This window comes from Pan troglodytes, chromosome 3 (assembly GCF_028858775.2).
Source record: "Pan troglodytes isolate AG18354 chromosome 3, NHGRI_mPanTro3-v2.0_pri, whole genome shotgun sequence".
NCBI classification, from domain to species: Eukaryota; Metazoa; Chordata; class Mammalia; order Primates; family Hominidae; genus Pan; species Pan troglodytes.
The window spans coordinates 47,680,823-47,751,614 of record NC_072401.2 but is presented as its reverse complement, the minus strand read 5'-3'; the positions used below and the strand labels follow the sequence as shown (position 1 = coordinate 47,751,614).

General features: G+C 42.7%; 2 protein-coding genes, 1 non-coding gene and 1 pseudogene across 6 annotated transcripts; 1 reads left to right on the top strand and 3 right to left on the bottom strand.

Moving 5' to 3' along the window:
* Positions 1–11,026: 11,026 nt before the first annotated feature.
* Positions 11,027–12,167, bottom strand: LOC471211 (immunoglobulin-binding protein 1-like; annotated as a pseudogene).
* LOC112209099 (small nucleolar RNA SNORD42) lies at positions 12,091–12,159 on the bottom strand. Its single transcript, XR_002943768.1, has one exon. It is a non-coding gene; the product is annotated as a small nucleolar RNA SNORD42 (small nucleolar RNA).
* Positions 12,168–34,268: 22,101 nt separating the features above from the next.
* Positions 34,269–39,912, bottom strand: HNRNPDL (heterogeneous nuclear ribonucleoprotein D like). Of its 3 annotated transcripts, XR_679600.4 has the most exons (9): positions 38,900–39,912; positions 37,927–38,095; positions 37,667–37,828; positions 37,081–37,212; positions 36,833–36,947; positions 36,106–36,276; positions 35,678–35,770; positions 35,204–35,308; positions 34,269–34,524 (listed from the first exon to the last, which is right to left on the bottom strand). XR_679600.4 is itself a non-coding variant. In XM_009447652.5 (8 exons), the coding sequence occupies exons 1-7, from the start codon at positions 39,340–39,342 to the stop codon at positions 35,700–35,702; spliced, it is 1,263 nt and encodes a 420-aa protein (XP_009445927.1). In that variant the 5' UTR covers positions 39,343–39,912; the 3' UTR covers positions 34,269–35,308; positions 35,678–35,699. The 3 variants fall into 3 exon arrangements, 2 of the variants coding, with proteins under 2 accessions (XP_009445927.1, XP_001142372.1); XM_009447652.5 differs by having other exon boundaries at positions 34,269–35,308; XM_001142372.7 differs by lacking the exon at positions 35,204–35,308.
* A 220-nt stretch (positions 39,913–40,132) lies between these two features.
* On the top strand, positions 40,133–70,511 carry ENOPH1 (enolase-phosphatase 1). Of its 2 annotated transcripts, none has more exons than XM_009447654.4 (6): positions 40,133–40,530; positions 57,258–57,359; positions 60,021–60,223; positions 64,088–64,220; positions 66,326–66,449; positions 69,403–70,511. In XM_009447654.4, exons 3-6 carry the CDS (start codon positions 60,099–60,101, stop codon positions 69,540–69,542), a joined length of 522 nt encoding a protein of 173 aa, XP_009445929.1. In that variant the 5' UTR covers positions 40,133–40,530; positions 57,258–57,359; positions 60,021–60,098; the 3' UTR covers positions 69,543–70,511. The 2 variants fall into 2 exon arrangements, with proteins under 2 accessions (XP_009445929.1, XP_517191.2); XM_517191.6 differs by having other exon boundaries at positions 40,245–40,559.
* The last annotated feature ends 281 nt before the right edge of the window (positions 70,512–70,792 follow it).

The following is a 70,792-nucleotide window of genomic DNA, read 5'->3' as shown; positions in this document are numbered from 1 at the left end:
GAGCCGCCACACCCGGCCAAGAGCTTCCTTAAAAAGGGGAAAGACCCAATAATGAGACAGCAGAAGACTGCCAACAAAAAGAAAGGTGCATTTAAAAGAAAATGCCAAGAGTCCTACTTAAATTACAGGTTCATTGCAACAGGCGATTCACATTCTCCAAGCCTGCCTTGTATAATATGTGGCAACCAGCTATCCAGCAAAGCCATGAAACCTTCAAAACTTCTTTGCCACATGGAGACCAAGCACCCTGCACTAAAAGACAAGCCTTTGGATTTTTTTTTTTTTTTTTTTTTTTTTTTTTTTTTTGAGAGGGAGTCTCCCTCTGTCACCCAGGCTGGAGTGCACTGGCACGATCTCGGCTCACTGTAACATCCACCTCTCGTGGTCAAGTGATTCTTCTCCTCAGCCTCCCGAGTAGCTGGGATTACAGGCACACGCTACCACGCCCAGCTAATTTTTGTATTTTTAGTAGAGACGGGGTTTCACCATGTTGGCCAGGCTGGTCTCGAACTCCTGACCTCAGGTGATCCACCCGCCTCGGCTTCCCAAAGTGCTGGGATTACAGGCATGAGCCACCGCGCCCGGCCAGCCTTTGGCATTTTTTCAAAAGAAAAAAACAGGCCTGGTGCGGTGGCTCATGCCTGTAATTCCAGCACTTTGAGAGGCTGAGGCAGGTGGATCATCTGAGGTCAGGAGTTCGAGACCAGCCTGGCCAACATGGCGAAACCCTGTCTCTACTAAAAAATACAAAAATTAGCCAGGTGTGGTGGTGGGCGCCTGTAATCCCAGCTTCTCAGGAGGCTGAGGCAGGGAGAATTGCCTGAACCCGGGAGGCTGAGGTTGCAGTGAGCTAAGATCATGCCACTGCACTCCAGCCTGGGCAACAGAGCAAGACTCCATCTCAGAAAAAAAAAAAAAAAAAAAAAAAGTGAACACAAAGAACAAAAGCAATTATTGAAGGCCACCACTTCATCAAATGTGTCTGCACTGAGAGCATCATTCTTAGTGGCTAACCACATTGCAAAAGCTAAGAAGCCCTTTGCTATTGGTGAAGAGTTGATCCTGCCTCCTGCTAAAGACATTTGCCGTTAGTTTTTAGGAGAGGCTGCAGAGGCACTAGATGAATTGATGAAATAGCAGAGGATATTGAGGCACGATTGTCAAGATTAGTGAGTCACCATGGTATGCCATCCAGATTGATGAGTCTACTGATATTGACAACAAGGCAACAATGCTTGTTTTTGTGTGATATTTTTTCAGGAGGATGTGCATGAGGATATGTTATATGCACTTTTGTTGCCAACCAACACCACAGCTGCAGAACTATTCAAGTCTTTGAATAATTACATATCAGGAAAACTGAATTGGTCATCTTGTGTTGGTATATGCATGGACTGAGCGGCTGCCATGACTGGAGAGCTTTCTGGTTTCACTACTTGGGTGAAAGAGATCACCTTTTTTTTTTTTTTTTTTTTTTTGAGATGGAGTTTCACTGTTGTTGCCCAAGCTGGAGTGCAATGGCCTGACCTCGGCTCACTGCAACCTCTGCCTCCCAGATTCAAGCGATTCTCCTGCCTTAGCCTCCCTAGTAGCTGGGATTACAGGCATGTGCCACCATGCCCTGCTAATTTCGTATTTTTAGTAGAGATGAGGTTTCTCCATGTTGGTCAGGATGATCTCGAACTCCCGACCTCAGGTGATCCGCCCGCCTTGGCCTCCCAAAGTGCTGGGAATTCAGGCATTAGCCACCGTCCCCAGCCATGAGGTCACTTCTGAATATGAGTCTATACACTATGTCATCCATAGAGAAATGCTGGCTAGCCAAAAAATGTCACCTGAACTTAACAACGTTTTGCAGGATGTGATTAAAATTATCAGCCACATTAAAGTACATGCCCTTAACTCATCTGTTCATGCAGGTCTGCAAGTAGATGGATGCAGAGCACACACGTCTTCTCTTATACACAGATGTGAGATGGATTTCTAAAGGTAGCTCACTGGCCAGTTTTTGGGTTACAAGAGCTGCTCCAGATATTTCTTTTAGAAAAACGATCACCACTGGCAGCACATTTCAGTGACACAGAATGGGTCACAAAACTTGTTTACTTATGTGACATATCAACCTGGTCAACAAACTCAATCTGTCACTTCAGGGGAAACCAACAACTTTGTTCAAGTCAGCAGATAAGGTGGCTGCATTCAAAACCAAACTGGAATTATGGGTCCGACGAGTGAACATTGGGATTTCTGACGCGTTTCAAACATTAGCAGAGATTTTGAAAGAGGCTGAGCCAGGGCCTTCTTTCTCCCAGCTGGTGCGTGATCACCTCTCTCAGCTTTCAAAAGAGTTTGAGGCCAGGCGCGGTGGCTCACACCTGTAATCCCAGCACTTTCAGAGGCTGAGGCGGGCAGATCACCTGAGATCAGGAGTTCAAGACCAGCCTGGCCAACATTGTGAAATCCTATCTCTACTAAAAATACAAAAATTAGCTGGGTGTGTTGGTGCGTGCCTGTAGGCCTAGCTACTCAGGAGGCTGAGGCAGGAGAATTGCTTGAACCTAGGAGGCAGAGATTGCAATGAGCTGAGATTGCGCCACTGTACTCCAGCCTGGGCGATTTCCACTTCTTGGCTATTATGAATAATGCTACTATGAACATTCATGTACAGGTTTTTGTGTAGACTTTCATTTTTCTTGTAGCTCTGTGAGGAGATGGACGCAGAGCATCCATGTATAATAATTTGGCCTCATCCCTGGTTCCTGGGGAGAGACTCTAAATCCTTGTAATATCTGAAGTAATAGGAGTATCTTTGTTTTTCATGAGACTCTCTGATCACACCTGAGTTTACACTAATGAGGTGATGGAGCAAGATTCTGTCTCAAACATAAACAAACAAACAAAAAGGAAAAAAAAAACAGTATGTTTGAGTCAACTTCAAATCTCCATATGTTCTGGATTAAAGTCAAGGTGGATTATCCTGAGATTGCCACAAAAGTACTGGAAAGCCTGCTTCCATTTCCAGCGTCCTATCTTTGTGAAGCAGGGTTTTCTGCAGTGACAGCAACCAGAACGAGATTACGGAGTAGACTGGACATAAGCAACACACTTCGGGTGTCACTGTCCCTGGTGCCAAAAAGGTTGGAGATCACTGCTGTAGACCATAGATCACTTTCCAGCTAGAGGCTCAGGAAGATGGCATACCTCCCTGTGGGCTACAGCAGAGACCAAGGCTGCCTTCATGCTCTTCCTCAGGAAGTTGCCAACATCACTGCATCATTCAGTTCACAAACAGTTCATTGTGGCCTCTTGTGTGTTGCAAACAGCATGATAGGCCTAGCACATAGTATAGCCCATCTCTTCCTCCTGGGTTTAAGTCAGTCTCCTTCTACTGTCTACCACTGTGTTATATTATTTTGTACTATATATATATTTTTTGAGACAGAATCTTGCTATGTTGCCCAGGCTTGTCTTGAACTCTTGGGCTCAAGGGGTCCTCCTGCTTTAGGTCCCCAGTAGCTGAGATAAGAGGACCATACCCAGTTTATGTATTCTCATTTTTACTTTAAAAGTATTTTATTTATTTTATTTTATTTTTGAGACAGGGCCACTCCTATCATCCAGGCTGGAGTGAAGTGGCTTAATCACGTTTTACTGCAGCCTCAACTTCCCAGGTTCAGGAAACTCTCCCACCTCAGCCTCCTGAGTAGCTGGGGCTACAGGTGTGTGCCACCATGCCAGGATAATTTTTGTAGAAGCAGAGTCCCACTCTGTGGCCCAGGTTGGTCTTGAATTCCCAGGCTCAAGCAATCTTCCCACCTTGGCCTCCCAAAGTGTTGGGATTATAGGTGTCAGCCACCACACCAGACCTAAAATAATTTTAAAACACACAAGTACTATATGAATACAATTTAATTCTAAAAATCCAGACACACAGAAATATATACAGTAACAAAAGAGAGTCCTCTACACTCCACCCCCAACCACTTTCACTCTGAAAATAGGCATATAAAGTTTAGAGTGTTACCACCATTCCTGAATTCTGCCACCAAGATCTTCTGGTCAGCTTTCTCTGTTTCTCTGTTTCTCTCTCTCTCTTTCTCTCTCTCTCTCTCCAATCTCTCTCTCTCTTTAAGAGACAGAGTCTCACTCCATAGCCTCAGCTGGAGTGTAGTAGCGCAATCATGGTTCACTGTAGTCTACATTTCTGATTACCTTCACTTCTGACCTACCGGCTATAAGTTTGGAAGCTCCCACATCCCCTTAAGGTCTGATAATTCACTAGAATGACACAGAACTCAGGAAAGCCCTATATTTGTGATTACGATTTTATTATAAAGGATACGTATCAGAACCAGCCAAATGAAGAGACACATGGGGAGAGGTCGGGGAGGGTCCCAAACACAGAGCTGTTGTGCTGTCTCTGGATGTGTCACCTTCTTGACACACTGACGTGTTCATAAACCAGGAAGCTCCACTGAGGTTCAGTATTCAGTATTGGTGTTCCATTAAGTAGGCATGATTAATTGAATCAACAGCCACAGGAATGGACTCAGACTCTTCCCCTCCCAGGACACTGGGTGATATCACATGCCTCAAAGCCCCAACTCTGTAATCACATGATCAGCCCCCTTCCTGAAGCTTTCTAAGGTGCCCAGCATGAGTCACCTCAGTGTAAACTCAGGTGTGATCTGAGAGTCTCATGAAAAACAAAGATACTCCTATTACTTCGGAAATTACAAGGATTTAGAGTCTCTCCCCAGGAACCACGGACGAGGCCAAATTCTCTATTATACAACAATAACCAAGAAAAATGAAAGTCTACACAGAAACCCGTGCATGAATGTTCATAGTAGCATTATTCATAATAGCCAAGAAGTGGAAATAATCCACATGTCCATCAGCTAATGAATGGATAAGTAAAATAAGCTATATTCATATGTCTTGGAGGCCTCCAAGCTCACCCCTGTATTTGATGAGAGGACCCACAGGATGTAGTCATACTCATGGTTAAGGTTTATTGCAGCAAAAGGATACAAAGCAAAATCAACTAAGGGCAAAGTCAAGAGGAAGCCAGGCACAGGCTTCCCAAGAGTCCTCTCCCAGTGGAGTCACCCAGGATGAGATTAAATCCCCCAGCAATGAATTGTAATAATTTGTGAAATGGTGTCTGCCAGGGAAACTCATTCGTGACTCAATGCCTAAGATTTTTATTGGGAGCTGATCATGTAGGCACCCTCTGCCTAGCATATACCAAGATTGCAGACTCTAGGCGGAAAACAGGTGGATAGCACAAACCAGAGTTCATACAAATAGTTAAGGCAGAATAAACCGTCCATATCAGTTAGGGAATGGTGGAAATCTCCCCAAATTCAAGGTCCCAGACACCAGTCAAGGGCCAATCTGGTAAGCAGGCTTCTCTTTTTATTTATTGATTGATTTACTTATTTATTTATTTATTTATTTATTTTTGAGATGGAGTCTCGCTCCCTCCCCCAGGCTTGAGTGCAGTGGTGCGATCTCGGCTCACTGCAAGCTCCGCCTCCCGGGTTCACGCCATTCTCCTGCCTCAGCCTCCCGAGTAGCTGGGACTTCAGGCGCCCGCCACCACACCCGGCTAATTTTTTGTATTTTTAGTAGAGACGGTGTTTCACCGTACTAGCCAGGATGGTCTCGATCTCCTGACCTTGTGATCCGCCCCCTTGGCCTCCCAAAGTGCTGGGATTACAGGCGTGAGCCACTGCGCCCGGCCGGCCGTAAGCAGGCTTTTCTAAGGATAGCAGTCTCCAGCCTGCTGTGTTCATGCTTTTTTTTTCACACCATAGGATAGACTATTATTCAGTGATAAAAAGGAATAAAGTACTGATATGTGCTCCAACATGGATGAAGCGGGGAACATCACGTTAAGTGAAAAAGCCAGTAACACAAGGCCACATATTGTATGATTCCATGTATATTAAATGCCCGGAAGCAAACCTATAAAGACGGAACAGACAGTAGTGGTTGCCTAGGGCTGGGACGTCAGAGAGAAACAAGGAGCAATTGCTAATAGGTAAAGAATTTCTTTTTGGGGCTATACAAATGTTCTGAAATTGATTGCAGTAATGGGTACACAGCTTTGTCAATACACTAAAAACCATACAATTTTACTCTTTAAATAAATTAATTGCATGAAATGTGAATTATAGCTCAAAAAAGCTGTTAAAAATAAAGAATGTGGCCGGGTGCGGTGACTCACGCCTGTAATCCCAGCACTTTGAGAGGGCGAGGCGGGTGGATCATGAGGTCAAGAGATTGAGACCATCCTGGCCAACATGATGAAACCCTGTCTCTACTAAAAATACAACAACAACAACAACAAAAAATTAGCTGAGTGTGATGGCGCGCGCCTGTAGTCCCAGCTACTCAGGAGGCTGAGGCAGGAGAATTGCTTGAACCCGGGAGGCAGAGGTTGCAGTGAGCCAAGATCGCGCCACTGCACTCCAGCCTGGCGACAGAGCAAGACTCCGTCTTTAAATAAGTAAATAAATAAATAAAGGGGCCGGGCGCAGTGTTCATGCCTGTAATCCCAGCACTTTGGGAGGCCAAGGCAGGCAGATTACCTGACGTCAGGAGTTTGAGACTAGCCTGGCCAACACGGCAAAACCCCACCTCTATCAGAAAATACAAAAATTAGCTGGGCGCGATGTCATGTGCCTGTGGTGCCAGCTACTCAGAGGCTGAGGCAAGAGAATCGCTTGAACCCAGGAGGCAGAGGTCGCAGTGAGCTGAGATCGCGCCACTGCACTCTAGCCTGGGCAACAGAGCGAGACACTGTCCCCACACCCTCCAAAAAATAAAAAAATAAAGAAAGAAAGAAGAGAAGCAGTTGCTCATTTTAGTATAAGTGCCTTTTTTTTTTTTTTTTTTTTTTTGCCTTTAGGAATATAAATTCAAGAATATTTGTAAGCAAAAAGCAAGAATAAAATCCCAAACGAGAATGTAGTTAGCTGAGGTATTATACTTCTTGGGTGAGCTTATAGAAATCTTCAATTTATTATATAATTTTTATTCATAAAGTTTATATATCCAAATGTTGAATCAGTTGTTGATTTTAAGCAATGTGTGTCACAACTGCTAATGACAGGAGTCACATCAGTGCTAGAAGAGAAAAAATGCACATATGTATTTGTGCTAATAGTTGTTATGCGTGCCTCTATCCTTTTTTCTATACAATATACTGTACTACTAGCTAACATTAAAAGTCCTCCTTTAGAACAAAATATAGTAAATTAATAAGTCCCCAGAGGCCGGGCGTGGTAGCTTATATCTGTAATCCCAGCACTTTGGGAGGCCCAGGCAGGCAGATAACTTGAGCTCAGGAGTTCGAGACCAGCCCAGCCAACATGGGAAAACCCTGTCCCTACTAAAAATACAGAAATTAGGCTGGGCACAGTGGCTCACACTTGTAGTCCCAGTACTTTGGGAGGCAGAGGCAGGCAGATCACAAGGTCAGGAGTTTGAGACCAGCCTGACCAACACAATGAAACCCCGTCTGTACTAAAAATACAAAAATTAGCTGGGTGTGGTAGCGGGCACCTGTAATCCCAGCTACTTGGGAGGCTGAGGCAGGAGAATCGCTTGTACCTGGGAGGCAGAAGTTCCAGTGAGCCAAGATCGCGCCTCTGCACTCCAGCCTGGGCAACAGAGCTAGACTCCATCTCAAAAAAAAAAAAATTAGCTGGGCATGGTGGTGGACACCTATAATCCCAGCTACTTGGGAGTTTGAGGTGGGAGAATAGCTTGAACCAGGTAAGCAGAGGTTGTAGTGAGCTGAGATCATGCCACTGCACTCCAGCCTGGGCAACAAACCAAGACTCTGTCTCAGAAAAAAAAAAAAAAAGTCCCCAGAGACTTTAGCCATCTTAGCAGATCACCCTTGTGAATGCAAAAGGAAAGTGGAAATATGAGTTTTGAGTAGGTAAATTGATCTGCTGACATTACCAGCCCAGCATTCTCCAGGCTCTCCATTTGATGAAGAAAGACCTAGCCTTCCCTCTTGATGCTCACAGCAGAACTGCTGTGTAGGTTCTCCTATACACAAACTTCTGGGCATTCTTTTCTTCCCTTTGTTTCAGAAGTACCATTGTATATCCTTCACTGGCTCTGTGCTATATCCAAAGCAGTTTTTTCTGTTTCATTTTCCTGTGAAAAAAATTAAATTCCCGGTTTTTTGTTCTTTCTAACATCCCCCTTCTGCAACAGTCTCTTTATGACTCCAGATTCCCACAGCCCTTTTTTTTTTAATCCCAGCTATTTCTCCACATATCCAAAAATTATTTCTACCAACTGCTTCCCATTTTCTTAGTGCATGTCTTCCAGCTGTTGGCTTACCAAGAGAGATTTAGATAAACTAAAATACATTAAATATGTATATGATTGATATGCTCTTTAACTTTCTATTTTTAAGTAAATTTCTATTTACTTTTTTTTTTTTTTTTAGACGGACCCTCGCTCTGTCCCCCAGGCTGGAGTGCAGTGGTGCGATCTCTGCTCACTGCAAGCTCTGCCTCCCAGGTTCACGCCATTCTCCTGCCTCAGCCTCCCAAGTAGCTGGGACTACAGGCGCCCGCCACCACGCCTGGCTAATTTTTTGTATTTTTTTAGTAGAGACGGGGTTTCACTGTGTCAGCCAGGATGGTGTCAATCTCCTGAGCTCATGATCTGCCTGCCTCAGCCTCCCAAAGTGTGGGATTATAGGCATGAGCTACCATGCCCGGCTGAGTAATATCTATTTTTAAGTTACTTATTTTTAAAATAAAAATGTCACATTGTAGAAAATTCATAAAATATGGGTTTTTTCCTTTTCTTTTGTCCTTTTTTTTAATTGCTACTAAAAAGTAGTTCTCACCATTGTTTAAGTTTGAAAAATGCCCACACTTAATTATTTCTTTCTTTCTTTTTCTTTTTTTTTGAGTTGGGGTCGCCCAGGCTGGAGTACAGTGCCATGATCTCCGCTCACTGCAACCTCTGCCTCCCGGGCTCAACCAATTTGCCAACCTCAACCTCCTAAGTAGCTGGGACCACAAGCGTGCACTGCCACACCTGGCTGATTTTTTGTATTTTGTATTTTTCGCAGAGATGGGTTTCACTGTGTTGCCCAGGTTGGCCTCAAACTCCTGGGCTCAAGCGATCTGCCTGCCTCGGCCTCCCAAAGTGGCTGGGATTACAGGCATGAGCCACCACTCTAGGCCAAACAATTATTTCAATTATTCTTCCTGAGCAGAAAGTGAATGAGCAAATATTTGTGATACCTAACAGTCATTTCAGGAAGTCTAAAGATATTTGAAGGATAAAAAACATCTTAACATTTTTATTATTCTGAATTTAGGGCCTAATATAAAGGCAGAATGAAGAAGAATTGTCAGAAGATATAAAGTATGAACAGAAATTATAATTTTTAAAATCCAAGACCTCCGGGCACGGTGGCTCCCACCGGTAATCCCAGCACTTTGGGAGGCCGAGGCGGGCGGGTCACTTGAGGTCAGGAGCTGGAGACCAGCCTGCCAACAGGGTGAAACCCCGTCTCTACTAAAAATACAAAAATTAGCCGGGTGTGGTGGTGCGCCCAGTGGTGTAATCCCAGCTACTCGGGAGGCCAAGGCAGGAGAATCACTTAAATCCGGGAGGTGGAGGTTGCCGTGAACCCAAATTGTGCCACTGCACAATTTGTGCCTGGTCAACAAAGGGAGACTCCGTCTCAAATTAAAAAAATAAAATTTATCTGGGCATGGCGGCACATGCTGGTAGCTCCAGCTACTGGAGAGGCTGAGGTGGGAGGATGGCTTGAACCTAGGAGGTCAAGGCTGCAGTGAGTGGAGACTGTACCATTGCATTCCAGCCTGGGTGACAGAGCGAGACCCTATCAAAACAAACAAAAACCCCAAAAGACAGTTATAGTTATTATACGTATTTAAAAACCACGTCAGTAGGGAACAGTTATTACTAGGAACTTAACTGAAAAGCGAGGAATTTTTGGTCAAAATTATTCCAGAGTATGCCAAGAAGTCTAGAGAATTAATAGAGTATTTTGGTGTTTCAAAAGGATAGCTGTTATCTGGTCACAGACTAACTTAGTCATTTTCCAAAAAGAAAATCCAAATTCTAATTTGACTTTTTTTATTTTAGAATATCATCCATGCAACAATTTTTAGTCAAGAATTTATCTGTTTTTAATAAATCTACTAACATTGATTTCACCTTAAAATTTTTTAACCATTTATAGATGATTCTTCAATTGATCTTAATATACATTTATATGTGTGTGTTTAGACATATATAATTACATGGCTATGTAAATAAGTTACAAAATTAAAGCTTTTAACTTTAAGATAAAATTAATCCAATCAGTATATTAAATAAATCAATGTATTTATACTTGAAATTATAATGTAAATATATCAAGAATTTATTTAATAAATAAACTATATTATCTTGCATACATATTCATATTTCTGTCATTATTATGAGTATAGTCTTTATTGTTTTATTAATTATCACTTTTAGCCAAAGCAACCAACTTTTGTTTTTTGCACGGAAGTCTAGAAGACAGTAAACCAAGAAATATCTACCTAATTTTTTTGGTACACATTTTAGACTATCTTCATAAATGTTAAGCTGGCAAAACAAACCAATATATGATATCATTCAAAGCATTTACACAGTTTATTTTTGCTTGTTTGTTTGCTTATTTTATTTTTTTATCAGATCCCCTATTCGGAAAAGCACATTTACACATCCTGTTTATAGTCATTTTATAACGTTATAAGAATAAGAATAGATCACATCTGTATTTAGTGACCAGAGGTTTTTTTTGTTTGTTTTGTTTTTGTTTTTAATCACTTGACACTTTATTGAATGCAAAACAAGATTTAGCATCTTTGCCTTCGTTGTACACAGCTGAAGCGTGAGCCCAGGGAGGGGAGGACTGTCTGGCTTTCCTTGGCGTGGGAGGTGTGCACCCTGCAGTCCTGTCAGTGTTGTGGGAACATCAGCCCATGTTCTATCGGTTGCCATAGCCCCAAGAATGGGTGTCCTTCCAGTCATCCCACTCCAGAGCTCTGTAGAGTGTTTGTTCATCATCCTCTTCCTCCTTTTCTTCTTGATGTTCCTGTTGCTGAGCCGCTTTTCTGAATTCCTCTGGTGTTGCCTTGGCTATTTCCTGATCTCGTAATGCTCCATATTTCCGATGTTGCTCAACCAGTCACTCACCGTCATAGTTGCCAGACTTGGATAACCTGCTCCAAATACTTTGGCTTGGGCCGTGTTCTGAGTGAGAATGAAGGGTTTCACTGGAGGCCTCTCCTGGTGAGATGAGTTAGAAGTTGATGCCTCCTGAAGAGTCTCTTTCTCTCGGGATCTTTATTTCCTGGTCAATGTTCTCAATCTCTTCTAAGCTAATATCAATCCACCGCTGAAGGTGAAGAAGATAATATTCACAAACACGCTCATCATCTGCTTGACCACTTTCCACAGCAGGTTTCATTTCAGACAACCTATGCTCCAACTCCTTCTTCTGCTTGTATCTCTCTATTTTACCCTGTCTTCGAGATGCCATAGCAACGAGGCTAGGATAAGCCATGGAGGAATTAGCAGTGTGATTTTCGGCTGAGTTGTTCTTGGCTTTGGGCAGCTCAAACTCTGCCGCATGATAGCAATGACACTGAGTTAAGTGGTTTATAAAGTGTTCTCGAGCCCGCTGCAAATGATCTAGACGCTTGCTGGAGTTGACTTGTTTCATGGTGAGGGCTCCTTGAAACACTGGCACCACCAGGTACTTCAGGTCGGTGGAAGCAATCTCTTCCAAATCTTCATTTCGGCTGAACAACTCGAGCTGCGATAACATTTCGGCAGCCTTCTCAAGGAGATCCATCCAGGCCCTTGAACACCTTCTCCTGGACTATCCGGGAATCGGCGGGTTCAGTCGCTACTTCTACTTCGTCCAGAATCTGTTTGCCGGTTTCCAGCAGCTCGGCGGGGGGCAGCGGGAGCAGTAGTTCGTCTTCAGCAGCCATCTTGGGGAGGGCTTTTTTTTTACTTTTCTTTTTCTTTAAATTGCATTGAAGTGGTTCCTTTGAAGACATCACAAGTCTCAGAAGATTAAGATTTTTCCATCATATGCTATGACCAGAGTTTTGTATCATTTTTTAATTTAAAATTGTTCAAGTATCCAAAGATCATATATCAATTAATTTGTTTTATAAGTTCTTAAAGATTTAATAACTTGGAAATTAAAATTTTAATTAACACATTTTATAGTATTACAGGAATTTCACATAATCAAAATCTTTTAAAAGACATCTGTAATTACATTTTTATTTAATTAAACACCATATTATATTTCCAATCTTAAACAATTTTTGGAAATAATAAGTTATTTGACTCTTAAGCCCAATATAAAAATTTAGAAAGTTTAAAGCATTAGAAATTTAACTTCAGTATTATGAAAATTAAAATACAGTGTTAGCATTTTTACATAACAAAATACCATTTTTAACTTTTTCTGTTTAGAAATTTTTGATTATTTATGTGGACTAGATATTTCTAGAGTGCACACATGACAACAAAATGATTTTTTTTAAGTCAATTCACCTTTAAAATTTCTTGAGGGAGGATAGGAGGGAGAAAACAGGAAAAGAAAGTGAGAAGAATCCAGACACAGTGGCATGCACCTATAGTCCCAGCTACTCAGGAGGCTGAAGCAGGAGGATCGCTTAAGGCCAGGGGTTCGCGGCTGTAGTGTACTGTAATCACACCTGTGGATAGCCACTGCACTCCAGCCTGGGTAACATAGTGCAACTCTTGTCTCTTTAAAAAAAAGAAAGAAAAGAAAATAAAAGAAAAAGCAGGAGCCAGCTATAGATACATATACAATTATTGGAGAAAAGCTAATAATCTTTCTGCTCTAAGGAGAGGGAAAAAGTTTAGATATAGAAAAACCCATTTCAGGATACACATGCACACACACAAGTTGTTACACCTGGTTGAAACAGTAACTTGGGCCCTTGACAATTTTGCCAACTCATAGAATAAAGCAGCCAATATTTATTAAACCCCTAAGAATGGAAATGAAGGATGTTTGGGGAGGGAGGGAGTCTTTCATTAAACTAAATGATCTCTCTTTTAGAAAGATAAGACAAAAAAGAAAAAACATTTAAAAAAGAGAAAAAAATTGTAATAAAAAAGAAAAAGAATAGAGAAGACAGTACCCTCATGAGACTTGGGTTTTTTTTCCTTTTTCATTCTAAGACATGTCTAAAATGAACAATCTTATTTGAGCGAAAGTTCTCCAGAGTAGCCTCTGCAATTCACTGTCCTCTGTCAAGTTATGCCAGGAAGTAGTGCAAGTATCTTAGAGGCAAACCACAAGAAGTTGGCTGGTGGTCAAAAATAAAAATATTACTTTTATAAGTAATATAAAAGAAACTGTTTTAAAATAAATTCTCTCTCTTTTTAAAATACAAAATTTAAAAGAAAAACTCATGAATTTGGGCCCTAACCCCAAGGATAAATTGCTCTGCCTGCTGACTCAAGAAATCAGCATGACCCTAAGGGACCAAAGAGATAATAAAAGTCCAGTTTCAATGCAAAACCCATGTAATCAAGGACAGAGAGGCCTAATGCAGGGGAGACTCAAGAAGTCTCAGATGTGCATATTATTACCAAGGGTTCTGGTTCACGGCAGCGAGGATCTTGGCCATACCTCCATGATACTGTTCCAGCCCAATCAGCCTCAGACCATCAGGGACAAACCTGTAGTTGAAAGAAGTACGGTTTACTGACTTGCTGCAACAAGAGAGACTGCACATCAGAGAAACTATGAGATGTCTCACCAAACAAAAGAAAAGATAAGATAAGGGGCTGGGCACGGTGGCTCAAGCCTATAATCCCAGCACTTTGGGAGGCCAAGAAGGTCTGATCACTTGAGCCCAGGAGTTTGAGACCAGCATAGCAACGTGGTGAAACCCTGTCTCTACAGAAAATACAAAAATATTAGCCTGGTGTGCTGTCATGCGCCTGTGGTCCCAGCTACTCAGAAGGCTGAGGTGGGAGGATCACTTGAGCCCAGGAGGTGGAGGCTGCAGTGAGCTGTGATTGCACCACTGCACTCCAGCCTGGGCTACAGTGAGACCCTATGTCCAAAAAAAAAAAAAAAAAGATAGGGACTGGGCATGGTAGCTCACACTTGTAATCCCAGCACTTTGGGAGGCCAAGGCAGGCAGATCATGAGGTCAAGAGATCGACACCATCCTGGCCAACATGGTGAAACCCTGTCTCTACTAAAAATACAAAAATTAGCAGGGCATGGTGGCACATGCCTGGAGTCCCAGCTACTCGGGAGGCTGAGGCAGGAGGATCACTTGAACCTGGGAGGCAGAGGCTGCAGTGAGCTCAGATCACACCACTGCACTCCAACCTGTCAACAAGAGGGAGACTCTGTCTCAAAAAAAGAAAAAAAGATAGGATTTGGGGAAGAGAGACATTTAGGTGAAAATTAAATAAAGCAGTATTTTGATAGGATCAAAGCAAAATAGGGTTGTATGTAAAGTGGGACAACATCAGATCTGGACTGCAAAGGAGAACAGGTTCCTGTTTTCTTTTCTTTTTCTTTTTTCTTTTTTTTTTTTTTTTTTTTGAGACAGAGTGCAGTGGCACAATCTCGGCTCACTGCAGCCTCCGCCTCCTGGACTCAAGCTATCCTCCTGCCTTAGCCTCCTGAGTAGCTGGGACCACAGGTGCCCGCCACCACACCCAGCTAATTTTGTTATTTTTAGTAGAGACGGGGTTTTGCCATGTTGGTCTCGAACTCCTGACCTCAGGTGATCTGCCTGCCCCGGCCCCTCAAAGTGCTGGGATTACAGGGGTGAGCCACCACGCCTGGCCATGGTTCCCGTCTCTTTGGGTACTAGAAAGTTAAGGTGGAATGTTGTTTTCAGAAAGTCCTTCTCTGAAGCTTTGCACCTGGATTGGAAATCAAAGTTGCTTCTTTGTGCCTTAGATGTTCCAAGTAAGAGTGGGATATTTCATTTTTCCTGACATAATTTCAGTGGTTTCTGGTCTATCATTTCAGGGAACTAAGCTTCTCAGTCAGAGACAAAACAGTAGTCACACCAGCAAGGGGGTTGTTTTTATGCTTTACAGCTGCAGCATGTCCTTGAGAGAAACATTATTTCTCTTTAACTTTGCAGCTAACTTTATTTGTATGTGTCCTCCCAGATTCATGCATAGCGGGGCATATTTTTATTTTCTCAGTCCCAGCTAATTTATTTTCTCAGTTTTAAAGCCTGCAGAAATGGGCCAGGCACCGTGGCTCACTCCTGTAATGCCAGTACTTTGGGAGGCTGAGGTGGGCGGATCACTTGAGGTTAGGAGTTCGAGACCAGCCTGGCCAACATGGTGAAACCCTGTCTCTACTAAAAAGACACAATTAGCTGAGCGTGGCAGCAGGTGCCTGTAGTCCCAGCTTCTCAGGAGGCTGAGGCAGGAGAACCGCTGGGACCCGGGAGGCAGAGTTTGCAGTGAGCTGAGATCAAGCCATTGCACTCCAGCCTGGGTGACAGAGCAAGACTGTCTCAAAAAATAAAATAAAATAGCCTGCAGAAATGGTGAGATAGTGTTCTCTCTAACACCATTCAGGACAGAAAGAAAAAAAAGAAAAAGAAAACGAATAAGCATTGAGATTTTATAGATCAACTCTTTCTAGTCTAACATAGTTAAGGGATGTGGACCGGTACATAGATGGTCTTGATAAACTTTTCCACAGGAATCCAAGATAGGGAAAACACCTTTGAACACAATACTGGCATACAGGTTGATGTACAGAAAAGGGCACAGGCTTTCTAGCCAGTCAGGTTTGAATTCTGTCTCTAACAGGACAAGACATGGGCAAATTATTTGTCCTTGCTGAGGTTTTCATTAACAGATATTCATGGAGCAAGTTACTCTACAAGGCTCTAAACTGGATTTCTCTGATCAGGATTATTGTGAGAATTAAGTATGTTAGCAGGCGAATATATTTAGCACTGTTCCTGTCCCCCAAAATATGCTACCCTGAGTTTTGAAATGTAAAGAAAAGTCTGGAGGAGGAGACTGTCGACTCATTGGCGGTCTGGATCCTAACAAATAGGGGCAGAAATGATTGCAGCTTGCACGAGGGGAGCAGGAGTCTAAGGATAATCTTTAAGAACCAGAGACAGCCGGGTGTGGTGGCTCACGCCTGTAATTCCAGCACTTTGGGAGGCCGAGGCAGGCGGATCACGAGGTCAGGAGATCGAGACCATCCTGGCTAACACAGTGAAACCCCGTCTCTACTAAAAATACAAAAAATTAGCCGGGTGTGGTGTCGGGCGCCTGTAGTCCCAGCTACTCAGGAGGCTGAGGCAGGAGAATGGCGTGAACCCGGGAGGCGGAGCTTGCAGTGAGCCGAGATCGCACCACTGCACTCCAGCCTGGGCAACAGACGGAGACTCCACCTCAAAAAAAAAAAAAAAGAAGAACCAGAGACAAGGCCGCGAGCGGTGGCTCACTCCTGTAATCCCAGCACTTTGGGAGGCCAAGGTGAGCGGATCACGAGGTCAGGAGATCGAGACCATCCTGGCTAACACGGTGAAAACCCCGTCTCTACTAAAAGTAGAAAAAAATTAGCTGGGCGTGATGGCGGGCGCCTGTAGTCCCAGCTACTCGGGAGGCTGAGGCAGGAGAATGGCGTGAACTCGGGAGGCAGAGCTTGCAATGAGCCAAGATGGCGCCACTGCCCTCCAGCCTGGGCGACAGAGCGACTCCGTCTCAAAAAAAAAAAAAAAAGAACCAGAGACATATGGTATGTTATTTTTCCTAAAATGATCTTTTTCATATATAAATATTTCTGAAATCAGGATACAATTTAAAATCTTTCATGTATATTTAATAGGGTATTTCTTTTTCTTTTTCTTTTTTTTTTTTTGAGGTAGAGTCTCCCTCTGTTGCCCAGGCTTGAGTGCAGTGGCGCGATCTCGGCTCACTGCAAGCTCCGCCTCCCAGGTTCACGCAATTCTCCTGCCTCAGCCTCTCGAGTAGCTGGGACAACAGGCGCCTGCCGCCTCGCCCGGCTAATTTTTTGTATATTTAGTAGAGATGGGGTTTCACTGTTTTAGCCAGGATGGCTTCGATCTCCTAACCTCGTGATCTGCCCGCCTCCGCCTCCCTAAGTGCTGGGATTACAGGCCTGAGCCACCGCGCCCGGCCTAAAAAATTTTTTTTGAGACAAGGTATTGCTTTGTTGCCCAGGCTGAAGTGCAGTGATGTGGTCATGGCTCACTGCAGCTCGACCTCCTGTGCTGAAGCTATCCTCCTGCCTTAGCCTCCAGAGTAGCTGAGACTACAGGCACACACCACACACTGAGGCGGGCAGAGGCTGAGGCAGGAGGATTGCTTGAGCCCAGGAGTTTGCAGCTGCAATGAGTCGTGAATGTACCACCGCACTGTAGCCTGAGAAACAGAGCGAGAGCCTGTTAAAAAAATAGATAAGGCCGGGCGTGGTGGCTCACGCCTGTAATCCCAGCACTTTGGGAGGCCGAGGCGGGTGGATCATCTGAGGCCAGGAGTTCGAGACCAACCTGGCCAAACATGGTGAAACCCCGTCTCCACTAAAAATACAAAAAAATTAGCCGGGCGTGGTGGCAGGCGTCTGTATTAGCAGCTACTCGGGAGGCGAGGGAGGAGAATCGCTTGAACCCGGGAGGCGGAGGTTGCAGTGAGCCGAGAACGCGCCAGTGCACTCCAGCCTGGGCAAAAAGAGTGAAACTCCATCTCGAAATAAAATAAAATAAAATAAATAGATAAATTACAAAAAAACTGATTCTGATTAAATAATTTCAGAGAAATAAAAAGAAAATTTATGGCTGGGTGAGGTGGCTCACGCCTATAATCCCAGCACTTTGCGAGGCCAAGGCAGAAGGATCACTTGAACCAGGAGGTTCAGGCTGCAGTGAGAAAAGATGTTCATGAGAGAACATGAACCAGAAAAGAAAATAAATAAAAATTTTAAAAAGAGATGTTATTTTAAAAATAAAATGTATATCACCAATTTTACCATGTGCAGTTTTAGGTAAAATCATTTTTATTTGATGCCATTACTAATAGTAATATTCATTTTGAATTTGATAAAAGACTGATAATTTGCATTTTTTCTTTTTCTTTCTTTCTTTTTTTTTTTTTTTTTTTTTTTTTTTTTGGAGATGGAATCTTGCTCTGTTGCCCAGGGTGAAGTGCAATGGCATGATCTCTGCTCACTGCAACTTCTGCCTCCCAGGTTGAAGCCATTCTCCTGCCTCAGCCTCCGGAGTAGCTGGGACTACAGGTGCCTGCCACCACGCCCGGCTAATTTTTTGTATTTTAGTAGAGACGGGGTTTCACCATGTTGCCCAGGCTGGTCTCGAACCCCTGAATTCAGGCAATCCGCCTGCCTCGGCCTCCCAAAGTGTGTAAGCCACCGCGTGCCTGGCCAATAATTTGCATTTTTTCTTAGAAAATCCATGAGAAATAATGAGTAATTCCTTTTTCATCATTCAGGCTTCATCCATTGTAGTAGATGCTCTAATATATTACTAATCTAATTTTCCCACACACTTAGTTTCTGTATAAATAACTGTCCACATTGTGACGATTACAAAGAAGAAATCGTGGTATATTAAATATTCTGAATGGTCACGTTGACAATCAAAATACCCTGCTTCAATGACAAACTTATAAGGCAAATAATCCAAAATTTTTTTTTGCGTTTTTGGGAACTACTAATTAGTTCAGTCATATTAAAATGTAAAGAAAGAAAACTAGGCCAGGCACATTGGCTCACACCTGTAATCCCAGCACTTTGGGAGGCCGAGGCGGGTGGATCTTGAGGTCAAGAGATCAAGACCATCCTGGCCAACATGGTGAAACCCTGCCTCTACTAAAACTAGAAAAATTAGCCAGGCCTGGTGGCAGGCGCCTGTAATCCTACCAATTCGGGAGGCTGAGGCAGGAGAATCGCTTGAACCCAGGAGGCAGAGGTTGCAGTGAGCTGAGATTGCGCCATTGCACTCCAGTCTGGGCGACAGAGCAAGACTCCCTCTCAAAAGAAAGAAAACTAAAGGAACTTTAAGTTACCATTACATCATCTTAAGCTAAAAAAAAAAAAAAGTTAAGACCAATGTTGGCAAATATAACAAAATCAAATTAATTAATACAAAAATTTTGTAAGTAGCTCCGTAGATTATTCAGTGTTTTTGGAGAGCAATATGGCAATAGTGATAAATTATACTACTTTGGGAAATGTACAACCAACAATTACCGCAATCCAAAGGAATAAGGAATATTGTACAGTGAGGTTTATAGTCTTCATAACAATAAAACTCTGAAAACTAAATTTTATCCATGATGTTATAAAACTGGTGGCATGTATACAAAAATATATACTCCTCTATGAACATTTAGTTTTTTACAGTAATCAATGTCATTTACATTTTCCCACATTTATACCACCTTCTTTCCCTTTCATTCCTTTATGTACCCCTGGGGGATCACTTATCTTCTACAATTAGAATTAGCTTTAGAATTTCCTTTGGTGACAGCTTTCTGGTGATTATGTGTTAATTTTTTTCTTGCAGAAGATTAGAAGATGTCTTTTATCACCCCAATTTTTTTTTTTTTTTTTTAGAGACAGGGTCTCGCTCTGTCTCCTAGGCTGGAGTGCAGTGGCACCATCATAGCTTACTGCAGCCTTGACCTCCTGGGCTCAAGTGATCCTCCCACCTCAGCCTCCTGAGTAGCTGGGACCATAGGCGCACACTACACTCAGCTAATTTTTTAACATTTTGTTAAAACAGGATCTTGCTATGTTCCCCAGGCTGGTCTTGAGCTCCTGAGCTCAAGCAATCCTCCCCTCTCAACCTTCCAAAGTGCTGGAATTACAGGCATGAGCCATTGCACCTGGAGTCACCTCCAACCTTAAAAGAATTTTGACTGATTGGCAATTCTCAGTTGTAGTTACCCTCAACACATTCAGCACATCATTCCACTATTAACTGTTTTTCACGGTTTCTATTCAGAAGTCAAAAGAGTAAAAAATCAGCTTTATTGTTGCTTTTTCTTTTCTTTCTTTCTTTTGTTCTTTCTTTCTTTCTTTTTTTTTTTTTTTTTTTTTTTTTTTTTTTTTTTTTTTTTTTGAGACAGGATCTTGCTCTGTTGCTCAGGCTGGAGTGCAGTGCCACGATCACAGCTCACTACAGCCTCGACCTCCTGGGCTCAAGTGATCCTCCCATCTTAGCCTGCAAAGTAGCTGGGACTACAGGTTCGTGGCCACCTTGCCCTGCAATTTTTATTTTTATTTTTTAGTAGAGATGAGGTCTCCCCATGTTGCCCAGGCTGGTATTAGACTCCTGGGCTCAACCAATCCTCCCACTTTGGCCTCCCAAAGTGCTGAGATTACAGGCAGGAGCCACTGCACCCAGCCAGTTGTGGGGTTTTTTTTTTTTAGATAGTCTTTATCAGGTTGTGGAAATTCCTTCTGCATTAGTCCGCTCAGGCTACCATAAGAAAATACCACAAATTAGGTGGCCTAAACAACAGACATTTATTTCTCATAGTTCTGGAGACTAAAATCCAAAGATCAAGGTGCCAGCAGGATTGGGTTCTGTTGAGGCCTCTTCCTGGCTTATAGATGGCTGCATTCTCACTGCGTCCTTGCATGGCCTTTTCTCTGCGTTTGTGTTGGTGAAGTGGGGGAGATCTGATGTCTCTTCCTTTTCTTATAATGGGAGTAGTCCCCTTAGATTAGGGCCCCACCCATATGAATTCATTTAACCTTTCTTTTCTTTTCTTTTTTTGAGACAGTGTCCCGCTCTGTCACCCAGGCTGGAGTACAGTGGCGCGATCTCGGCTCACTGCAACCTCCACCTCCTGGGTTGAAGCGATTCTCCTGCCTCAGCCTCGTGAGTAGCTGGGATTACAGGCATGCACCACTACGCCCGGATAATTTTTGTTGTTTTTTTTTTTTTTTTTTGAGACGGAGTCTCACTCTGTCGCCCAGGCTGGAGTGCAGTGGCGCGATCTCGGCTCACTGCAAGCTCCGCCTCCCAGGTTCACGCCATTCTCCTGCCTCAGCCTCCCGAATAGCTGGGACTACAGGCACCTGCCACCGCGCCCGGCTAATTTTTTGTATTTTTAGTAGAGACAGATTTAACCGTGTTAGCAAGGATGGTCTCGATCTCCTGGCCTCGTGATCCGCCCGCCTCGGCCTCCCAAAGTGCTGAGATTACAGGCTTGAGCCACTGCGCCCGGCCTAATTTTTGTATTTTTAGTAGAGACGAAGCTTCACCATGTTGGCCAGGCTGGTCTCAAACTCCTGACGTCAAGTGATCTGCCCGCCTCAGCCTCTCAAACTGCTGAAATTACAGGCATGAGCCACTGAGCCCGGCCTCATTTAATCTTCATTACCTCCATAAAGACCCTGTCTCCAAATACAACCACATTGGAGGTTAGGGTTCCAACATATGAATTTGAAGGGGGAACACAGTTTACTTGATAACACCTTCTATTTCTAGTTTGTTGTGTGTATTTGTTTTTATCATGGAAGGGTATTATATTTTGTCAAGTGCTTTTTCTGTATCTGTTAAGGTTAGCATGTGGTTTTCTTTATATTAATACGTGTGGTATATTGATTTTCAGATGTTAAACAAACTTTGCATTCCTGGGATAAATCCCTTCTGTTCATCGTGTATAATCCTTTTTATATATTGCTGGATTCAGTTTCCTAACTTTTAGGGTTTTTTGTTTTTGTTCTTGTTGAGACAGAGCCTCACTCTGTCACCCAGGCTGGAGTGCAGTGGGCGATTTTGACTCACTGCAACCTCCACCTCCTGGGTTCAAGCCATTCTCGTGTCTCAGCCTCCTGAGTAGCTGGGATTACAGGCATGCGCCAACGTGCCCGGCTAATTTTTGTATATTTAGTAGAGACGGGGGTTTCATCATGTTGGCCAGGCTGGTCTCGAACTGCTGACCTCAAGCAATCCGCCTGCCTCAGCCTCCCAAAGTGCTAGGATTATAGGCATAAGCCACCATGCCCAGGCTTGGGGTTTGTTTTGAGAATTTTTGTGTACGTATTCATAAGAAATATTGGTCTGTAATTTTCTTTTCTTGTTATGTCTATGTCATTCTTTAATATCAGAGTAATACTAGCCTCATAGAATGAATTACAAAGAGTTCTCGCTTGTTTTTTAGAAGGATTTGTGAAGAATTGGTGTTAATTCTTCTTTAAACATTGTGGTAAAATTCACCTTGGAAGCATCTAGTCCTGGACTTTGCTTCATGGAAAGTTTTTCTTTTTAAATTATTAATTCAATCTCGTTACCTGTTATATATCCATTCAGATTTTCTTTTTGTTTTAGTTTTTATTTTACTTTAATTTTTGAGACAGGGTCTTGCTCTATCACCCAGACTGGAGTTCTTTAGATTTTCTATGTCTTCTTGAGTTAATTTGAATAGTTTTTGCTTTCTAGGAATTTACTCATTTCATTTGGGTTATCTAATTTGTTGCTATACAGTTGTTCATTGTACTTTCTTATATTCCTTTTTATTTCTGTAAGGTCTGTATTGATGTCTCCTCTCTTATTTCTGATTTTAGTTATTTAAGTCTTCTCTCTTTTGTTATTGGCCAATATAACTATTGGTTTGTCAATTTCGTTGATTTTCAAAAACCAATTTTTGGTTTTGTTGATTTCGCTGTTGTTTTTATATCCTCTATATCATTAATTTTCACTTTAATCCTATTAGTTCATTTCTCCTCCTGGCTTTGAGTTTGATTTGTTCTTCTTTTCCTAGTTTCCTAAAGTGGAAAATTGTTATTGATTTCACATCTTACTTTTTTATTTTATTTTGTTATTATTATTATTTTTTTTTGAGACAGGGTCTCACTCTGTTGCCCAGGCTGGAGTGCAGTGGTGCCATCTCGGCTCACTGCAACCTCTGCTTCCCAGGGTAAAGTGATCCTCCCACCTCAGCCTCCTGAATAGCTGGGACTATAGGCACAGGCCACCAAGGCCCTGCTAATTATTGGTATTTTTTGTAGAGACCGGATTTTGCCATGTCGCCCAGGTTGGTCTCAAACTCCTGGCCTCAAGTGATCTACCCGCCTTGGCCTCCCAAAGTGCTGGGATTACAGGTGTGAGCCACCATGCCCAGTCCCAATATTTTATTTAAAAAGCAAGATGTCAGGCCGGGTACAGTGGTTCACACCTGTAATCCCAGCACTTTGGGAGGCCGAGGTGGATTGCTTGAGGCCAGGAGTTTGAGACCAGCCTGGGCAACATGGCAAAACCCAGTCTCTACAAAAAACACCAAAAACAAGCTCACATAGTGGCGTAGTGGAACATACCTGTAATCTCAGCTACTTGGGAGGCTGAGGCAGAAGAATCGCTTGAACCTGGGAGGCGAAGGTTGCAGTGAGCCAAGATTGTGCCACTGCACTCCAGCCTGGGCAACAAAGCGAGACTCAGTTTCAAATAAATAAATTAATTAATTTAATTAAATATAGGCACTTACACCTATAAATTTTCCTCCATGAACTAACTTAGCTGGATCCCATAGTTTCATATGCTGTTTTAGTTTTTATCCATCTCAAATTACTTCTCGGTTTCCCCTGTATTTTTTCTTTGACTTATTGACTATTTTGGAGTTTGTTGTTTAATTTCCACATACTTGTGAATTTCTCAAATTTCCTTTTGCTAAGTCCTTATTTGATTTCATTGTGGTCACAGAAAATACTCTGTATGACTTCAATCTTTCTAAATTTATTCAGGCTTTTTAAAAAAATAATGTGTCATACAGCTTATGCTGGAGAATATTCCATGTCCATTTGAAAAGAATATGTGTTCTGCTATTGTTGGGAGAAGTGTTTTATACATGTCTATTAGGTCTGGTTGTTTTATAGTGTTGTTTGAGTCTTCTGTTTCCTTGTTGATTTTCTGCCTGGTTGTTCTATCCATTATTCAAAATGAAGTTTCATTGTTTACAACTGTTGTTCTTGAATTCGGTCAATTTCACTTAATGTGTTTTCCTTAAATGCTTTGAAGCAATAAGACTACAAGCCTTTGTCGCGGGGCTCTCTGAGTGTATTGGGGAATGACTTTGATGCTCCAGCAGGCTGGTAACAATTCTGAGTTAGCCTTCTCTTCCTGCTTGTGTAGACCCTCAAGGTCAAGCAGCAGTGAGAGATTAGCCCTTTCTCAGCTGTTTCCTGGGCATGTGCACAGGTCTGCCTGTAAGTATGGCCTTCTAGAGTCTCAAGAATGTGTTGGAGATTTTTAAAGCCCTCAATGGATAATTTATTTCCCAGTTTTTATTTCTTTGTTTTATTTGTCAGTCTCTAATTAGCCCTAACTCATATTGCCACCTCAGATAGGTGTGATGTTAAACAATTGCCATCGAATGTTTTTGAGACTCAATCTAGGGCTATGGCTTTTTGCATTGAGTGAGCTCTGAGGTGAGATAAGGACAAATTTGAGTATAGAGCTTGTTTCAGTGAATTATTAAGTAGGTCAAATAGTTGCAATTCTATAGGAATTGGTTTTTGTGGGGTGCTCTAAATCCGTTGTGTCCCAGTGGTTCCTAAGCATCTGGTTTTTGTATTCACTGTAGTTGCAGAGATGTTGGTTTTCAAGGCTACCATGGAGCTGGAGAGAGGAGGATGAGAATACACAAAGCTCCCTATTCCTACTGAAATAAAACCCCCTTTTTTTAGGGCAGGTGGTGCGGATAGTCTCATTCTGTGGTCCTGGCAGGCTGCAGTGCAGTGGCATGATCATTGCTCATTGCAGCCTCTAACTTCTGGTCTTAAGCGATCCTGCCTCAGCCTCTTGAGTAGCTGGTACTACAGGCACGTGCCACCATGCCCAGCTAATTTTCTTTTTTTAGACGGAGACTCGCTCTGTCACCCAGGCTGGAGTGCAGTGTCGCAATCTCGGCTCACTGCAACCTCTGCCTCCCAGGTTCAAGCGATTCTCCTGCCCCATCCTCCCGAGTAGCTGGGACTACAGGCGCGAGCCACCACGCCCAGCTAATTTTTTGTATTTTTAGTAGAGACGGGGTTTCACCGTGTTAGCCAGGATGGTCTGGATCGCCTTACCTCGTGTTCCACCCACCTCAGCCTCCCAAAGTGCTGGGATTACAGGCGTGAGCTACCGTGCCAGGCCAATTTTCTTTTTTAATTTGTTGTAGAGACAGGATCTCTCTATGTTGCCCAGGATACTCTTTAATTTCTGGCTTCAAGCGATCCTCCTGCCTCAGCCTCCCAAAATGCTGAGATTGTAGGCATGAGCTACCACACCTGGCCTTGAAATAAAGCCTTTGAAAAAAAGTACTCCTTGGATTGTTGCAAGACTATTATCCAGAGTTCTGAAAATGTTGATTTTGACCATTTTTGCCACTTCTCCTCATTGCTTTTGAGAGGTGAAGCCAGCTGGGCTTCTGGGTCCGGTGGGGACTTGGAGAACTTTTCTGTCTAGCTAAAGGATTGTAAACACACAAATCAGCTCTCTGTGTCTAGCTAAAGGTTTGTAAGTGCACCAATCAGCACTCTGTAAAAACTGATCAATCAGCACTCTGTAAAATAGACCAATCAGCACTCTGTAAAATGGACCAATCAGCAGGACATGGGCAGGGCCAAACAAGGGAATAAAAGCTGGCCACCCAGCTAGCAGGGGCAACCCGCTGGGGTCCCCTTCCATGCTGTGGATGCCTTGTTCTTTCGCTTTTCACAATAAATCTTGCGGCTGCTCACTCTTTGTAACACTGACTGCGAAGGTCTGCAGCTGCATTCCTGAAGTCAGTGAGACCATGAACCCATGGGGAGGAACAAATAACTCTGGATGCCCGTCGCCTTTAAGAGCTGTAACACTCGCTGTGAAGGTCTGCGGCTTCACTCCTGAAGTCAAGCGAGACCACGAACCCACCAGAAGGAAGAAACTCGACATATCTGAACATCTGAAGGGACACACCATCTTTAAGAACTGTAACACTCACCACGAGGGTCCGTGGCTTCATTCTTGAAGTCAGCGAGACCAAGAACCCACTGGAAGGAACCAATTCTGGACACACTTTGACAGAGCAGATTTTTGGATGTCCTTACTCTGCTATTGCGGAAGTGCTTCTGGTTAATATGTTTGTTAAATATCCATTCTTATTTCCCATGGGTTTTTTGTTTGTCTTTGTTTTAGCTAAGAGTGATTTTAATAATGACTATTTTGATATCTCAGGCTCTGCAGGGGGGTTGGAAAGCCGAAACGCTCATGCAGGAAATATTTCCAAAATCACACAAGAACTGGATTCATAAAGACACCTGTTTCTGCTGTTGCTGCTGCTGCTCTTGCTACACACAGATGCTGCTCCTTTCACCATTATCAGTGCTAGATACTGGATGTTGTTGCTAGAACCACTGCTCCTTCTGAAAAGTCATTGCCACCATGGCTGCCCCCTGTCCCAGCATTGATTCCACAAAATTCCTACTTCTTTTGATTCACCCTTCAGGCTCAAAGTCCAATGCAAGAGAATTCTGATCGATAGAGCTGAGTTAACATGTCTATGCTCTGGGTATAAGGGAGCCTGGGAAAGTGATTTTTAAATTTCTATATTGGGTGGTACTCTTGGTACATCACGACTCATAGGATGGGAATTCTTCAAACATGGGAAATAACTCTCTATATTCCATAAAACCTGTACAGTGTCATAATAAAAATGACGTACTTAATTTTTAAAAAGTTTTAATTGACACACAATAATTGTACATATTTATTGGATACAATATGATGTATTAATACCTGTATACATTGTGTAGTGATCAATTCAAGGTAATTAACATATCCATCATCTCCAACATTTATCATTTCTTTATGGTGGGAACATAAAAATCCTTTCTTCTAGCTATTTTGAGATATACCTTATTTTTGACTATAGTCACCCTACTGTAAAATAGGATACCAGCATTTATTCTTCCTAATTGTAACTTTGTACCCGTTGACCATCCTCTTCCCATCCCCTCCTTCTCCCTACCCTCCCCAGTCTCTGGTAACTGCTGTTCCATTAACTACTTCTGTGAAATCAACTTTTTTAGATTCTACATGTAAATGAGAACATGTGATATTCATCTTTCTGTGTCTGGTGTATTTCCCTTAACATAATGTCTTCTAGGTTCATCGATGTTGTCACAGATTTTGCTTTTATCTTTTTTTTTTTTTTTTTTTTTTTTTTTTTTTGAGATTGAGTTTCACTCGTCATCCAGGCTGGAGAGCACTGGCACGATCTTGGCTCACTGCAACCTCCGCCTCTTGGTTTCAAGTGATTCTCCTGCCTCAGCCTCCTGAGTTGCTGAGAGAGACTACAGGCGCACACCACCACACCTGGCTATTCTGGGTTTTCGCCATGTTGGCCAGGCTGGTCTCAAACTCCTGACCTCAGGTGATCCACTCCCCTTGGCTTCCCAAGGTGCTGGGATTACAGGTGTGAACCACCTCGCCTAGCCCTACCATATTTTTTTTATCCATTCTTCTGATGATGGACACTTAGGTTGATTCTATATCTTGACTATTGGGAATAATGTTGCAATAAACATGAGAGTGCAGATATTTGTTCGACATATTGATTTCATTTCCTTTGGATATATACTCAATAATGGGATTGCTGGATCATATGGTAGCCCTGTTTTTAATTTTTTGAGGAGCCTCTATATTGTTTTCCATAATGGCTGTACTAATTTATATTACCACAAACAGTGTGAAAGGGTTCTCTTTTCTCCACATTCGTTGCCCACACTTATCCTTTTTTCTTTTTTTCTTTTTTTCTTTTTTGAGACAAAGTCTGGCTCTATTGCCCAGGCTGGATCCTTTGTCTTTTTGATCATTAATTTGCACTTTATATTCTTGCTTACTATAATAAATGTTGCTTACCATAAGTCTCTTTTAATCTTAGATCCACCTACATTTCCCACTTCTTTTCATGTCATTTACTTGTTGAAGAAATGGGATATTCTTATGAATTTTCCACATTTTAGATTTGGATGGTTGCATCCTCATGGTAGTTTAACATGTGCCTTTATTTCTTTTCCTGATTACTGGTAGTTGGTTCTAGATGTGGCTGCTTTTGTTTGTTGTTGATTTTTTTGGTTTTACCATAGTGCATCTTCATGGAGATTTTTATTTATTTTTCCTAATTGCAATTGCAATTTGTAGGGTATATTAAATTTGTAGATTCATTTGTCACTTCTGGAAAATTTTAAGCCATTACCTCTTGAAATGTTGCCTCTTATTCTCACTTCTAAAACTCTATTTTTTTTTTTTTTTTTTTTTGAGACAGAGTCTTGCTGTGTCGCCTAGGGGCTGGAGTGCAGTGGCACAATCTTGGCTCACTGCAACCTCTGCCTCCCAGGTTCATGCGATTCTCCTGCCTCAGCCTCCCGAGTAGCAGGGATTACAGGCATGCACCATCACACCTAATTTTTGTATTTTTAGTAGAGACAGGGTTTCACCATATTGGCCAGGCTGGTCTCGAACTCCTGGCCTCAAATGGTCTGCCCGCCTTGGCCTTCCAAAGTGCTGGGATTACAGGTGTGAGCCACCATGCCCAGCCAGCGTTTTTGATATTTTAAAAGCCTGTTAGACATTACATATCATTAAAAAATGTACACAAGTTAACAGAAATATTCTTGATTTGGCTGCCATTAAATTAACTTGGTATGATGCGAATTATCACATTGTAGTTCTGACAGCTATATATCTTTGATTAATAGAAATGTTATTACATAATGAGAGCAATATATTTGACAAATAAAGCCATTCAAAACACATTGTCTATGGAGAGAAGAAATTTAAAGGGTTTCCTGGTGATGAAATATTGAAATTATTCTGTAATACCACTTAACTAACCCCCACTGCTCCCACCCTCCTGTCATTCCTCTGCTTGCAGGGTCTATGAAAAACATATATGCCCCAGATGTTTCATGGTTCAAGGGCAATCTAAATAGTCAATTTCATAGGCCATGTCTTTCATGGGAAGAGTAGTTGCTCCAGATTATCCAGGCTCAAATTCCATTAGAGGAACAAGAATGGATCAATTGTAATATAATCCTACTTTGCTACAATAGAGCTCAACACTCAGAAACCAAGTGTATTAAAGATTACTGACCAGTCTTAATGCTTAAAGTCAAGTATGCCTGATAGGAGTTTTATAGTTTAATAGACTGCAGAATGTAATCAGCATTGGTGCATTCAATTAGCTGACTTCCTCATTTTAAAATCAGGGGATTAAAGCTAAAGCTGGGCATGGTGACACATGCTGGTAATCCCAGCACTTTGGGAGGCCTAAGCGGTAGGATCACTGGAGCCCAGGAGTTCGAGACCAGCCTGGGCAACATAGTGAGTCCCTGTCTCTAAGATGAAAAAAAAAAGGTTTAACTTGGGCAATATGGCAAGACCTCATTTCTACTAAAAATCAAAAAAAAAAAAATTAGCCAGGTATGATGGCACATGCTTGTGGCCCCAGCTACATGGGAGGCTGAGGTGGGAGGATTGGTTGAGCCCAGGAGGTTGAGGCTGTAGCGAGACATGATGGCATCACTGCACTCCAGCCTGGGCGACAGAGTGAGACCCTGTCATCAATAAAACAATCCCCTATGAGTGTTCACCAGCCAATACAAATACCCAGGTGGAAGGTGGAGAACATATGAAGAAACTCCCTTTGTGGAACCTCATCAATTACAACAAATTCAATCAATTTTAGTCAGTTTGTTACCATAAAAGCCAACAGCTTCAAGAGCATTTTAAAACAGTTTTCTAAGTCTCTAATTTTCCTGAAACTACATTGAAAATATTTATAGACATGCATTTTTTTGGGTTTGAAGAGAATTCACTTTTGGTCAGACTCCCAAAAGGAGATTACCATTGGAAGAGTATGAGAAAAACTTGCCTGCAAGTAAAGTTTCTCACATTTTCTAGCTTGTGCTGGTCTTTAAGAAACCAAAATTAGCCTTTTTGGTTATTTGGATTTTAAGTGACAAGATTATGTTGAATATACTTTTCTTCTTTTTTCTTTTTTTTTTTTTTGAGATGGAGTCTCACTCTGTCGCCCAGGCTGGAGTGCAGTGGCGCTATCTTGGCTCACTGCAACCTCTGCCTCCCGGGTTCACAACATTCTCCTGCCTCAGCCTCCCAAGTAGCTGGGATTACACTCGCCCACCACCACACCCTGCTTTTTTGTATTTTTGGTACAGATGGGGTTTCACCATATTGGCCAGGTTGGTCTAAAACTCCTGACCTCGTGATCCGCGCGCCTCAGCCTCCCAAAGTGCTGGGATTACAGGCATGAGCCAGCCACTGCGTCTGGGTGAATATACTTTTTCAAACTACACTTTAGTCTCACTACTCTCCAAGATTATGATACAGCTCTCCGAATGGGTATATCTCTTTGAGTGGTCTCTTTGAAGTGGTACATGTCTTTAAAGGGTAAAACCAGAGATTAAACTGACACTTAAGAATAGCACAATTCCCGCGGGGCACGGTGGCTCATGCTTGTAATCCCAGGACTTTGGGATGTCGAGGCGGGTGGATCACCTGAGGTCAGGAGTTCGAGAGCAGCCTGACCAACATGGCGAAGCCCTGTCTCTACTAAAAATACAAAAATTCTAGCCAGGCATGGTGGCAGATGCCTGTAATCCCAGCTACTTGGGAGGCTGAGTCAGGAGAATCGCTTGAACCCGGGAGGAGGAGGTTACGGTGAGCCCAGATCACTCCACTCACTCCAGCCTGCACTCCAGCCTGGGCAACAAGAGTGAAACTCCGACTCAGGGAAGGAAAGAAAAAAAAAAAAAAGCACAATTCCAACCTCATTCTTGTTGGGGCGGGGGGAGGGGGAGGGAAGAGCAGCAGAAGTTAAGGTCTTCAGAATGTTCAGCATTACCCTGTAATACCCACAACATCAGTATATCCTTTCCTACCGTTTATAAAAAGTAGTAAAGTCAAAGGTGTATTTTTATTTTTTGCTATTAACTAAATCTTGCTGAAATTCCACATCTAATCTATTTCAAGACAAATTTAAGACCCCAACCAATCCTAAAAGAACAGCCTATATATTTATAAACAATATTTTCTAGTGACTATAAAAAATATATAAATTTAGATTGTTTTTGCTTAAAGTTGAAACCACAGATTAGATGTCAACTCTATTTGGCTGAAAGTTTAAGGAAAGGGGGTTTTCTATGAATGACCCTTTCTAACTACTCAAGAATCAATTCAAATGGTATACACACACATCTATAACTAAAAATTATTCATACACTTACATGTTTTTGCATCAACTTTTAAAAAAATTAAAGACAGGGTCTCTGTTGCCTAGGCTAGATAAGAGTGCAATGGAGCGACCATAGCTCCACTGCAGCCCAACACACCTGGCCTTAGTCAACTTTTTTTTTTTTGAGAAGTTCTCACTCTGTTGCCCAGGCTGGAGCACAAATCTCACTACAACCTCTACCTCCTGGACTCCAGCAATCCTCTCACCTAAGCACAGCACCACGCCCAGCTAATTTTTCTATTTTTAGTAGAGCTGGGGTTTTGACATATTGGCCAGGATGGTCTTGAACTCCTGGACTCAAGCCATCCACCTGCCGCGGCCTCCCAAAGTACTAGGATTACAGGGATGAGCCACTGCGTGCGGCCAGCTTAGTCAACTTTTTAATTGGTGAAGTTTAGCATCCTGTGATTTTTTGAGACAGGGTCTCACTTTGTCGCCTAGGGTGGAGTGCACTGGCGCAAACATGACTCACTGCACACTTCACCTCCCTGGTTCAAGCAATCGTCCCGCCTCAGCCCAAGTAGCTGGGACTACAGGTGTGCACCATCACATTGAGCTAATTTTCGTAGTTTTTGTAGAGACGGAGTTTTGCCATGTTGCCCAGGCTGGACTCAAGTAATGTACTTGCCTTGGCCTCCCAAAGTGCTTGGGATTACAGGCATGATCTACAGCACGCAGCCTAGCATCCTGATTGACATTAAATCAAATCTTGGTACTGGAAAGTAGCTTAATTGTTCAGATATGCCCTTGTATTAAGTTTTGTGAAGATTAGTGAGGATCTCTGCCATTATGAAAATAAAGATCCACTGAAGAGTAATGGAATAAGCTCTGCTTATCCATGCTAGCATCCCAACAGACATCTCATTTTAATAGTCCTCATCTTATAAAAGTGAGATTACAGATTAACATGTTAACCAAAGAAATTACTAAGGTGTTTTGTTAGGATAACATCACACAGAATTTGGTCTGAACAATGCAAAAGGCAAATACGATGTATAAAAACATATACAAACCGAGCATTTGTTATAGGTACTTTAGAATTAATTTCTATCCTCTTCCCGAGGATAACATCACACAGAATTTGGTCTAAACAATGTAAAAGGCAAATACGATGTAAAAAACATACACAGAGTATTTGTTATAGGTACTTTAGAATTCATTTCTATCCCCTCTCCCCAATAAACTTGTCCAATTACTTTGTTCTAAATTAATCCTTGGGAACGAGATCTTGATAGTAGCTTCACAGTTCATCCAACCTAGGACACTTAGCCTTAGAGTATCTGTTCAAATTTGCATCAGTTGGTGAACTGATAGACCCTGAAATCTGAATTAAATCTAGAGTTCAAAGCCCTTGCAAGAAAAACCAATTCTCACTCCCCCTTCAATTCTTTGTAAAACATGTCAATCATCTCTAGATGTATTTTTTCTCAGTCATACATATCAAGACTTGATTAAAAGTTTGGATTTTGTTTAAAAAGGCTTTATTCATTTTTTGATCAGGGAAAAGGACAATCTCAATGTCAACTTGTCACCTAATCATAAATTTGAACTTACAGGATTCACTACCCTAGACACCGCACCTACTGACAACACAACTTAAAAATGAACTTCCTTCCATTCCCTAAAGTTGCATGTTGAATGAACAGAATCCCTTCTAACAGCCAACACTGGTACTTGGCCTAACTTTAAGAATAGCAAAACAGCAGCAAAAAAGAGGCCAAGAGCATTATAACGTGATAGCCCAGGAAGTAGAATCATTGTAAGAAAGTTGCAGGCACCAAATTAAAAAAAAAGGAGGGCTCATGAGCATAAGAAACTTACCAGTTTTGTGAGATCACCCGTTGTGTGAGATCAACTACTCTGCCTGTGAACACGTATGCCAATCCCAGTAGCTAACACTGAGGCCAAGGTCCCAAAATCCAACTACACTGAATGCAAAATCCAAAGCTTTTATTTATTCCAGGTCCTCTGAAACCTGGATATAAAATGGATTCTTTTCAATGCACCCGGAGGGTCCACTGTAATGACTCAGTCACATTTGTAATGACTTAGTCACATTTGTAATGACTTAGTCATAACCAAGATACCTTTTCCACTATTCCTTTCTGAATATGTAAATGTTTAACTACTTAGTTCATGCACTGTGTCAAAAACTAGATTTACTATCAAGACTTTTTCTAAACTCACACAGCATTAACAGCTAACTAATACAACTTCCTCAGGATGCCCAAACAGAAAACATTTTGTTCAATCTTGTGGCGGCTCTGAGAAAACACAACTAAATCTTATTTTGCCACTATTTTAATTTTTCGACCAAACTCATACCTTTCTACCAAAATCCTTGAGTTATAACTACTTCCAATGCTCTTAAACCATAGCTCCTACCAGTTTTACAGTGCTCCTTTTGTATCTGAACTTTTATCAAGAATTAGTCATTGTGTTATGATTACAAAGCTTTTTCTAGGTGACCAATGATTAAAGCCAAAATAATTAGCAATTCAAAAATGGCTTTCCAGAGACAGGAACAAAGTAAAAGGAGCTACTAACAATTTTATTACAATCCAGAAGAAATATGGTCTACTAGAAAGCTTCTACTAATCACAACACTTATGTCTTCCTCTCAGGACAGTCTTCAGATAACCAGAAGGGAAAGAACATTGTTCAAAGGTGTGGTAGAAATCTCAGTTAACAGGGAGAAGATGAAGCCTTAAGAGCATAAAATACACCTACAAATTGGGGAAGAGGGTGACGCTGGCTGGCTATTTATAAAGGACCACAGTTTCTCTGTATGGACCAATACTCTACAAAATCAACTGTGCCTTAATTATTGCTTATTTTAAATTACATTTTTACAGAGCTATGTAGTACCTGACGCAGAAAAGCAATCACATAAGGAAGCATTTATTTGAGGTTTAACATGAAATGATACAAATAAAATGTGTATAAACAAATCCACATTGAGTCATAACACAGATAGCAAAGGACAAAGTAAAAACAAAGAAAACTAATTGGCAGCTATATACAGTTGGACACAATGGTGTCTTGTACACTAGAAAGTCTTTTACAAAATAATCATCTTAGATCAACAGAAGACCAATCTTCAATGTCGTCCTGCAAGATGGGTTACTTTAACATCTCCTCCTAAAAACAAAAACAAAATACCAGTTAGATTTGTGCAACTCTGACAAGCTTTTAAAGGTCCACTTTCATGAATTGTTTTAAGTCCTCACTTTATTTTCTTCAATAATTAAAGATCATATGCATATTTATTGGTAAAATACAGTTTGGGTAGTCAATAAACTCACCCTGGAGTTCCCAAATGACATTAAATTCAAATCTATTCAGGAAAGAATCTGGGAATACAACCTTCCCATATTCAGAGGTTCAACTATGCTAGATTAAGGTCTACTAGAAGCATCTCTAGTAACCCAAGTAAAATGCTATCACAAACACCAATTTCTAATAAGTTTATTACAAGAACATAAATTGATCTGTGCATATGATCTTTAATTTATATCCCAGATTTAAAAGTTCTTGTTTTGGTTTGTAGATTTCACTATTAGCTATAAAAAGAAAAAGCAAGCATTAAATCTTAAAAGAATGAACACTTAAAATGAGGCTCCACAATTGAAATACAACACTAAACAGAAGACCAAAATGATTAAGCTGTAAAAAGGCATTTATGTACTTTAACTCCTGTAAAAAACCATTTAAGTTAAGTTTAGACACTTAATCTCCAAAAAGATTAAAAAAGAAGCCAAAGTCTGAAGTTTTCCACTTTAATCTTTACGCTGGTACATGAAGTTGGAAGAGACCATACCACAGGACAGCGTTTTCTGGTGTATGCCTTGCGCTCTGCCCGCAACGTGCGACCCCCAGAGATAGACGTGGTCAGGGTGACACACGGCCTGCAATGAAGTTCCCGCTGGCGGGTACAAACAAGGTATAATGTCAGAGTTAGAAGACAACATTCTTGTTTTCCTTAAGTTGTACCCATTTCAGTACTTTACCTGTTAATAGTTCTAAAATGTTTAATTATTCCTCTAGACCACCTGGTACACAAAAGCAAACAGAAAAACTCTTAAGTTTTTCTGCAATACTAAAGAAAGTGAGATAAGACTTTAAAGTTAAAGATCTATAGACACTTTAGGCAAAACAGGCTCATAAAGCAATTAAAAAATCAACAATTTAGTAAAAACAGGCTACATAGTATTTTGTTTTTACGTTTCATTTGTCTATTGATCTTTAAATTAAATTAGACATTTCTACTGTTTTCCTGTACTCTTATACACACCTGTTTTCTCCAATGTTCTCCTTTAGTATGGCTGGTAATTGTTTTGGTGATTGCCACCCCCTCGAGATGCCTTGCCATAAGTGCTCTGTTGGCCTATTTTGAAAACACAGAATTCTCATTAAGATAGTTTTCTACAAAACTGTTTCTTTACAAACACAAACTATTAAATCTACAAATCTTTGCATGCTAAATAAAAAGTATTAAGATATTTTAGCACCCATTAGATGCTACTCATAAATCATACATCCTAGTTCATTTATAACCACCAGTCTATGTTAGTATAATCATCCTATGATTGTAACATGCCTCAAACACTTAACTCCGAACACTTTAACGGAAAGCCCATACACACAATTTCAGAACAGGATTGTATGTTAACAATGAATTTTAATACCACTGCTTTATAAAATTAAGTTAAATATTCTTACCACTGTAGTCTGCATATCCCTGTCCATATCCATAGTTCCCATAGTTATACCCAGTATAATCATATCCGCCATAGCCACTATAGTTTTGATCACCACCATAGGCACTATTGTAATTTCCATATCCTTGATCATAATAGTTATTAAATCCTTGGTTCCAGTTTTGGCCCTGACCTGAAACAATGCACAATGATTGTTAGGAAACAACTTCTGACCCCCAATTCTAACATAAAATGATGCGTTCTTGTCTCTCACTCTGCAAATCTTAAAGGGCAGAATGGACATATATATTGCTATCTGCTTGAAAAACTATTTTTCCAGCTGTTATAAAAAAGGAGGCAGAAAGTCCAATTGTGCCAGTATCAAACTTCCTAAACTTAATGGAAAATCATTCAATTTTCCATTAAAGCCGAAGACAGGTACACTGTTCTGTTTAAAACAAGGACTCCTGCCCAAGAAAACCTATCACACCACGGTGTATCATGTAATGGTACACTTTTCCTATCAGTGATGACACTAATTGTCAAAGTGGCCATACTTTTAACAGTTTTTTGAAACCAGTGAGCTCACAACAAAAAACCACCACACACAACCCCCACTAAGCTGAACAGTCCCCCCTCCGCTGGAATGGTTTTAAGTTTAAAGTTTTGCTTTGGTACAGGACTACTCATATTCAGCAGTATACAGCTTAAATAAACCACGGAGTCATATTCCAAGAATTAAGTCTCACCTCGGCCACGACCCCTCGTACCACCTCGTCCACCAGCTGCAGCACCTCTTCCACCTTTTTGTTGTTGCTGTTGCTGCCTATATACCTCTTTGGGTTGTGCAACTTTGATTTCACACTATAAACAAATTAAAAAACATGAAAGTATAATTTTTACCGAAGTTCTAAAATTAAATCATTTTATTTTTCTCCACATCAAGAAATTATTTCAATTATTTAAATTTTCATTTAAAGTGCTTAAATGGCTTTACCTTCCCAGAACCAATTTGATGGTATCTGCTTTCTAACAATTTTTTTACTGGCTCTTCATCGGTATATGTGATAAAACAAAATCCTCTTCTTTCATTTGTTTTTGTATCCATGGGAAGTTCAATATTTTCAATCTGAAATAGAGATGCACACTCAACGTCATCCCATAATTGTAAAACGTTACAGTGTCAGAAATGCCAAAGGCCTTTTCAGGCTTCAACTTAAACATGTTATTCTTATCGGGTGACTTCTATACAGACATCACTGCTTTATGATCAACATCAGCCTACAGTGATTTGTTGTATATTTGAAGCATTGAGAGAAATTAATGTTATTTTGTACCCAAAGATGCCACTAGTTAACAAGTCCAAACACTGACCACATTTAAGTGCCCATGTTTTAGCTAAATTAGATAGTTGGGTTTCCATCAGAGCAGCAATGAAATCAAGGTACAGTCACTGGAAGCTACTTGAGCAGTCATTTAATTCTACTCTTACAGGAAACATGAATCTGCCCTGCATAAATCGGACAAGGATTGAACATTTTATAAACACATCAAGCTTAACATGTGTAAACATAATCACACACCTCTCCAAAGGCTCCAAAATATTCTTTAATTTGTTCTTCAGAAGTATCCGGGCTCAATCCACCCACAAAAACCTTTTTGGGAGGTTCTTTCCCTTTTAAAGCTTTGGCCCTTTTGGGATCTATCAATTTGCCATCCAGTTTGTGTTCTTTCAGTTCCAAAACCTACAAGACAGATTTATTTAATCTGACAGCACCATATAACCCCCAGAAAAATTTGCAAAACACCACAAAAGCAGCACAATGCAAAACATAGTTCCTACCTTATCAACACTAGCAGCATCTTTGAAAAGCACAAATCCAAATCCTCTTGATCTCCCAGTGACTGGATCTGTTTTAATTGTGCAGTCTACAACTTCCCCAAATCGAGACAAGTACTCTGTCAGATCTTTTTTACTTGTATCCCAGCTCAAGCCTCCAATAAACATTTTACTAGAAATAAAAGTGTTTTTTAAAAAAAATTAGCAATAACTCAAATGATCCTTCAGTTCTGGAATTAAATCGTGAAATAAAAACAGGGACATTTACCCCCTAAGTGTAGGCAATTTAATCCATGTTTACATTTAATCTATGTCACACAAAAATCCCAATATCCCAACGAAGTTACTCAAACCAGCGGACAGCTCACTGTCCGCACTACATAAAGCAAAGCTCAAAAGAGACCAATAAAATATAGTAAAGGTTCTGCCCAGATTCCTTTAGGTAGAAGGCACAACTTCCTAGATGAATCCCTCACATCTTATCTTACTTAGGTCCATCTTCGTTCTCAGCTGTCAAGCCAACGTTCCACCCAGAGAACTCATCAATCATAACACGTTTTGTGAATCTGGGTACCAGTCGCCTGCTTGTGCCCCAACTCAGAGTCCTCTAAAACTCTTCCCAGGAAAACCGCGCCGAGTGGTAACAGACACACAATGAAGAGGCGGCGGCAGCTGCAGCGTGCAGCGCTGGGAGGCCGGCCCCTCCCCCCCGGGTCCCACGCGGCGCCTGCGCGCTCGGGACACAGACGCCGCCGCCCTCCTCCTCCAACCCCTCCGCCCTTCCCCCACTCTTCCCGGGTCTCTCCAGTCACCCCCTCGATCTCTTACTTTCCTCTTCCCTCCAATCTACTGGGGCCCAGAAGGCACGCGGGGAATCGACTCTGAGAACGAATGGGGGCAGCGCGCGGCTCACGAGGGACGAAGGGCGCGTGCAGCGCGCTGGGGGAGGGGGAGCGGGGGAAGAAGCGTGCGGTACCCGTCATCCTGCTGATTCTTGCTCGCGTTGATCTTGGATCCCTCTGCGAATTCCTCTATATTGCTGTACTCGTTCATATCCTCCATAGTGACGGAGCTGTCGGCAGGGGGGTGCTGGCGCGCAGTCCGGGTCGCGGCAGCAGCGGCGGCGGAGCGTTGTATGGAGCTGGATTTAAAATGGCGGCGGAAGAGATCCGGGCGCCGCCTGCGCCCTCCCTTTATAGCCGCCCCGCCCGCCAATCGGGAGGGCTGCTGGGCGGTGACGTGGCGCTGGGCCCGGCGCGCCCCCTGCCGGGCGGAGCTGGGAGCGAGCGAAGGGAGGAGCGGGGCTAGCTGCCGCGGCGGCCGCGGCCGCCAATGGGAGAGGCTGCGAGAGGCTAAAGTAGCGGGAGCGGAGGGGAACAATGGCGGCGGCACATGGGAAAGCCTGGGCGGGACCTCCATCGCGGCCCTCCCGGCAAGGAGAGAGGCCACGCGTGAGGGGACGCGGGCTTGGGAGAAGAGAAGAATCAGAAGAGAAAAACGAAGGGGCGTAAATTCCTGGGGTCAGCAGTCCCGAGCAGAGCCGACGCAGGGCCACAGTCCCTCTTGCCTTGGGAGCCTTTGTCTCTGGCGTCCGGTCCAGCCCACTCCTACCAAAAAGCCGTCAACCCCGCCTTTTTCTGCCCTCGGTTCGCCAGTGCGGAGCCGCTGCGGCGGCCGCTGCTACCGACTAGCACCGCGGCCAGGCTGCTCCGGAAAAAGGCGGACTGCGCCCGGCGCCGGCGACTGAGGCGGCGAGCGCGCTCGCCCGCCGCGCGCACGCGTGTTTTGTCCTCGAGCTGGCAGGAACCAGCCGAACAGGAAGCGGGCGCGCGACGGCTCCTCTGGGCAGCGCAGCGCGGGCGCCTCTTCCACTGTGACCACGGGCGCGCGGGCCAAGGGGGCGCGGCGGGGCCTCCCGGGCTGATCGGCCGAAGCCCGGGCCCCGCGCGGCCTCTGGCGGGCTGACGCCGGGAGGAGGGGCGGGGGCTGGCCAGATGACTGTATCTATGCAAAGGCGGAGGCGGTGGGCGGGGAGGGGGCTGGATTCAGTAGAGGGCAAGGGGCACTCACATCCCCGGCGCGCCACTCGCGGGGCTCCTTTCTGCACGTGCCCCGGGCCTCTCCCGCTCGCTCAACCTGTCTGCGGAGGGCGCGCTCTCGCGCACCCTGCTCCCGCGTTCGCTTCTTTGTTCCCGCCCACGCGAGGCCCATTTTGACGGATCCAGTTCGAGGCCTGACGGCGGCCAATCGGCGCTGGCGCCTTCACCCTCCCCGCCCCGCCGAACCCGGCAAGGGCCGCCCCTTTTCCTGCCCACGTGGTCTCGGGCTCCTGCCCCGTCCTGCTCACGAGTTCAGGGCTCCTGGGCGGCCGCCTTTTCCAGTTCCAGGTGTGCAGAGGTGTCCTCTCCCCACGCGCGGCGGGCTGCACTTGGTCGCTGGCTCCGAGATCGCGCGGGGCCGCCGGAAGCCCAAGACGGTACCGGGGGCCGCAGCCGGCGCCGCCCTCCGCCCTCCCCAACAGCAGGCCGAGTCCCGTAGCATCCGGTAGGGAAATGGTCGTGCTTTCGGTCCCCGCCGAAGTCACCGTGATCCTGTTAGATATCGAAGGTACCACAACCCCGATTGCTTTCGTGAAGGTGAGGGGCGGAAGGGAGCGGGGATGTTACTTTTCCTTAAAAACAGTTATTATTTTTTCTAAGTATTTCAGGCCTTGCATTGGAGACGAGGGTTAGGAGAGGCGGTGTGGCTTTGCCTCTTCTGTGGAATGGGGAGGAAGGAGAGAAAGCCTGCGGTGGGTTGCGGGGATGCTTTTCCTCGCGACACTAGCTTCTCCCTCCCCCGCCCTTGCGCTTGGTTGGATCCAAATGGGTGGGAAGGGATGGAAGTTGACGCTAAAAATCACCGAAGGGCAGGTAAGCCGGGGCGGGGTGTGACGGTGCGGGCCTCGCCACCCGGCAGGTGTGCACCCGGTCGCTTCCGCAGGTGAGCGCAGCCTTTCTGCTCCGTCGGGCCTGGTGTGGCAGCGGCAGCGATTTAATGGTCCTTAAAGCTTCCGATCTCAAAATGGAAAGACTGAAGTGTCAAGATGACTTTTCAGGTGGCCCTGGTGTCGGGCAATCAAGGTTCCTCTTCGCCCCTTCCCACTCTTGCTGTTAGTGGCCAAACTGCACACTGTATTATTTTACTCTGTTAGGCGCTGTGGTCCATAGCGCTGATTTTTTGAGCTATAGGACACGTCTAGATTCCGTTCACTTTCCTCAGAAAACCACAGAAGCTTGAAGCTCTTATCCAGAGCATTCCTTCTAGGATGTCACTGTGAACCAGCACTTGTCTGCACCTCAGCTTGCAACTTAGCGGATTCCTTCTTTATTCTTTGTCTGTTAGAATAAGCAAATATGAAATGTTACTTTAATTTTTGAAAGAATTCCTCGGGCCTTGTCTTTTTATTTGGCTCCCTGAGGTTTAAGAATTCATTGCAGATACAAGTACTTCTTAGAGGTGCTTGCATGCACAATAATAGTCGAGATATACAAAGTATATTCCCAAGTAGGAAAAATCCATCTTCCAAGAAACTGAGCAGCTTGGGTTTTAAATTCTATTTTAGTTTCCATTTTTTAAAAAAATTATCTGTGAATAAGGCTTTTTTTTTTTTTCTTTGAGAGTCTCACTTGTTGCCCAGGCTGGAGTGGAGTGGAGTGGTACAATCACAGCTCACTGCAGCCTCTACCTCCTTGGGCTTTAGGGCATCCTCCTGCCCCAGCCTCTCGAGTAGTTGGGACTGAAGGGAGAGCCACCATGCCTGGCTAATTTTTGTATTTTTTGTAGAGACGGGGTTTCGCCATGTTGCCCAGGCTAGTCTGGAATTCTTGGCCTCCCAAAGTGCTGAGATTACAGGCATGAGCCAAGGCGCCTGGCCTGAATGAGTTTCTTGGTGTAGGTTATAATATAAAATCCATGTACACTTTTAGGACACCAAACATAACAACCTTTAAAATTCTTTTAGAAGAATCACAGTACCTTGACATCTTAGCATAGGTTCAGAAGAAATCGAGTTTAGCATTTTCTCCACGGTTTTTGTTTTGGTTTTGAGGCGGAGTCTCGCTCTGTTGCCCAGGCTGGAGTGCAGTGGTGCGAGCTCAGCTCACTGCAACCTCTGCCTCCCAGCTTCAAGCAATTCTTCTGTCGCAGCCTCTCCAGTAGCTGGGATTACAGACATGTGCCACCACACCCAGCTAATTTTTGTATTTTTAGTAGAAGAGGGTTTCACCAGGCTGGTCTCAAACTCCTGACCTCAAGTGATTCACCCACCTCAGCCTCCCAAAGTGCTGGAATTACAGGCGTGAACCATGGCGCCCGGCCTCTTCCCCACGTTTTGTTTTGTTTTGTTTTGTTTGAGACAGAGTCTTGTTCTGTCTCCCAGGCTGGAATACAGTGGTGCAACCTCCGCTTCCGGGGTTCAAGCGATTCTGGTGCCTCAGCCTTCCGAGTAGCTGAGATTACAGACGCGCACCACCACGCCCGGCTAATTTTTGTATTTTTAGTTGACCAGGCTGGTCTGACCTCAGGTAATCCTCCCGTGTCGGCCTCCCAAAGTGCTGGGATTACAGGCGCGAGCCACCGCGCCTGACCTTCCCCCACGTTTTTAATCACACCAGAGACCTCTGCGGAAAATTTCAGGACAAATACTGATGATTGATTAATTTCCTTTTTTTTGGATTGTGACAGAGTAACCGCTTTCTTGGTTTTCAGAGAAAAAAGGAGTCCTCATTTTTGTAATTTATAGTTAACAGCTCACTCATTCCACTCTGGCTCTCTCTTGCTTTCTGCGGTCATCAGGAGACCAAGGATAAGGACAGGAGAGGTAGTGATGTGACATTAGATCATTAGATACTACCGTTTTCTGAAGGTAGATTTGGGGAGTAAGAAACCTCATACAAAATCAATTTTGCAACAAAACATAATACCCCTCCCCCACCTTTTTCCTCAAGTGTGTCTTCTGCTAGATGACATTATGAGCCACTTCTTGGAATCTTTGTGTCTGTGGCAGACTTATTCTGAAATCCAAAAATAAAAATGTCTTAGTTGCCTAAATAAATTTTTCTGAATTTGACGCTAGGCAATGTGCAATTTCAATGCAGGCTGCAAAAGAATGATTTAGGGATCTTGTTTAAAGGATAATTTCTTGTGCCCTGTCCTATAATAATATCTATTGTTATTAATATTGTTAATCTATTATAATCTAATCTATTATTATAATTTGTTAGACATGAATTTATCAAAACCATTGTTCCTAAAAGTATGTTTAAAAGAAAGTTAGGTCTGTGTGGATGTTTATGGTAATTATGTAAAAAAGGATTCCATTAAATGCACTTTTGGGAAATGCTAGTTAGAATGAGTTCAAATAGATTTCTTTATTGCATGACTTCTCAGAACCTTCGGTATCATACATATATACACACTTTGTGAGATTTCAAGAGAGTGACATTTCACAAATCTACTTGAACAAAAAACTTTTAGTAGAGTATCTCAGTGACTAATCTTTTAAACACCTTTTGAAGAGATGCTGAGTTACATTCTTGAATCTGAGCACGGAGAGGTTGAGCATGGGAGTTGAAAGATAATCTGCTTGGAGCTTTAAAGTCAGAGTAGGTGTGTGAACTTGTTAGCCCTTCCTTCTGTGGAATGATGGAAGGAAACATTGAGTACTGTATACATGCAGTACTCAATCCTTGACTCATTCTAAAAGACCGTGAGGTGTATGTACTGTCTACACTTTAGTTAGGATGAAACAAAGCCTCTGAAAAGTTGAACAAGATGCCTGGGATTTGAACTCAGATTGTCTTATTCATAAAAACTCTTATTTTTTCCATTACTGCACTCAGCCTTGGAAATGGGACGCTACTGTTTGTCCTGTCTCCTTTGCTTGGTGGTTGTTTATGTTAAATGACACAGTTAGTATGAGAGTTCTTTAATCAATGTGAAGTACTGTGCTATAAAAGTATATGGTAACAAGCCAGGTACGGTGGCTCAGGCATGTAATCCCAGCACTTTGGGACACCGAAGCAGGTGGATCTCTTGAGGTCAGGAGTTTGAGGCCAGCCTGGCCAACATGGTGAAAGCCAGTCTCTACTAAAAATACAAAAAGTAGGCCAGGCATGGTGGCTCATAATCCCAGCACTTTGGGAGGCCGAGACAGGTGGATCACCTGAGGTCAGGAGTTTGAGACCAGCCTGGTCAACATGGTGAAACCCCGTCTCTACTAAAAATACAAAAATTAGCCGGGCATGGTGGTGGGCACCTGTAATCCCAGCTACTCAGGAAGCTGAGGCAGAAGGATCACTTGAACCCGGGAGGTGGAGGTTGCAGTGAGCCGAGATTGTACCACTGCCTTCCAGCCTGGGCAACAGAGGAAGACGCTGTCTCAAAAAAAAAAAAAGAAAAGAAAAATAGGAATAAATAATTCAAAAATTAGCTGGGCATGGTGGCGCACACCTGTAATCCCAGCTACTGGGGAGGCTGAGGTGGGAGAATCGCTTGAACCTGGGAGGCGGAGGTTGCAGTGAGCCGAGATCATGCCAGTGCACTCCAACCTGAGTGACAGAGCGAGACTCTGTCTTTAAAAAAAAAAAAAAAAGTATATGGTAACAAATTTCAGTTTATAGCTTGTCTTTGTGTCTTGCCTGAGGATCATCAAAATTTGTTGGGAGTAGAGCTGCAGCAGAGCCCAGTTTTCCTTAGATGTTGCCACCGCATCTAAATCCACCGCCACCATCCTTGCACTTTACCGCAGGACACATACCTCTGGTGTTTGTTCTTTTTTGTTTTTGTTTTTCTGAAGCAGGGTCAGGCTGTGTCACCCAGGCTGGAGTACAGTGGCACGATCACAGCTCACCGCAACCTCGACCTCTCAGGCTTAAGCAATCCTCCTACCTCAGTCTCCTGAGTAGCTGGGACCACGAGTGTGCACCACCATGCCTAGCTAGCTTATTTTTATTTTTTATAAAGATGGGGTTTCACAGTGTTGCCCAGGCTGTTCTCAAACTCCTGGACTCAAACAGTCCTCCCATCACGGCTTCCCAGAGTGCTGGGATTATAGGCATGTGCCACCATGTCCAGCTAATTTTTAAAATTTTTTGCAGAGATGGGGTCTCACTGGGTTGTCCAGGCTGGTAAAGCATTTTTAGAAATAGTGAATTCATTCTTGATTATTTAACAGTCCTCTTTATGTCCTCTTATAATGTATTTTAGAAGATAATAATTGGGGAGTGTTGCAGTTAACATCTTTCTTATGAAAACTGCTATATTAAATTATGGTCTTTTTAGGAAGAGAGCTTTAAAGTCTGATAGTTATCTCCCAACTTTGGTTAAACATCCATTTGATAAGTAGTATTACTTCTATTATTGCCAGCATTGAGAAGTGTAGGATGCGCACTCTGCCTGCACAATGAAACAGCTAGAAGACAGCCTACAAGGAATGGCACACTGGAAGCATTCTTCTACCTGTGCTATTTATTATTGACACCAGTAACTGTAATAGGGTCTCTTTCCCTATCTTCATTCAGTCTACGGATTTAGGCTTTTTCATCCGCAAGGATGGGCTACTAGGATATGCTTTGTTTATAAAGGTGGTGATGAAGGTTAAATAAGGTGGAATGCAAAAGCCTTTGAAAATTACGAAGTCCTATAGAAACACTGATTATAATGCAGGAAGTGTCAGACTGGAGGAAATAGAAAGTGCTTATGAAGGAAGGATTGATAAGGAAAAGAGGGACCTTACATTTCCTGAAACCCACCATGCTCCCAGTTACGCCTACCATGGTTACTCCCAGTGACTTCTGCTCCTTATTGCCCTACCCAGAAATATGTTAAAAATAAGACGCAGGATATTGTTGATCTCTAAGAATTTGCGGAAGCACTGGAATGGCAGATAAGTAATTGTTGATGGGTTGATAAACAACTGCCCCCCCTCCCCAAACTTTTCTACTGCTTAGGGCAGTGTTTCCCAGCTACATTCATGGTAGTACGTGAGAGGATTTTTGTTGACTCAGCTTGAAACAAGGTGAGGAGTCTTTGGAGAATCACTGTCTTGCGTATATCAAGAGGTGGATGGAGGCTAGCCTTAGCCTTGGTGGCTCACACCTGTAATCCTAGCACTTTGGAAGGCCAAGGTGAGAGGATTGCTTGAACCTAGGAGTTCAAGACCAGCCTGCGCAATGTAGCATGACGTCGTCTCTACTAAAAATAAAAAAAGTTAGCCAGGTGTAGTGGCATGTGCCTGTGATCCCAGCTACTCAGGAGGCTGAGGTAGAAGGATCATTTGAGCCCAGGAGGTCAAGGCTGCAGTAAGCCATGATCGTGCCACTGCAGTCCAGCCGGGATGACAAAGCAAGACCCTGTCTCAAAAAAAAAAAAAAAAAAAATGGTGGATAGAAAGCACCTCTGGCCTCTGGGAGGAAGCTGTCCCACCTAGCTGGGAGGGACCTCACCTAGGATTCAGGAGACCTGGGCTGCCTACCACATGAGCCTTAGACAATCTGCTCACCCAGCCACCTGTTAGTTCCCTAAAGCTGGGACTGTCATGTTCATCCTGCTCTCACACAGAATATGTCATCGTCGTCATCATCATCATCATCCTATCGTTGTTGGAACCCAAAGAATCTGCATTAAGTAAATAATTCAGTATGGGCATGGTGGCTCACCCCTGTAATCCGAACACTTTGGGAGGCAAAGGTTGGAGGATCACTTGAGGCTAGGAGTTTGAGACCAGCCTGGGCAACATAGCAAGACACTGTCTTAAAAAAAATTATAAAAACAGAAAGCACCTCTCACTTTGATTTCTGGTTCCTTATTTTTCTAGAACCTTCAGTATTGTGGCATTAGCATAATCTTTCCAGCCTAATCAATCCTTCTTTCCTTTTCCTCACATTTAATTGAATACCTGTCATGTTCCAGGATATGGTAGGGATCCAGAGTCCTTAAGACCCAGCTGTCACCCTCAGGTTCCTCAGGGAACCTAGAAAGGAAGACAGTTACATAAATAGGTTGCCTTTGCATAATGAAAGTCCTCTGTAGTCTCTCACTGGCTGTGAGATGAGAGTTCAACAAATTGGGTTTTCCAACTTTCTATCCCTCTCTTCCTTTACACTTTACATAGCTGAACATGCACATTCCAATCATGCTCTTTCTTGCTGCCACCATTCTTCCAGCTTGGAATGTCATACCTTTTCCTCTCCAAGTGTGGGTCCCATGCACTCATTAACTTAAAAAAAAAATTACTTATTGTGCTAAGCTGTGGGAATATGGAAGTAAGAGCTACCTCTTCTTGTAAAGGACCTATTTAAGCAGGAATTTCAAAGTCCTTTCTCTTCGTCCTCTGCACTCATTGTCAGTACCATGTGTAGTATTTGCTACTGGAGCCAATAGCTGACTTGTGATGTTGGATGTGTGTCCTCTTTTTCAAGCTGTGTGGAAGGCTCCTCAAGGGCAGGGACCAGAGCCTCACACAGTGCTTACACATCAGGCATGCTGTACATGCTGGGTGATGGTGATATGCATTCCGGAATGGGTGTGGGAGGGACTGGGATTCAGTTTTTTCCATACTCTGCAATCCTTGCTATTTCAGATTTCCTCAAGGTGGTACTGTGTTTGAACAATTTAACTGAAAGTGTTTCTAGAGTGGCATTAGAATTCATTGACTCAACATTTCCAAAACCTACAAGTTATAGAGAATGAAACCAGCTGATAATGGAAATTAAATGTCATAAAAGAGAAAATTTTATTAACAAAATTAAGATAAAAGTGAAATATGTTATTTATAGAAACTTGCATCTGTTAATGTAAGACTAGAGGAAAGGTTTTTCTACCCCCCAAATATTCTTCCTAGAAAATTAGTTCACCCTGATTATAAAATTGCAGACAAAGAAGAGTATGATATAGAGAGTGAAAGCCCTGATACGCTCCTACCATCCAGAGGTGACCATTAAGAGTTTGGTGAATATTCCTTCTGTTTTTTTCCCTAGGTACACAGTAAAGTCATACAGATCTTTGAAAGATATGTAGTCAGACTGATTGAGTAAAAGGGGTTGGGCATGGTGGCTCACACCTGTAATCCCAGCACTTTGGAAGGCCATGGCAAGGAGATTACTTGAGTCCAGGAGTTCAAGACCAGCCTGGGCAACATAGGGAGACCCCATCTCTACAAAAAATAAAAAATTGGCTGGACATGGTGATGTGCACCTGTAATCCCAGCTACTCAGGAGGCTGAGGTGGGAGGATCACTTGAGCCCAGGAGGTAGAGACTGTGGTGAGGTGTGATTGTGCCACTGCACTGCATGCAGCCTGGGTGACAGAGCTGGAATGCAGTGGCGTGATCGAAAAAATAACAATTTTTAAAAGGGGCCCCGATTTTAAGCTATAACCCCTATATTTTAAATACATAGGCTGGATTTTATCTTGCTCATACAGACTTTTAAAATGATACCCTGTGTTTAGCCCTGAAAAGTGCTTACTTCTTCTTTGTCTGATGGGTCTTAAAATTTTCTATCCTTGCAGCTTACCCTGTGTTACCACTCCACTAAAGAAAACAAAGTATTCTTTTTTACAATAAAAGGTTATTTTTATATGAAACTTTGAATTTCACATTTATCAACTCATTTGATTTTCAAAACTGGTTTTGTTGGAGGTGCAGGTCAGAAGAGGAGTGGAAACCAACCTGCCCTAATCCTATTGCACCCATTTTCCCATCAGCTCACTAAAGAGTCGCGTGGAAAGTTGGTAGCTTTATCCTCAGAGGCCCTCCTGGATCCTCTCTGGACCTTTCCCAGGTGACACCATTTCAGGAAAATGGGTTTCTTGTCAAAGACAGAACGTCTTTAGGACAGAAAGGGGTTGTTTGCCTTCTAGGTATGTGCATGAGGGGTTCATTTCTTAGCTTGATTTTCTTTCCAGTGATTCATGATGTGACCTTCTAACAAGTTCCTTTTCTTAAGTCTAAAAAGTGTGGACCTGATACCCCTTTACTGAGTAAAGAGAAACTAAGGCATGCGGTTTGGAAACTAATGGTAATTTCAGCATTGAGACCTTGGTGGGACTTTGGAGCTCACAGTCAGACCAGTGTTTGACAGTTAAGCTTGTGTATACTTACTTACTCCAGCTCTCTCTGGACTGGTCTCGTATGGGTCCAAGTCGTTGTAAGTTCAGGAAGGTAATTAGATCCCCTTGACGGGGGTAAAGAGTGGGATCTTCACCCCCGATCTGATACTGGGGAGATTCCAGGCATCTGACTCTATAAACTCAAAAAGAAAGACCTGATTGGTAAACTATAATCTCAGTTTGTTAATTTGTACTTAACCTTTATGTGCCTCTGAAAAATGGAGGAAGTAGTAGCACCAATTTCACAGGGTTATTATGAAGATTAAAATGACATTATCAGTAAGTTGAGTAAATTTTGAGTGCTCGGTGGTGGCAGTGGTGAGAAGTGATTGGATCTGAATATATTTTGAAGGTAGAGCTGATGGGATTTGCTGATGGATTGGTTGGATGTGGAGTTTGAGAGAAAGAGGAGTCAAAGATGACTCTAAGGTTTTTGGCCTGAGCATCTGGAAGGATGGTTCTGTCATTTACTGTGATGTGGAGATGTAGGGGGAGGAGGAGGATTAAGGGATGGAATCAAGAGTTTGGTTTCAGATGTGTTTAGTTTGAGATACTGAATAGACATGCAAGTGGGGATATTGGGTAGGCATTTGGAAAAGGTCCAAGCTAAAGGTAAGAATTTGGGGATCATTAGTATAAACGGTATTTAAAGTCATGGAATTAGATAAGATCACAAAGGAATGATTATAGATAGAAAAGAGAAGTGTTTGTCATAGTAAGTGCTCAGTAAATGTTCGCAGTTACTCCCATTACTATAACTACTTGAATTATTGTTGCTGATACTTTATAGGAAATGTTACAGAACTACTGGGTGAACCATAATCTCTCATTTTCTTTGTATGAAACCTCTTTGGGGAATCAAAGCTATATTAGAAATTTCCATAGAGAATATGCTGTCAAGATCCAGGGAGTTAGATGATCCTGGTGAGTAGTGCTCCTTGAAGTCATTCACCCGTGAGAGCTCGATGGCTTCAGGTGTTGGGATTTGATAGGCCTGGGTTTGAGTCCTGGCTTTACTCTGCACCAGCAGCGAAACCTCTTTGAACCTCAGTGTCTTCATCTGTGAAAAAGGGCTTACTTTGCAGGGATGTTAGGCAGATTCAAGGAGATGAATGTGAATGCCTTCCTTTCCCCTCCACTGTTAAGGACTAGGACTCTGGGCCAGTCAAGTTCCCTTTCTGGAACTCATTGGAGATATTCTGTTTCTTTTGTGCTGCTTCTTAAAACCTTACTCCAATTACTAGCCCTCTTGTACTGATAACAATCCCTTGTTCAGTGTGATTCATTGCACTTAATTAGATAACAGTGTATCTTTTGTTAATTATAATTTAATCTCCTTAATGGGGCTATCTTTTGTCTTATCAGCACCACATTGATTAATTCATTTTGAATGCACATGTGAAATCTGATGTTCATTCCTAAGCTTTCAGTTTTCAACCTACACCCCTTGTATGGGTCCAGCCCTGTTTACTCCCATGAAGACGAGGACAGTAGGATTTTAATTCCTGAGACCATGTGGCCCCATGTGGCAGCCAGAACACAGAAACTTCTTGATAGCTCCTACTGTGGTCTTCAGGAAGCCTATTTGAGGAGCAATTCTAATACCACAACTGCTGAAACTATCTGGCAGATGGCATGGACCACTCCAAAAAGTAGCAATTCTCATTGTTAGAAGTATTTAAACAAAGCTTGGTGTATTAGTCTGTTCTCATGCTGCTAATAAAGACATACCTGAGACTGGGTAGTTGATAAAGGAAAGAGGTATAATGGACTTACAGTTCCACATGGCTGGGGAGGCCTCACAATCATGGTAGAAGAAGAAGGAAGAGCAAAGGGATATTGTATATGGTGGCAGGCAAGAGGGCATGTTCAAGGGAGCTTCCCTTTATAAAACCATCAGGTTGTCAGGTGTGGTGGCTCATGCCTGTAATCCCAGCTCTTTGGGAGGCCAAGGTGGGCAGATCACGAGGTCAGGAGATCGAGACCATCCTGTTTAACACGGTGAAACCCCGTCTCTGCTAAAAATACAAAAAATTGGCCGGGTGTGGTGGCAGGCGTGGTGGCGGGTGCCTGTAGTCCCAGCTACTCTGGAGGCTGAGGCAGGAGAATGACGTGAACCCGGGAGGCGGAGCTTGCAGTGAGCTGAGATGGCGCCACTGCACTCCAGCCTGGGCGACAGAGCGAGACTCCATCTCAAAATAAAATAAAATAAAGAAAAATAAAACCATCAGATCTTGTGACAGTTATTTACTCCCAGCACTTTGAGAGGTTGAGATGGGAGGATCACTTAAGCCCAGGAGTTCACGACCTGCCTGGGCAACATAGTGAGACTCTGTCTCTACAAAAACAACAACAACAACAACAAAAATAAATTTAAAAAACCAAAAAAGCCTAATGTATTACATTTTCCTAATACTATTGTCACAGACATCTGGCAGTAAACATCTGTGGGAAAACTACATGGGAAGGCTAACTTTAACAGAGAAAGATGCTAGGTGACAAGATCATCAAAGTAAGTGACTTTGAGCCAGGGAAGAAAAGTGGCTCAGCACAAATGTGGTCTTTCTTCAGATTGATCATAGTATAGCTGATTCACTACCTGTGCCGATAAAGCTCTATTCTCTTGAAGTCACAGTGTAGTCATTCTGATTGGAATTTGGATTTTGCTAAATTCTTCAGTCATTCTGCCTCAGATAACTAGCTCTTCTTGTCCATTGCATGTAATTTCCCCTAAGTTTATTCACTGGATACAGCCTTTAATTATTTGTCTTTGTAGGGGGTGATTTTATTTAAAACACTGTCAGCAGGCCAGCTTGGTGGTGGCTCCTGTAATCCTAGCACTTTGGGAGGCCAAGATGCGGGGGATCATCAGAGGTCAGGAGTTCGAGACCAGCCTGGCCAACATGGTGAAACCCCATCTCTACTAAAAATACAAAAATCAGTTGGGCGTGGTGGCACACACCTGTAATCCCAGCTACTCAGGAGGCCGAGGCAGGAGAATTGCTTGAACTCAGGAGGTGGAGGTTGCAGTGAGCTGAGATCGCACCATTGTATTCCACCCTGGGTGACAGAGCGAGACTCTGTCTCAAAAAAACAAACAAAAAAAACACTGTCGGCAATCTATGATTTTTTTTTTAACACTTAGTTTTGCTAACTTTTAGCACTATTAAGGTTATACATTTTTATTGCAGAAAAGAGATATGCAAAAAAGTTTCTTTTAATGTCATAACCCAGAGAGAACCTTTGTAAACATTTAAGTTCATGTTCTCTCATATTTTGTTCAGTGTGTTAAATATCCCCCCGATAGGATTATGCTGTACATACTGTTTGTAACCTGTTCTATTAATTATTTGTATGATGTGATTTATATTTAGGAACCATCAAGCCAGTTAATTTTGTTTGTTGTTGTTGAGACAGAGTCCTGCTCTATCGCCCAGGCTGGCGTGCAGTGGCGTGATCTTGGCTTACCGTGACCTTTTCCTCCTGGGTTCAAGCAATTCTCATGTCTGGGATTACAGGCGCGAGCCACCACACCTGGCTAAGTTTTTGTTTTTAGTAGAGAGGGGGTTTCACCATGTTGGCCAGGCTGATCTCAAACTCGTGACCTCAAGTGATCACTGGCCTTGGCCTCCCACAGTGCTGGGACTGCAGGCGGAGCCACCGCGCCCGGGCGTATGTCTCTATTAATGTTAGAGAATAAAAAGCAACATAAATTTATGTGGGGCCGGTCATGGTGGCTCATGCCTGTAATGCCAGCACTTTGGGAGGCCGCGATGGGATGATTGCCTGAGTCCACGAGCTTGAGACCAGCCTGGCTAACATGGCGAAACCCCATCTCTACTAAAAATTCAAAAAATTAGCTGGGTATGGTGGCTCACGCCTGTAGTCCCAGCTACTCAGGAGGCTGAGGTGGGAGGATCACCTGAGCCCAGGAGACGAAGTTGCAGTGAGCCAAGATCATGCCACTGCACTCCCTCCAAAAAAAAAGAAAGATAATAGCCCACCAATAGGGGCTGGGCGCGGTGGCTCACGCTTGTAATCCCAGCACTTTGGGAGGCCGAGGTTGGCAGATCACGAGATCAGGAGATCGAGGCCATCCTGGTTAACATGGTGAAACCCCGTCTCTACTAAAAACACAAAAAATTGGCCGGGCGTGGTGGCGGGCGCCTGAAGTCCCAGCTACTCGGGAGGCTGAGGCAGGAAAATGGCGTGAACCCAGCAGGTGGAGCTTGCAGTGAGCTGAGATTGTGCCACTGCCCTCCAGCCTGGGACAGAGTGAGACTCCAGTCTCAAAAAAAAAAAACAAAAACAAAAACAAAAAGGAAATAATAGCCCACAATATTGCTTTTGTGTTGTTTAATTTGTTTTCTAAAAAATACTAAGTTCTCAAGTATTATAAATCATTTGCATTGTATAGTTCCCTTGGAGGGCTTTTGTTTTATTTATTATTTTTATTTTTTTTTGAGACAGAGTCTCCCTGTGTCACAGGCTGGAGTACAGTGGTGTGATCTCAGCTCACTGCAACTTCTACTTCCGGGTTCAAGCGATTCTCCTGCCTCAGTCTCCCAAGTAGCAGGGATTACAGGCTCGCGCCACCACATCCAGATAATTTTTGTATTTTTAGTAGAAACAGGGTTTCGCCATGTTGGCCAGGCTGGTCTCGAACTCCTGACTTCAAGTGATCCACCTGCCTCGGCCTCCCAAAGTGCTGGGATTACAGGCGTGGGCCACGGCGCCCGGCCAGAAAGCTTTTAAAGTAGTTTCTTTATGTAGCTGTACTCTCAGCACTATTCTTTTTTTTTTTTTTTTTGAGACGGAGTCTCACTCTCTCACCTAGGCTGCAGTGCAGTGGCACAATCTCGGCTCACTACAACCTCCGCCTCCCGGGTTCAAGCATTTCTCTTGCCTCAGCCTCCGGAGTAGCTGGGACTATAGGCATGTACCACCACGCCCCGACTAATTTTTGTTTTTTTAGTAGAGACGGGGTTTCACTGTGTTGGCCTGGCCTCTCAGCACTATTTTTAGGAGGTACCTTTTATTACCCGTTTTCTTCAAAGGAGATGAATAAATATGGTAACAACAGTTTGATTTTTATTAATTCTATGACCTTTTCATTAAAACAACCACGTGACCATAAAGCATATCCATATTTGAACTTCTAAACATTTACAAGGCAACTTTTTAAATTAGGTCTTCGAAATTTCATGGCTCTTTCAGTAAGCGATCACTGAGCTTTGCAGAGTAATATAAATTGCTGCTTGCACAGTATCCTCTGTAACATCTAGTGGAATTTAATCATATTCCCCTACAAGGCAAATAACTCTAGTTCTATAGCCTTTTGTTGTATGTACTGCTAAATCATAACAACTCCCTAAGTGCCTGGTGGACTGAAAATATTCGCACATTTATTTGTAGAATCCTGAGTTTATTGTAGCATGTTTGTCATACTATAGTATTCTGAAATTATCTGTAAGTGGATTATAACTGAAGTTAAAACATTTATTGTCAATGGGTACTGTGGTTTATGCCTGTAATCCCAGCACTTTAGGAGGCTGAGGTGGGATGATTGCTTAAGCTCAGGAGTTCAAGACCAGCCTGAGCAACATAGCGAGATCTTGTCTTTACAAAACATTTTTTTAAAAATTAGCAAGGTTAATTACAGGTGGTGCACACCTGTAATCCCATCTACTCAGGAGGATGAGGTGGGACGATCTCTTGAGTCCAGGAGTTCAAGACAGGAGTGAGCTGTAATTGTCACCACTGCATTCCAGCCTGAGTGACAGATCAAGACTCTGTCTCAAAAAATAAAAAAAAAATTCTTATAATGTATGATAGTACATGCCAGGCCATTTAATAAGCAACTTGAAGGCATTGTATTTGTCTTACAGATATTCTCAATAAGTATGTTGAAAGATTGGATAAAATTTTCACAATTTAGTTGATTATTCCATGTACATACTTTTATGCAGTAACACTTTTGCACTAAAATAGTACCGTCTGCTAACATGTTGACTGTAAATCATTTGTTTTTTTGTTTGTTTTTTGAGTAGGAGTCTCGCTTTGTTACCCAGGCTGGAGTGCAGTGGTGCAATCACAGCTCACTGCAGCCTCAGCCTCCTGGGGTCAAGTAATTCTCCTATCTCAGCCCCTCCAAGTAGCTGGGACCACAGATGTGCATCACCATGCCAAGCTAGCTTTTTAATTTTTTGTGGAGACAGGGTCAGGCTGGTCTTGAACTCCTGGGTTCAAGTGATCTTACTGCCTTGGCCTCCCAAAATGCTGGGATTACAGGCATGAGCCACCATGCCCAGCAGCAAATAATATTTATAGTCCAGATGTTATACTAAATTCTAGCCTCATTGTCTAGCTTTTGTGATGACTTAGTACAGTGGCGCATTTTATAGATGAGGAGAGGGGCATATTGGATGATCAGGAACTCTAAAGTAATCTCCAACTTCTAAAGCTGTTCTCGAACATTCAATATTGTTTGAAACCTTGCACCTTTTATTTCCTTGAGTTCTCTGAGAAGAATGGCTTCATAACTCCAGTGTCCTGCTCTCTGTAGGCCCTCAGGAAAATTGAATGAATAAGTTGGTTGTGCTTGTGATTTATCCTCTGGGAACTTCTCTGCTATTATTTATCATGAAATTTGGGTAATCCTTGCTCAGTTTAACTGCGTGTGCTGGAGAATATGTTAAGAATATATTGCCAGGCACAGTGACTCACGCCTGTAATCCCAGCACTTTGGGAGGCTGAGGCCGGTGGATCATTTGAAGTCAGGAGTTCAAGACCAGCCTGGCCAACATGGTGAAACCCTGTGTCTACTAAAAATACAAAAATTAGCCGGGTGTGGTGGCAGGTGCCTGTAATCCCAGCTACTTGGGAGGCTGAGGCAGGACAATCTCTTGAACCCGGGAGGCGGAGGGAGGTTGCAGTGAGCCAAGATCTGCAGTGAGCCGAGATCTCACCACTGCACTCCAGCCTGGGCAATAAAGCAAGACTCCATCTCAAAAAAAAAAAAAAAGAACATATTAAGTGGTAAGATGCCAGGTGCTTTCCATTAGACTGCAATCCTCCAATGACTTTGCCTTGTGTTAGTCCTATGTAGCAAATGAGAAAACTGTGGCTCAGGAGCATAAGTTATTTGAACACAGCTAGTAAAAAGCGGAGGTAGAAGCCTGACTGGGAAAGAAATTCCTAATGCATGGATTACTGACAGGTTATTTATTACTGAATTGTTTTGCATATCACTTTTTTTTTTTTTTGAGACGGAATCTTATTCTGTCCCCCAGGCTGGAATACAATGGTGGGATCTCAGCTCACTGCAACCTCTGCCTCCCAGGTTCAAGCTATTCTCCTGCCTCAGCCTCCCGAGTACCTGAGATTACAGGTGCCCGCCACCACACCTGGCTAATTTTTGTATTTTTAGTAGAGACAGGGTTTCACCATGTTGGCCAGGCTGGTCTCAAACTCCTGACCTCAGGTGATCTGCCTGCCTCGGCCTCCCAAAGTGCTAGGATTACAAGTGTGAGCCACCATGCCCAGCCGCATATCACTTTCTTATAGGATGCTCCAAAGGTAGTCTAGTTACCAAGAAAGAGTCATGGTGATCAAGTTTGTTTGTTTTTTTTTAAATACTTGTCATGTATGGACACCATTCTTTTCAGCAGATTATTTGAGTGATATGTACAATAATGTGGTATGCATGGGGGATAAAGCTGTGAGCAAGACACATTTAATCCATATCCTCAAGGACCTTTGGTCTGGCCATCTAGTTCTGTAGTTGGGAGACTTTTTCTGTAAAGGACCAGACAGTGAATATTTTAGGCTTTGCAGGGCCCTGTGGTCTTGGTTGCAAATACTGAATTCTGCCATTGTGATGCAAAAGTAGCCACAGACATTATTTAAATAAATGAGTGTGGCTATGTTCCAATAAAACTTCATTTACAAAAATAGGCAGTGGACTTGATTTGGCCTGCAGGTTGTAGTTTGCTGACTCTTGGTCTAGTTTATTTGTTTCTTGGCCTCTGTCTCTCTTTCTTGCTCATATTCACAGCAGCAATTTTCATAAAGAGTTCCATTGATTTATTTGTTACAGTTATGTAGGTAAGATTGTGGAAGAACTGGATCTTGTACAACTGATAAAAGCTAACTCTTGTATTTTCTTTTACTCTTTTATCCAGGACATTTTATTTCCTTACATCGAAGAAAATGTTAAAGAATATCTGCAGACACATTGGGAAGAAGAGGAGTGCCAGCAGGATGTCAGTCTTTTGAGGAAACAGGTTGGGACATTTCTGTCTGAAATTCCCAAGTGTCTTAGAAATGAGGGTACCTGGAGATTTAGGACATGCTCTGAGCATTTTGTAAAATAAGTGCCCTGGTTTGATAGGGGATGGAAGTTGCAGTGACTTAGTGAGTTGCCTGCTTAGGAATTCACAGTACATAATTAAAGGCTGGATCATGTCAGTTTGTTGTTTCTGGAGTTGCTCTTTGGTTTTGTTTTTTTTTTGAGATGGAGTCTCGCTTGGTTGCCCAGGCTGGAGTGTGGTGGTGTGATCTTAGCTCACTGCAACCTCTGCTTACTGGGTTCAGGCGATTCTCCTGCCTCGGCCTCCCGAGTAGCTGGGACTACAGGCACCTGCCACCATGCCCAGCTAATTTTTTGTATTTTTAGTGGAGATTGGGTTTCACTGCATTGGACAGGCTGGTCTAGAACTCCTGATTTCAAGTGATCTACCCTCCTCGGCCTCCCAAAGTGCTGGGATTACAGGCATGAGCAGAAAGGGCTTAAGTTTGCAAACATATGATATTGTTAGGCAATTTAAATAGCTCTAGAAAAAGGCAACTGTAGGCTGGGCACAGTGGCTCACACCTGTAATCTCAGCACTTTGGGAGGCCGAGGTGGGTGGATCACTTGAGGTCAGGAGTTTGAGACCAGCCTGGCCAAAATGGTGAAATGCTGCCTCTACTAAAAATACAAAAAATTAGCCGGACATGGTGGCGGGCACCTGTAGTCACAACTCCTTGGGAGGCTGAGGCAGGAGAATTGCTTGAACGTGGGAGGTGAAGGTTGTAGTGAGCCGAGATGGCGCCACTGCACTCTAGCCTGGGCTACAGAGCAAGACTCCGTCTCAAAAAAAAAAAGTCCTTTCTGGGTAGAATGCAAAAGGTTTTGAGCAGTCTCTACATTTTTTATTAACGTCTCTATATTAGTCTGTTCTCACATTGCTGTAAAGAAATACCTGAGAGTGGGTAATTTTTAAGAAAAGAGGTTTAGTTGGCTCACAGGTCTACAGGCTATACAGGAAACATAGCGACATCTGCTTCTGGGGAGACCTCAGGAAGCTTCTAATCATGATGGAAGGCAAAGCGGGAGCAGGCGTCTCACATGGTGAAAGTCAGGAGCAAGAGAGTGGGGAGGGGAGGTGCTACACACTTTAAAACAACCAGAACTCATTATTGCGAGGACAGCATCAAGGGGGATGGTGCTAAATAAACCATTCACGAGAAGTCTATCCCCGCGATCCAGTCACCTCCCACTAGGCCTCACCTCCAGCATTGAGGATTACATTTCAATGTGCAATTTGGGTGGGGACACACATCCAAGCTATGTCATTCTCCATATGACAGTACTTCATCATTTTGCACTCCCTCCTTCCTTACTGCAAGCCCCTGCTGCCCCCTCTGCAGTGCTTCTGGGTCCTCACACTCACACTCCCCTTCCAGACTCCTCACCCCAGCTCACTCTGGCCCAGCCCTCATACCTCCTTTGGTCTCCTGTGCTTTGTTCTACCCTCTTCTCCCCACCAGTCATCAGTCTGTCTTTTCCTTCCACATTGTGTGCTATGGAACTCCTGCTCTGTTGTTTTTCTTGTTAAAATTGCTTCAGTGGCAAAGATCTTACATGGTCTGCAGAGCTAACTCACTGGCAGTTATTTTCTAGTTCTATATTGGATACTGTGGAATGCTCTCTGTAGATGTTTTACTGTTAGGAATTAGGATTCAAGATGTAGTTATGTCCTTTGGGCATGGAATATTTGGGATTTTAATTTTCTGGATAACTCAGGGTTAATCTGAAATACAGTGAGTCCTTAATGTTGTTTTTAGGTTCTTGGAAACTGACTAATTGAAATGACACTTAAATTTCAATTTTCAATTTTAAACCAACTATAACAAAACCAATTTTTTTCTCCACATAAATGTTATAACAAAATGATGTTGAAGGAAATGACATTATTTGAGAAGGTCATGTCACTTGAAGTCACAGTTTCCAAGAACCTTTCAATGATGTTAAATGAGGACTTACTTTACTTTCCTCCCTTACCTTTTTTTGTTGTCAAAACCTTGTTGAAACATACATACATAGTCCCCCATTATTGTATATAAATATGTACACATGTATCTTTATCTTTAGAAATTGGACTGCTTTGTCACAAGGTCATTGTTCTAAGTGGCTACTAGGATTTTTGCAAGATGTGAGAGATTATAGGAGACTGAATGTGAACCACCCTCATTACTTCACTAGCTTCTTTTTGCTGAATTCCAGGCGTAAACTAATTTATGAGATTTTCTTTGTTTCTTTCTCCATTAGTTATAGTGCAGAGAAAATGATCAGATTGAGTTAAAGTCCTGGTTTGTTGATCCCAGTAGTGAATCAACAAATCAAATCTTAATTCTATCATTATGTGCTCTCTCTTCTCATATACAACATGCGTCTCAGTTTAAATTTCAGCTTTTAGCAAAAGGAAAGGCAATGTAAATTTATTAATCCAGGTTCTTCTAGGAATCATTTGTATCAGCTCCAAAGTATATGATGTTTCAATTTGCAGCCATACTAGGGCTAATGATGGAGAAAGTTGTTCTGCTGGGTTTTTGGGTCTCGTTTTAAATGACTGTTTTTTGAATAAGCAAAAAACAAACATCATGTTGTTTCTGACTTAAAGGCTGAAGAGGACGCCCACCTGGATGGGGCTGTTCCTATCCCTGCAGCGTCTGGGAATGGAGTGGATGATCTGCAACAGATGATCCAGGCCGTGGTAGATAATGTGTGCTGGCAGATGTCCCTGGATCGAAAGACCACTGCACTCAAACAGCTGCAGGGCCACATGTGGAGGGCGGCATTCACAGCTGGGCGCATGAAAGCAGAGTATGTGCTTGAGTCAGCCTAAACATTTCACCAGTCCCAAATCCAAATATGTTTTTTCACCAGTCCTCTCTTTCCAGCGTAAGTCACAAGATTGGTAAAACAGATAAAAATCCACATTCTTTTTAGTCTAACAAGTGAGCTTTGTTTCATTTTTTCAAAACTTGGCTAAAATATTTCAGCTGACTAGATTACCCGGACCTGCCTGTCTGGTCTTGTGGGTTGATTGAAGGACGTGTCAAAGTCTCCATTTAAAATAGCTTCCTAGAAAATGGTGACTTCCTTGAACTAAGTCATATTTGATTCTTAGCACATGAGTGACAGCTCCGTTGGGCTGCTTCCCTGGACTGTTAATTACCTGCTTTTTGCTCTATGAGACATAGGAAATTTTGTGCCCCACCATGTTGAGGTTACTTAGAGGATGTCCGCACTACCACGTTCTTCTTTGCTGTTTTGAGCAACTTCCACAGATTCTTTGAGTCTTGGTTATGGAGTTCCTAATAGCTCTCCTGCCTGAGGAGACTTTTGAGTATTATACTTACTGAGAAATTCTTGATTGATTCAGACAGGGTCCTACTCTGTTGGCTGGAGTGCAGTGGCATGATCATGGCTCACTGCAGCCTTGACCTCCCCTAGTTCAGGTGATCCTCCCACCTCAGCCTACCGAGTAGCTGGGACTAGGCATGTGCCACCATGCCCAGCTAGTTTTTGTATTTTTAGTACAGATGGGGTTTTACCATGTGGCCCAGGCTAGTCTCAAACTTCTGGGCTTGAGCGATCTGCCTGCCTTGGACTCCCAAAATGCTGGGGTTACAGGCGTAAGCCACAATACCTGGCCTATTTTTTTTTTTTAGAGCTGGGGTCTTGCTCTGTGATCCACACTGGAGTGCAGTGGTGCCATCATAGCTCACTGTAGCCTTCAAGTGAACCTCCCGCCTCAGCCTCCTCATTAGCTGGGACCACAGGCACGCACCACCACACCTGGCTATTCAAAAAACATTTTTGTAGAGGTGTGGTCTTGCTATGTTGTCCATACCATATTGCTGATAAATTCTTTTCGTTTGTTTGTTTCTGTTTTTGCTTTGAGACCGAGTCTTGCTCTTTGCCCAGGCTGGAGTGCAGTGGTGCAATCTCAGCTCACTGCAACTTCCACCTCCTGGGTTCAAGCGATTCTCCTGCCTCAGCCTCTGGAGTAGCCACCTGCCACTATGCTAATTTTTGTACTTTTAGTAGAGATGGGGTTTCACCATATTGGCCAGGCTGGTCTTGAACTCCTGACCTCAAGTGGTCCACCCCATCTCAGCCTCCCAAACTGCTAGGATTACAGGTATGAGCCACCCCTCCCAGCCTATTTTTGTTTTTGGAGATAGTCTCACTCTGTTGTCCAGGATGGCGTGCATTCACACAATCTCAGCTCACTGCAACCTCCGCCTCCTGTGTTCAAGCAATTCTTGTACCTCAGCCTCCCAAACAGCAGGGACTACAGGTGCGTGCCACCACACCTGGCTAATTTTTTGTATTTTAGTAGAGACAGGGTTTTATCATGTTGTCCAGGCTGGTCTTAAGCTCCTGAGCTCAGGGCAGTCCACCTACCTTGGCCTCCCGAAGTGCTAGGATTACAGGCGTGAGCCACCATGCCAGGCCTGCTGAGAAATGCTTTTTTTTTTTTTTTTTTTTTTCTGAGACGGAGTCTTGCTCTGTCACCCAGGCTGGAGTGCAGTGGCTGATCTCAGCTCACTGCAAGCTCCGCCTCCCGGGTTCACGCCATTCTGCTGCCTCAGCCTCCCGAGTAGCTGGGACTACAGGCGTGTGCCACCACACCTGGCTAATTTTTTGTATTTTTAGTAGAGACAGTGTTTCACCGTGTTAGCCAGGATGGCCTCGATCTCCTGACCTCGTGATCCGCCCCGCTTGGCCTCCCAAAGTGCTAGGATTACAGGCGTGAGCCACTGTGCCAGGCCTGCTGAGAAATTCTTTTTTTTTTTTTTTTTTTTTTTTGAGACGGAGTCTTGCTCTGTCGCCCAGGCTGGAGTGCAGTGGCGTGATCTCAGCTCGCTGCAAGCTCCGCCTCCCGGGCTCACGCCATTCTCCTGCCTCAGCCTCCCAAGTAGCTGGGACTACAGGCGTGTGCCACCACGCCCGGCTAATTTTTTGTATTTTTAGTAGAGACGGTGTTTCACCGTGTTAGCCAGGATGGTCTCGATCTCCTGACCTTGTGATCCGCCCCCCTTGGCCTCCCAAAGTGCTGGGATTACAGGTGTGAGCCACTGCACCTGGCCGTGAAATTCTTAAGGATTTTAGGCCATTGCCTGCTGTAAACCCTAGGATCCAAGATTGTTTCCAGCTGCATATATTTCTTTTGTGTTTCTGTCAAATGAGATGTTGTTTCTTTATTTATGTACTTTACGAGGAGCTTCTACCTTTTAAAGGATGGACTGGAATTTCAGGATATGCCAGTGATCTGGGAATATCAGCCAGGTTCACTTTGTAAAGCACTCAAAAAAGTGGAGACAGGAGACTGTGCACCCGGTAGTTAGCCCATACTTCTCTTGGTCTTGGTTCCTTAATTATACAACTAACTGCTGAAGACAGGAAAAATCCTGTCTCCATGAGTGCAAACTAGTACTCAGAATAACATATGTGTACTGGTTTTGAATACGTTGATCTCTTCCCTTCAATTAGTGCAACATATTAAGCATGTTAATACATATAAAGTGGAAGACTCCACTGACATTTTCCAGGTAATCTTTTAGAGATGACTGGTTCTACAACCCAAGTTCTTTGTGCTTCTCTTTTCACCTCTCTCCTGTGATGTTAATTTCCTCCATGACTATGGAAAACACTAGAATTGGTAAAAGAGACTGAGTGTCAGAAGTCAGAAAAAGACATCTTTTGCTGACTGGTTAATGTGAGTTGGTACAAGTCTCAACTGACTTGTTATGTAATTTTTTCCCCATATAATAAAACATTGTTTCTTAGTTCTCAAAAAATGCAGGCCGAGTTGGTACAAGTCTCAACTGACTTGTTATGTAATTTTTTCCCCATATAATAAAACATTGTTTCTTAGTTCTCAAAAAATGCAGGCTCACGCCTGTAATCCCAGCACTTTGGGAGGCTGAAGTGGGGGGATCACTTGAGTCCAGGAGTTTGAGACCAGCCTGGGTGACATGGCAAAGCACCATCTCTACAAAAAATTAAAGAAAAAAAAAAAAAGCTGGGGGTGGTAGCACATGCTTGTAGTCCCAACTACCTGGGAGGCTGAGGTGGGAGGATCACTCGAGCCCAGGAGGTGGAGGTTGCAGTGAGCTGAGATCATGCCACTGCACTCCAGCCTAGGCAACAGAGCAAGACCCTGTCTCAAAAAAAAGTAATTCCATTTTCTAGCTAATCATAAGTTTATAGCTTTGAGCCTTCAAACTTTGTTTTGATTATTTTGGGTGCAGATCTTTCTAAAAGCATTTCCATGCTTTCTTAAAGCACAGTGGACATAATTTAACCTTTTCTTGTCATGAAGAACATCAAAGATTATATTATATCGTTGCTGTTGTTTGCTTTTTTGAGTTCTTCGGGAATTTAAAAAACACTTTCCCATTTCATCCTTTTATCTGTAGTCCCTTTTTACTGTCACTAGTGGCTGTCTGTTCAAAACTATCCTCCTTTCCACATAGATTGTTGCTTCTAATCTGCTGTGAGCCTGGAACTCGGGCAGTACGTTTATTAGAACTGCAGGAGTTTGTAGTCTTAGGGAGCTGCTTCTCAGGTTACCATTTGGGCACAGAGAGAGAAACATATGGCATCTGTTTTGACAGGTTTTCATCTGGCTAGATGAGGTGTTCCTGTATTTTAACTTAGTGGTCTTCCCTCTAGGTTCTTTGCAGATGTAGTTCCAGCAGTCAGGAAGTGGAGAGAGGCCGGAATGAAGGTGTACATCTATTCCTCAGGGAGTGTGGAGGCACAGAAACTGTTATTCGGGCATTCTACGGAGGGAGATATTCTTGAGGTAGGTTACCTAGTTTACTTTGTTTTCTTGACGCTATCAAAGCATAAAATAATGAATCTTAATGGAAAACTAATTGGAACTAATAGAATGCTTTTTTTTTTTTTTTGGTTGTTTAAAATTAGGTAAGAAGAAAATAATCACTTTTAATTATATTGTATTTACAGTTTCTTCTATATAAGGTTGTTATATAAAGTTGATTCTGTGTCTTGAAAAATAAAATCAGTTAGGATGCAAAATAGGATTGTGCAGTCCTGAGAAATATATAAAGACTTTTTGAATACAGCAGAGAACAAGGTGCACTCATTTGCTTCTGGCTCTTTGAAGAAATATAGATTTCATTTAAGAAGAACCAGCATTATTATAGGAGAACCAGGCACATTTTTAAATATAATAAGGTCGTCACCTGTTGCATTTCATGTACATGAGAAAATTCTTGCTAGCCCCTCTGTGTCATCATCCCTGCACCCCCTGGAGGATGGGGTGATCAGTGAAAGAAGTGACTACATTTAGGGTTTTAAAAAGAAGTGCTGATTAGCTGAATATAGACCAAACTTAACAATAGGTAACTTGGAATATAGACTTAACTTAAAATAGGTTACTTACAATAGGTAACTTGACCAGATACTTTTTAAAAATAAATATTTACCGGCCGGGCGCAGTGGCTCACGCCTATAATTCCAGCACTTTTGGAGGCCAAGGTGGGCAGATCACAAGGTCAGGAGATCGAGACCATCCTGGCTAACATGGTGAAACCCCATCTCTACTAAAAATACAAAAAAAAAATTAGCCGGGCGTGGTGGCGGGCACCTGTAGTCCCAGCTACTCGGGAGGCTGAGGCAGGAGAGGCTTGAACCCAGGAGGCGGAGCTTACAGTGAGCTGAGATCGTGCCACTGCACTCCAGCCTGGGCGATAGAGTGAGATTCCATCTCAAAAAAAAAAAAATTTACTTATTTTAACTTACAATAGGTAACTTGAATATAGACTGAACTTACAATTTTAACTTCTAATAGGTAACTTGAATATAGACCGAACTTATAATAGGTTACTTACAATAGGTAACTTGGCCAGACAAGTTTTTAAAATAAATATGTATTGAGCACCTACCATGTGCAAAGAACACTTTGGCTTTGGAGGTTGTAATATTCTAATTTTAGTATTTTCCTACTTTCTGTCTTATTTTTAAATCAAATATTAATAATGAAACCCTTTAATCATTGGTGACTGTTCTCTTAATACAGATACAACTTCTTTTCTGCTCTCTCTGACAATCATGACAGGACAAAAGTACCTACTGAGTTCACTAATAAGAATTTTACTCTCTAGTTAACAAGTGAGGCAAACTGCAAGAAAAAGAAAATAAGCAAAATCAATCTTAACTTTAAAAAAAAAAAAAACTTAAAATTACTTTTTTTTTTTTTTTTACCTTCCCATTGGCCAAACCCAGTTTGAGTGCTTACTATGCTTGTTTTTAGTTTGTGAAAAGTTCTGAAAACATTCAAAAGATCACATCTTAGTAACTGACCCTAAATATGGACTTATTTTAATTACTGTTGGTCAAATTAGCAAGTTACAGATTTGACTCCAATTGTTTCCAAGAGGGCAGAGACATAGACGAGCCCTTGGGTAGAATTTCAAAACGTTTTAACTAGAAAATGAGAATTCCTTGTAAGTAAAATAATAGCTTATTCATGAGGCAGGTTAGAGAAATTTTTTCATCGTAAGATTAAAAGACAGTGTTCAGAATCTTTCATCAGGAGTAAAATTCAATCCAGTAAGTAGTTTGAGTGCAAATCATCTTTAAGGGTAGGATGTAGGGCATGTTTATTTTAAACTATTTCAGATGTAAAATGAATGGTAGTGAAAACCAGGTAGATTATAAAATGATCTTATGTATGTTGAGCTGGTAGTTTTCTTCTTCCAAATGTCTGTTGCTATAAAATCTTTATTTTTACTTTGTATAGCCTCCATAAAGTTCCCTATTAAGTAGATTTTCAGTAAATACTGAACGAATGAAGTAATTGTGATTGTCATGTATTTCAGAGAAAGGCATGAGGGGCATGCAAGTGTATTTGTATTGCCAGTCTTTCCCCTTCTCTTTGTTCAGCTTGTTGATGGTCACTTTGATACCAAGATTGGACACAAAGTAGAGAGTGAAAGTTACCGAAAGATTGCAGACAGCATTGGGTGCTCAACCAACAACATTTTGTTTCTGACAGATGTTACTCGAGGTGAGTAATAGACTTCTTATATTATATACTCCAGGATATGAACTGAGCCTGGCACTACAAATACATTGCCTCTTTAAAGAAAGTTTATATGGGGATCCTTGAAAAATAAAACAGTTTTACGGTTTTATATAAAGAAACAGTGTCTGGTTCAAGTTCATGTTTGAATTAAAAAAAAAAAAAAACAGCAGTGAAGGTAGGCATGGTGGCTCATGCCTGTAATCCCAGCACTTCTGTGGGCTCAGGCAGGAGGATTGCTTGAACCCAGGAGTTCGACACTAGCCTGGGCAACAATGTAAGACCTCTGTCTCTACAGAAAAATTCGGAAAGTTAGTTGGGTATGATGGCTCACTCCTGTGGTCCCAGCTGCATGGGAGGCTGAGGCAGGGGCATCAGGTGAGCCCAGGAGGTCGAGGCTGCAGTGAGCCGTGTTTGTGCCACTGCACTCCAGCCTGGGTGACAGAGCAAGACTGTCTCAAAAAAGAATGAACCAACTCTAGGGGTTGCATGTGGGGAAGTGGCATTGAAAAGACTAACTCTTCTCGTTTAACTCCTTGTCCATGATTTCCCACCCATCGCTATGTACACACACATACACACTATGACACAGGAAATTAACAGGAAGACTTAGAGGAGTTGTCATGGGAAGGAGCATGCAAGCGGGGGTGTGAGTATAAGGGGTGGTTAGTTGAGCCAACTAGTTCTGGGATTAAATGCACAGTTCAATTTGTGATCCCCGGACCTTTGCTCTATCTCAATATTAAGAATTATAACCCCTGTCCTTAGACCACTTATAGTTTCTTCATATTCTTGTGTTTAGCCACTTAGTTTTTGTATTTGGGATCACATAGTACATCTATAATTTCAGATCTTTCTCTTCTCATTTAAGCCATTTCCTCAGTTGCAATTGTAGAAATTATTCCTAATTTTGGAGAATAGAAATAATCCCTAAATTGGCTTCAAAATGAAATTAGCTCCCTTTGATTCTCTGTAAGGAGGTTTTATTCCTGCCTTTCATCTTCTGCTGGCCCCATACACACTTAGGCGGTGGGGCCAGAACTTGGGTCATCGGCAGCTGGGATGAGGCAGGGAGCTGTCTGCCTGCTTGCTCTTTTCTCTCTGGTCCTGTTTTGGTACCACATGCCCAGACTTCCACTGCTGAGGCAGAATGAAAAACTAAGTTAATATCCCAAATAATGGCTGGGCGCGGTAACTCACACCTGTAATCCTAGCACTTTGGGAGGCCAAGGTGGGTGGATCATTTGAGGTCAGGAATTCAAGACCAGCCTGGCCAACATGGTGAAACCTTGTGTCTCCTAAAATACAAATATTAGCCAGGCAGTAGTGGTACACGCCTGTAATCCTGGCTACTCGGCTGGGGGCTGAGGCAGGAGAATTGCTTGAGCCTGGGAGGCGGAGGTTGGGATGAGCCGAGATCATGCCACTGCACTCCAGCCTGAGCGACAGAGAGAGACCCTTCTGAAAAAACACAATAAAATAAAAAATAAAATCCCAAATAATACCCAAGTATGAAAAAGTGTCTCAGTATTACAACAGTAGAGCAAATAGATGCTTAGGGATAAAACTTGCCCTGCAGTGAATTAGATAAGAAGCCTGAATATGGAACGGCCACTTGTAGTGTCAAGTCCCATGTGGATTGTGATGGCTCAACTTGGTCATATTCCCGGGTTGCCAGTCACGATGAAAACTTTGCTCAGGGCAGTCAGGCTAGGAAGTAGGGGTGAGTGGAAGATAGCTGCCTTTCTCCAATGGCATCTGCAGAGGTGGTCTGAAGAAGACATTCCCACACAGAGAGGGGAGTCTTGAGTACTGTTTGCTCTGGGAAGGTGACAGGCCCTTTCACAGGCAGAACAGAAAGCAGGCACTTGAGGAGGTGGGTGGGTGGAAGAAACAGCTCAGCCCCAGTGTGTCTCCTGGGAACTTAACTCTCTCAGCACGACTGCCCTTCAGTTAATCTGTTCAGGTGCTGTGACTCTTCTCCAAAGGCTGAGAAACTATTGGTGATTACTCTTATACCAAATCTAAATTCCATGGGATTTATATATATATATATTCCAGATTTCTTGCCAGTTTTGTTCTATCTGTCCTAGTAAGCGCCATCTCTCTTATCACAGACCTGTATCCCGTTTCCCACTCTAACTTGCTCCATTCTAGGCTGGGAGTATGACATGTTTAGGGTGTGGAGGTAAGAGCAGATATCTTGGGCTGATTAAACCATAGGATTCCATTTGTCCCTTTATCTTCTTTGTGTTTTTATTTTTTTGATACAGGGTCTCACTCTGTCACCCAGGCTGGAGTGCAGTAGTGCGATCTCGGCTCGCTGCAGCCTTGACCTCCTGGGCTCAAGCAATCCTCCCACCTCAGCACTCTTGAGTAGCTGGGACTACAGGCACACGCCACCACGCCCGGCTAATTTTTGTATTGTTTTGTAGAGATAGAGTTTCACCATGTTGCCCAGGCTGGTCTCGAACTCTTGGACTCAAGTCTGGCGTTCAAGTGAACTCCTGGGTCCACCGTGCCCAGCCCCATATCATTTTAATTGGTGTTACCAACAGCTTGTCCTTTGGGAAACAGCTCAGTTCTCGGTATGGGCTGATGGGAGGAAGTGGAGGAAAGGTGTAGGACAGAACATGGCTCCATCCTTCTGCATTCATAAGTACTTAATAAAGCTCAGAAGTGTAGGATACACTGCCATTCTCTTCTGTCAAGTACAGTTACGTATTTTTTAAAATTTTATCATGGAAAAATTAAAACATACATAAAAGAGATAATAATATAGTCAACCCCAGGGTGCCCATCTTTTAGCTTCAACAGTCATCAAATCAGGGGCAAATTCATTTCTTCCATCCCCACATCCCCCTGCTGACTTTGCTGCAAATCTCAGACGTCATTTTTTGGTGTTTCTGACACACACACATCCTTTGATTTTTCACAGAGGCCAGTGCTGCTGAGGAAGCAGATGTGCACGTAGCTGTGGTGGTGAGACCAGGCAACGCAGGATTAACAGATGATGAGAAGACTTACTACAGCCTCATCACATCCTTCAGTGAACTATACCTGCCTTCCTCAACCTAGAGAAGGGTTGTTAAGGCAGACCGCACTGTTCCCCAGAGTTGTCCCTGTAGTGTCTAGGTTTATTCTAATGGCGAAAGTAACTTACTTAAAAAACATATGTACACATATGTATGCAAGTATGTATATATGTGTATGCTCAATTAACTTCCATAGGTACATAAGTGAAAGAAGTCTCAGTTCAGTGAACACAAAACTTATTTAAAGATGCTTTATATGTAGAAATTGTTTCAAATCATACTCTAACCCTTAGTGAGGGCAAAGTGTAGTTGGTAGAAGAAATTGCTAAATACCTATCTGATGTGCTATGTTTATCAAATCGTGTACTAAAATGGAAAGCTAGTTTTGAGAAATTATTCAGAAGCCTTGTTATTTTAAAAATGAAATATTTCAAAGACTGAATATTTTCAAAGAAAATGAATAATTCATTGCCCTTGTTGTGAGTTAGAAGATTATAACAGCTGCATTTCATATTTGCCTCCTTATACATATCAAAGACCAAGGTATTTCCTTCTGCTTCGAAAGAGCAACATTGGGAGAGAAAACTCACTTGAGTCTTGATCAAACAAGTGTCTTTTACTTAAGAAGAAACTTGGTAATCATTGTGGCACCCACAGCAAGCAGTTGCCTTACCAGTGAAAAAGGTGCACTGAGGTAACATCTAAAACAGAGATGTGGTTCTTAATATTTAACAGAACAGTTCTAATCCTGCCACGTGTTATCATTATAGATTTTATAGTTGCCTTTCTAACTACTTAGCACAGTTTGAGAATATGTTAATTGCTATTTACTATTTAAAAAGTTTTACTGAAATCAGTCCATAACATTAAGATGAGCCCTAATATGTAAGATTTTCCTCTGGAATGGATGTGAGAAATGTAAATTTTATAACAGCAGTATTTATCCTGGTTTAATTCTAATACGATGTCTTGTTAATTTCATGTTGTGATTAATAAAAGCATTTTTTCTTCACTCAGTTGTATATAGGTTCCTGAACTCTATCCACATGCCGCCATAGCAAAAGAGAAACTGAAAAACAAGAATATTTAGCTCTTATCTTAATCGTGTATCATGTGTGTGTTTTAATGGAGTGCCGGTGGCAATTCGTGGTTATTATTTGAGTTATGTATACATATAAGGTTACTATTCCATTTGGATAGTAAGCATTCAGGATATGAGTGGAGTTCCTTATATTTTTGAGAATCTTAACTTTGAGGTCTCTAAGGTAATGCTTGAAGGAGGGAGTTACTCTC

What these genes read in the sequence shown, in the direction of transcription:
- HNRNPDL (XM_009447652.5), bottom strand. Translation starts at nt 39,342, where the DNA reads ATGGAGGTCCCGCCCAGGCTTTCCCATGTGCCGCCGCCATTGTTCCCC. An exon ending in AAGAATCAGCAGGATGACGG is followed by an intron (nt 38,096 to 38,899) that starts GTACCGCACGCT and finishes TTTTATTTCTAG; the next exon opens with TAAAATGTTTATTGGAGGCT. An exon ending in ATGCTGCTAGTGTTGATAAG is followed by an intron (nt 37,829 to 37,926) that starts GTAGGAACTATG and finishes TCTGTCTTGTAG; the next exon opens with GTTTTGGAACTGAAAGAACA.
- ENOPH1 (XM_517191.6), top strand. Translation starts at nt 40,476, where the DNA reads ATGGTCGTGCTTTCGGTCCCCGCCGAAGTCACCGTGATCCTGTTAGAT. An exon ending in CCCCGATTGCTTTCGTGAAG is followed by an intron (nt 40,560 to 57,257) that starts GTGAGGGGCGGA and finishes TCTTTTATCCAG; the next exon opens with GACATTTTATTTCCTTACAT. An exon ending in TCTGACAGATGTTACTCGAG is followed by an intron (nt 66,450 to 69,402) that starts GTGAGTAATAGA and finishes GATTTTTCACAG; the next exon opens with AGGCCAGTGCTGCTGAGGAA.